Consider the following 72,089-nt stretch of genomic DNA (forward strand, 5'->3'; position numbering starts at 1 on the left):
TTACCTGAAACTGAAGCAAATTATGAGCTTAAGCCTGGAACCTTACAGTTGCTCCCAATCTTTTTAGGGAAAGAAAATGAAAACCCATATTTCCATGTTAGGGACTTTGAGGAAATTTGTAGTACCCTGAAAATTAGAAACCTTAATGATGATGCTTTAAAACTCAGGTTATTCCCCTTTTCGTTAAAAGATAAATCCAAGTCGTGGTTGTATAGTTTGGCTTCCGAATCAATTGAAACCTATGAACAACTTACATCTGCCTTTTTGAACAAGTTTTTCCCTAGGCACAAAACCTCGTCTATTAGGACGCAAATCTGCACGTTTACACAACAGGAGGGAGAATCTTTCTATAGGTATTTGGAAAGGTTCAATGATTTATTAGCCCAATGTCCTCCTCATGGTTTAGAAAAGGTTAGGTTAGTTTAGATCCTTTATGAGGGTTTAGATTATCCCACCACAACTACAGTAGAGTCCATGTGTACAGGTGGGTTTGAAAACCAAACAGTTGATGATGTGATGACATATTTGCATGAAATCGCCGAAAAGACCCAACAATGGGAAAGCAATAGGGTACCCCATAAAACAATTCTTCTAGGCAGAGGAAACGTTAATATGATAGAACGATGCTTTGAATCAGATGCCAAAATTGCTGCTATAGCGAAAAGGTTAGAAGCTTTAGAAGTGGGTCACACTAGTGGTAGATTGGAGCCTTTTTGGGAAGGCCAGAATAATGAAGAGCAAGCCAATGCTCTCTATAATAACACTAGGTATGATAACCGTCAGAAGTTTGATCCATATTCAGAAACCTACAATCCTGGTTGGAGAAACCATCCGAACCTTTTATGGTCTAAGGGCCAGAGTCAAGGTCAGTTTAGTAATTCTAATGCTCCCCCAGGTTTTGATTACACTAAGAATTCATCAGGCCCAGAAAACAAAACGACTAGCTTAGAGTAATCTATTAAGATGTTAGCAAAAACTCAGGATATGTTAGCACAGAGCCAAATTAGTTTTCAACAGGAAACCAAGCAGAACTTTCAAACTAATGCTCAAAGCCTTGCTAATCTAGAACTTCAAGTCGGCCAAATAGCTAAGACCTTAAGTGAGAGAGATAACGGAAGGCTCCCTAGTCAGACTACCCCAGACCCTAGAGGAGTTCATGAAGTAGGTGCAAAACCATCGAATCAATTGAATGCTATGAGAACCCTTAGGAGTGGTAGAGTAGTAGACAATCAGGTAACCATGCCCGATAGTGAAAATACTGTAGTTCACCCCCCAGGATCTCATCCCTCAGGACCACTAACTGAGGGGACTGATAAAATTTCCGATGATGCCAATTCGGTTCCTGAGAGGTCTGATTCTGTGCCTAGAGACCCATTTCCCCAGCTATTAGCATCAACAAAGAAGGAATCGAATTTAATGACATATTGGAGGTTTTTAAGCAAGTTACCATAAACCTTCCTTTATTAGATGCAATTAGGCAAATTCCTGCTTATGCCAAGTTCCTTAAGGATATGTGTACTCGAAAGCGAAAACTTAGCGTCCATAAGAAAGCCTTTTTAGCTAGTCATGTAAGTTCAATCATTCAGAGCACTACCACTCCAAAGTACAAAGACCCAGGTTCCCCAACCATTGCTTGTACAATAGGTAAACACCGGGTAGAAAAAGCTTTACTTGACTTATGAGCCAGTGTGAACTTACTGCCGTACCATGTGTACTTACAGCTAGGACTTGGTGAAATGAAACCTAGTCAGATAACACTGCAGTTAGCTGATAGGTCTGTCAAAATTCCTCGAGGTGTTATCGAGGATGTTCTTATTAAGGTCGACAAGTTTATTTATCCAGTGGATTTCGTGGTCCTAGATACCCAACCTGTCCCTGACCCAGAGAACCAGATACCTGTGATTTTAGGTCGCCCATTCTTAGCTACGTCTAATGCGATCATAAACTGTCGAAATGGTGTGATGAATTTATCCTTTGGTAATATGACTTTCTAAATGAACATTTTTAATGTCAGTAAGCTACCTTATGAGCTAGATGACACATGTGTTGAAGAGGTGAACATGATAGGAACCTTAGTTCAGGAGTCATTACCAAATATTGCATCGTAAGATCCATTAGAGAGTTGTCTAGCCCACTTTAACATGGATTTCGACGAAGATAGCAATATTGAACAAGTAAATGCTATGTTGGATTCTATTCCTATGTTAGATACTGATAAATGGAAAGCTAGGTTCGAACCATTACAAGCTTTTGAGTCTACCTTAATCCCTTGTTCAGAAGAGCCTCCTAAGTTGGACCCCAAATCTGCATTCTTAGGGCCATCTAAGACTTTTCCTGTGATTATAGCATCCGATCAGGACAACAGGCCAGAAATCATGCTTCGAGACAATAAGGAAACTCTAGGGTTGACCATACAAGATATGAAACATATAAGTACTATAGCTAGTATACCTCAAAAGAATTTAGAGGATGAACCACCTGATTATAACTCAGAGAAAGCAATTGACCTTTTTCAGAAACCTGATGGTCTAGAAATTAGGAATATTGTGACTAGTATATCTAGAGACACCCAAAATTCTAAGTTTGGGGGTAGTGATCGTCAATTATCCCCAGTAGAAGTCCCTAACTTGGGACTCGATCCTAGTGCTTATGAGGTATCACTTGAGTCTATTCAGACTCCACAGCCCGATCCTCCTGATACTGTCCAGGAGGAAATCCAGCTATTAAAGTCCCGTTTTTCGGATGAATCTGTTTTTCAAGACACTCATATGAAGCCCAATTGGGTGCCCCAAATAAATCCAGTTGTCTTGCAAGAAACTTTCAATGAGGTTGTGCTCCTTATGTTATTTTTTCTGATCTTGCGCATTTGTTTTGTATTAATGGCAGTTTTATTTGGTTTTGATGACCCACAGTTAGTTCGACTACTGATATATGATTTGAAAGATAACTGGCCATTTTATGCAACTTGATGTCTGGCTGAAGACTTTAAACTTAGCACTTCTTGGGAGGTAACCCAACATTCATGCAACACGGTAATATCTTTCCTTAACTCTTTTGCTTCAAATGGTAACAGTTTTTCCTTGTTCGTGCTTTTAATTTTATCTTTAGAACATTGAGGACAATGCTAGATTTAAGTTTGGGGGTATGGGGGAAACTTTTTAGTTGTAGTATGAATAAATAAACTCCAGAGCTTAGAAATTTATGCCTATTGAGGATTACACTAACTAATCTAAGTGGATGGAAGCATTTTGATCGTAGGAGTTGAGGAACCAATATAATTAGATGGAAACATCTAGAAGAGTCTATTCATAAAAGCACAGAGCTCAGGTGTTAGAAATAACATGATAGTTTCACCATATCTCGTTGAGTCCTTTTCACTTCTATTTTTATTTTATTTTGTTTATAAACCATGTTTCTCTAAGTGATAGGTGGGGCCCACAATTCAAGTTGTTACCAATGCTAGGGTGAATTACAGTGGTTGAGTTACAAAGAAAAAGAAAAAAAAGACCAGACCAATTAGACCAAACGGATCAAAAAAAAACAAACAAATGTTCAGTGAATAAAGTCGACCACTGGTACCCTTGTATATGCCAGTTGTGTTGAACTAGAATTAGGATTATCGATCACTGGTTCCCTTGTATATTCCAGTGTGTTGATATTAGTCATACTAGTATCTAAATCCATTAGGATAGGTTCATTTTGGCGGAGGCCTTCAGACAGATATGGGAAACGCCGTTCACTTAGTAAACATCAAAACCATCTATGTTTTTCTATATCCATGTTCTTGATCTATCCATGTGATTAGTTTTGACTCCGGATATTGATGTCCATAGTGCAACTATTTGAGTAGAGCTCTGTCACTTTATATGAATTTTAGAATGCTTGAGTGCAAACTCGTGTACATCAATTGGAATTTCGCATCAGGGTACTTCCTCTTGTAGTCGATAAGTATGCCAACCAAGGAGATTCTTTAGTGCCTTCCAAGGTTCTTCGTAGATAGCTAGGGTCTGGAGTATTAAGGTTTTGTGGGTATATCTCTGGTAAGCCCTCCGGAGACAACACTCCGCCACTAGGGACACTTAGGGGTTTAAAGGCTTATTGCATACGCTAAATGCAATCGACGATGCCTGCGACAGTGAGTTAGGATTTTATTTTGTAGTTTTGATTTGCTCGGGACTAGCAAATAATAAGTTTGGGGGTATTTGATAGACGCATTCATGTGTATATATTCATCTCGATTTTGTATAATGTTAGTACCCATTTTTGTACTTATTATGGTATTTTATGTGTTTGTAGGTATTTTTAGAGAAATAATCATGTGCAGAGAAATTGGCTCGAAAAGCGGTATTTACGCGCGTGGGAGAAAAGTACTAAAAGCACCCCAACAGAAATTGATAAACGCACACACACTTTGGATAAGGGCCACCTAGGGAATCCCTAAGTACCTGTTATCGACACCCCTACTCTGGATAGGGGCAACCATCTTCAAATTCCAAATCTTGAAAATTGGCGGGAAATGTTGTTGCAGTGAAGAACAGCGAAGAGTTCGAATCATTGGGCTGTTTTTAGGGAGATTAAATCGTGGGAATCAACTGGGCTGGACTTTATAGAGGATAAAAGACCATGTACATGTGTTTGAACCCAGCCAATTGGGCTGGAATAGCCAGAGAAACAAAACAGAACCCAAACAGGTCACGTACGCTGCTGTTCAAGTTTCAAAGATTTGTGAGAGATATTTGGGAGAGTTTGACGCTGGAAATTCATGTATTTAGTCTTGTTCACGTCTTAAGAAGAGTTTGGTACCTATTTAATATCTAACAGATCGTGAAAAAGCGAAACAGAACGGATTATCGTTCCAACTGGCAGATAAGAGAAATCAGAGATTTGATCGAATTTAAGGGACTCTGTTGAGCTATAAATAGGTGGTTTCGAGTCTTAAAAAAAGGGAGAAAGTTTTAGGAACCCTTAGGAGAGAGTTTGGAGGAGTTTAGAGCCGAAACAAAGAAGTTACAGGAGAGGATATTGTTGCTGCTGCCGCCATTGAAGACCTTCAAGAACACGAAGAACAGACACTTAGAGCTAGTCGTTTTTCCAACAGTGCATACGCGGAAAAAAGCTGTCATTCTTCTGCTGCAAAACAGAACTATCGTTGTTCAGCAGTCTTATTTAAGCTTTGTAACAGTGACACTGTAACACTTTTACAGCGTTACAAACTTCTTTTTACACCATTTTCATCAATAAAAACACATATTTAGCCATGAACACATCTTGTGAGTATGTTTTTGGGATGAGGAGCTAAACCCATTAGCCGAGACGATGGAGGAATCCATTGGTCCATATTGATTGGTATAATTCTAACTTTATTATTTATTTGCAATATTATTATTTGATTATTTGCATGGAATTTATATGGGAAAAGTGATTTTTGTTGAATAATTGTGATTCGTTTTGATGGAGCATGCTTAGTTTAATACTTTTGATGTTTCATGTTTGGTGTTTACATTTATTACTTCAAAAATCTACAAAAGGAATAATATTAGAATCACTCCAAAAGAAAAATTGTATGAATATTAATTAGAATTTATCAAATAATGGGTCAATGGTGGAATCCAAGTCTTGGTGTTTTTCTCTAAAGTTTTGAACAACTTTATTTGTCTGTTTAATTTTAAATCTAAATTTTTTTTTCTTCACAAGTCTTAAAAGAACCTTTTTACCACTACAACTACAATAACTATTTGAAATCCATCAGCAAGAACTATAGTTAGAAGACCATCTGTTGGTGAAACCGTTAAAGAATGATGCTCTTATGTTATATAAATACATCTACTTAGTGTTAGCCTATATTAACGGAAACTTAGTCAAATTAGGAAATCCGACGCTGTAGTCAAATTAAGAAATCCAAGGATCCGACGCCATTAAATAATCTTTAGAATCATATTTTTATTAGGAATCCAAGGGATCGGACGGACGTCTGTATAGGACATCTAACCGATCAATCTCCCTCGTGGGATGACGAAATCGATGGTCGGATTTGTAAGGCTACACACACCACTTCTTTTTATAATATATACACATATATATATATAGTTAGGTTAGGGTTTGTTAAAGAAGAAGAATAAGAAAATAGGATTTTGAGATTTGTTGATCTAATAGATAATTAAGGTTTGTTAATACATAGGTAGACTTCCAAACGAGGTTTAATGTCATTTTTCTAAGTTCAATTTGTCAAAAATTGAATCTATACAACCTAAATCTACTGACCAGATGAACGGTTCGGCTGGTAACTTGTCAGCCGAACCTATGTTTTCTGAAAATATACCTAGGTTCAGCTGACAAGTTATCAGCCGAACTTCACTCTTTTAGGTTCGGCTGACAAGTTATCAGCCGAACTTCACCCTGTAAATGACGAATTTAGGTTCGGCTGATTCGAATAAAAATTTGAACAACCGAACTAAGTGTGTTTTTTAACAAAGTGAAGTTCAGCTATCATTTTCGTGTTTAATTATCAGTCGAACTGTTCTTCTAAAATAAAAAAAAATAAAAAGGAAGAACAAAGATCTGGGTTCCAATATGCGGATCTGAAGCTAAATCTCTTTGTGCAACGCTTCACACGACTCATTTTCATCAATGATCAAATATTTATGAATCAACAATTAAACACCAACGAAAAATAAAATCAAAATTGTTTGATTAATGATTACGTTAGGTTAGGAATGAAAATGATTTTTTATTTTGAAAATAATTTTGGATTTTGGTTGGTTTATGTTTATGTTTTAAATTTAGGTGAAGGGTATTTAAATAATTTAAAATAATTAAGGGTAACTTAATAATCTACTCAATGTTAGGACACCCCTTATAAACCCACTCTAGATAGAAAAATGGTTTTGTATGCCTCAAAACAGGCTTCAAAAGAAAAGAAAAGAAAAAAAAAAAAAAGTGACCAAGTGAGCTTGTTCTTCTGCGATGAAATTAAACACACCCGGATGACGGGCCCAAGCTCATCACATAAGTTTTAAGAGGTAAGGAGAGACCTGTGACAAGGGCCAACCAGAAACAACCTTTTTGTTCGATAGTAACAATGAGGTTGGAAAATGATCCGTGGGCCTGTGGCTCAAGTTATTAGTACGATGAAGTTTTAGATTTTGATACTTGTGTAATGTCACGCGACGTGACACTTGATCTTATCAACCAATAAAATCGTATAAAAATTCACCCGATATCGGCTAGAACTAATCTGAAAATGACAGCAGTTAAAGCAAAGATCAGGAGGAATTTATGCATATCGAAGAGGGATCAGATAAACAATGACAGCAGTTCATGCAGAAGCGAAAGCAATGTCAAAAGCTATTTTTTGGTTAAAAGATAATATTTTATCTAGTGTGTCATTAATTTGTAACATATTGCAAAGGTATTGTTGACTTCATTAATAAGAAGTGTAAGGAAATATCTTGGGAAGATGAAAAAACAATTAAAGAAGTTGAGGAGAATCTGGGTACACTTCCACAAGCTAAGGTAAGACACATAAGCAGAAAATACAATTCGTCAGCGGCTAGAAAGCAAGAATAAAGAGTCTTTAACATTTATCTTTGCACTTTAGGAAAAAAATAATTAGTAAATCAAGTATATTGTCTAATATTTTTGAGAAAGATGACATTGTAAATCTATTATACTATATTACTTGATTTATGAAATTTAACCATCCGAGATTTTTTTTTATCTTTTGCTAGGAAAAATAGATCTTATTGAAATAAAGAGAATTACATAACGTCGTTGAGAAAATCAAGGACATTTCCCATCCATTATCCCGAGGTCCTGGACCTCCTACTAAACTTAGTTGCTTGATCAGCTAGAATAATATTATTTCTTTTTAGAAATTCAAACTTAACAAATTGAATACTAGAAATAATTGTTTTACAGTCATATAAGACTGATTTATTGTACCAAAATAGTTGATTACTATTGGAATTAAAAGCATCAATCAGTGAGTTAGCATCATTGATAAAGCACACTTTCTCAAGTCCTTTAGCTTTTGCCCATGTCACTGCATTCAGTAATGTTATACTTTCAGCTTCCTGTGCATTCCTCACTGACCCTGCTTTGAGCTTGCACCTAATGAAGGTACCTGCAATGTTATTCATGATCAATCCAATTCCTGACAAGTTAATATTTTTGACATATGCAGCATCACTAAAAACAAGCACACAATCATTAGGAAAAAAACTAGTGACAATGGAGAGATTTTTCTCTTCAGTAGAGTCTATATGAATAGACTATTGTGAGATAGTATCATTCAAATAGGTATCAGTGTCATTAACTAGTTGCATTGCTTATCTAGTTGTCACGTGATGATTTAAATGTTTCCCTTGAAAGACACATGAGCATCTGTCTTTCCAAATACTCCATCCAATTGTGAAATAAACGCCAGCCTTATCCTTCAAACTGTTATCAGAGATCCATTTGATAACCTAGTCTTGCAGACTGATGAAAGAATCACTATCCTGAGCAATAAGGTATGCATAAGGGGTTAGAGATTAGACAGACTTAGCAAACAAAAAATGTAGTAAAATATGCTCAGGGGTTTCAAGGGAGCCAGAGTTACACATACTGCAAAAGTTGTTATGCCCATTAACAAATCTAGCAAACACTAATTTGGCAGGGAGAATGTTCTCATGGCACTTTCATATAAAGATCTGGACTTTAGGAAGAATTGAAAGTCTCCACGGAGTCTTATAGAAGGGATTACTAGTTTGAATATTATTCATGTAATCTATCTGACGATTCTGACCAAAAAATGCTTTATACGCAGACTTAACAATGAACAAGCCATTTTTAGAATGTGGGCACATAAGTGTGTCACTCCCTGAAAGAGGTATCCTAGATTCAAGGATAATCTCAACATTATGAGGAGTGAAAAAAATCTCTAACAAGCTCTGGATTCCAGGTCTTAGTATCTTCATCTATAAAAGCATAAACTGTAAGATTTGGATTAGGGATAGCAACAAACATAGGCTCACAAGAATTTTGAATCCATCTATCTCTAAAGGCAGATATATTCTTACCATCTTTAACTTCCCAAACAGAATGTTTAAAAATGAAAACTAGACCTCGACAAATACTTCTCCAAGCCCAGGAACAGTCATCCTTCTTAGAGTAATGAAGAGGATGGCAATTTTTAAAGTATTTACATCTAAGATAACTGCCCACAAAGCATTAGGTTTGTGAATCAGATTCCAAGCAGTTTTAGATAAAAGAGACAAGTTGACATGTTTAATGTTTCTAAAGCCTAAGTCATCCTGATATTTATGAGTACAAATTCTAGGCCAGGATCTGAAATAAATACCCCCTCTTCTAGACGTACCCCACCAGAAATTCTCTTTGGGAAGATTTCATACTATTAATAATACTATCAGAAATTGTGAATGTGTTCATGTGATAAATAGGAGAAGATTTTAATACATTTTGGACAATTACAGATCTACCAGCTTGATTAAAATGCTTACATTTCCACTTAGCTACCCTTTCATCAAACTGATCATTAAGATAGTTAAAAGAATCAGTCCTTGACCTAGTTATAAAAAGGGGAAGGCCTAAATATTTCTCATTCAAAGAAATTTTTTTAACTTTTAAATCATTGATAAGAGAGACAACATGATCAGGGTGGACATTATTACCAAAAAAACATCCAGATTTATGAAGATTAATCACTTGACCAGATGCCATACCAAAGTCCTTAATTAAACTCAACATATTATTAGATTCAGCATGTGAAGCTTTTGCAAAGATGAGACAATCATCTGCAAAAATGAGATGACTTGCTAGGAGCCTCTTTACTAACTTTAATACCATGAATAAGATTATTCTCCTCAGCATGAATCAGATACCTAGAGAAAGATTCCATGCAAATTATGAACAAGTATGGAGACATGTTGGTCTATAAGATTTGCATGGAGATCCATTTAACATAATAGATATGCTGGTGGTACTGACGCATTGATGTATTAAGTGTATTAAGTCACACCAATGCTCAGAAAAACCAAAAGCTTTAAGAATATCTCTTAGGAAAGCCTTAGACATGGTTTAAGGCCCATGACACCCCATTTATCCCTTTTCCTTTTCCTTTTAATTGTATGAACCAGTTCATGAGCAATAATTATCTTGAATATTTCTATTAGGAACATAAGCAGCCTGGAAAGGGCTTATCATTTTGCTCAGTAAAGGTTTCATTCTATTTACAATAATCTTAGAGATGATTTTGTAATTAGAATTGCATTATGAAATGGGTCTAAATTCAGAAAGACTAGAAGGATTGTCAATTTTTGGAATCAAAGACAAGAAAGTATGGTTCCTCTCCTTTAATAGACACCTGGATTCAAAAAAACTATTAACTGTTTTCCAAACATCATTTATTAATATCAATATTTTCTTTATAGAACTCAGGTGGAAAACCATCAGGCCCTAGGGGAGTCCAGGGAGTCATTTGGTTTATGGTATCATTAATTTCCTGCTTAGTAACTGATCTAAGCAAGGTTTTATTATCAATATCTGAGGTACAAGGGTCTATGAAGTTGAGAAGTTCAATATTTCTGCAAGGAGTTGAAGTAGTCCCTATAAAATTGAAATGGTTTACCAAAAGGGTTTCAAGATCAACTTTATCATTAACCCACTGTCCATTATCCAATTTAAGAGCACTAATATGGTTAAAGTGCTTTCTTATATTGGCATGATTATGGTAAATCCCAGTATTTCTATCAAAGGCTCTGAAGAACTCTTGTCTAGATTTCTGAGCATAAAAGTCTTCTTGAACTTTTTGTCAGCGTTCTAGATCAAACTCTACTTGTTTAATCAGTTCCGCATTCTCTGAAAAATGAGGAAGATTAGTCAGATCATTGAGTTGATTATTAAGAGTTCTAACCTTATGATCAATATTAAAAAAATATTGGATATTCCAGAGTTTAAGTTCATGTTTAACAAACCTTAGTCTGTTTTCTAATTGATAATGAGAAGAACCTATGGCATTCTTAGAGTAAGCATTACTAATTACTTTCCTAACAGACGGGTCACTACTCCAACACTTGAAGTATCTATAAAGCTTACTACCTTGGTTAGACATGGGATTAGTCTCCAAGATAATTGAGATACGATCACTGCATATAATGTCAATATGGTGAACACAAGAGGAAGCATAATGATTTAAACAGTGGCCATCACCAAGAGCCCTATATAATCTAGCATAAATGCAATTATTCCAAGTAAATTTATTTCCAATGAATCCTATATCAGAAAGTTCAGCAATATCAATGATTGTTTGAATTTCAGGATACTCTATAGTAGTGGGAGTTGTGAAAGTAGATCTTTCATGGGCATGCATAATGATGTTAAGATCACCTATGATTACCCATGGAAGATTGGCTCTAGAACCAATTTCACCAACACCAATGTATTTCCATTGCTCCATTTTCTCATCATCGCATACAGAACCATAGAGAAAAGTGGCTAGAAAATTTGGTTTACTTGGATTATCAGAAATCATGACATTGATCATTTTATCAGTGTTATGAACTATTTGACATTGAAAACTTGTTTTCCAAAGAAGAGAAATACCCCCAACACGACCAGTAGAGGAAAAGATTCATGAATTAGGGTAATTGAACCTCCTAAGATGTTGATTCATCTTAGAAGATTCATTTTTAGTCTCACACAAAAAAATCATGTCAGGGTTTTGACTCCTGACCAAATTCCAAAGAGAATTCCTGGTAGTAGGGTTGCAGAAGCCCTGACAATTCCACGATAGAATTCTCATTACTAAGAATTGAGAACAAGCTAAATATAGCTATATTTTATATGTCCCTACTTTTGACACCCGATAAATATATCCTTATACAACAAATATATCCCTACTTTTTAATAACCTTATCCATTTAAAATTAGATTGCCTTAATACTCTCATCCATATAATATTTTTCTTTATTTCAAAATGGAACAAATTTCTTCCTCTACCACTTCACCACCACCACTAGTACCACCACCACCAACATTCACATACCATTCCACCACCACCGTTCAACAACCACCACCTACGAACCGCCACCACCACTAATATTCTACCACCACTTCTTCACCACCACCATTACACCACCACCAGTCCTCCACCACCACTAGTCCGTCGCCGCCACCACCACCACCACTAGTATGTCGCCGCCGCCACCACTGGTTCAGATATTTTTGTATCAACAACAATAGTTGAACCAAATAAAAATGGAACCAACAATAGAAGTCGATCCAATTTAGGGGATCAAGAATGGTAGTTGATCCAAAAAAAAAGGATCAACAGTAGAAGTTGATCCAATTTATCCCCTAAATTGGATCAACAATGAAAGTTGATCCATGTAAATAGAGTGAACTTAGCGTGAGTCGAACACACATCATCTGACATGAACTCAGTCATGCTACCATTGCACCACAAGTTCAACATTGGAAGAAATTTACATGATTTAAACTACAAGCATGATTTAAACTACAAGCATGATTATACTTCTCGAAGGAAATATTGTCAACAATAGGAGTTGAAAGGATCGACAACAGTAGTTGATCCCATAAAAAATTGGGTCAACAACAGGAATTGATTCCATAAATGGATCAACAACCGTAGTTGATCCCATAAAAATTTGTGATCCCATAAATGGGATCAACAACAGTAGTTGATCCCGTAAAAACTGAAGCAAGTAGGTTTACTGAAAGGACAATTGCTATACCTGGAACACCATCAACAAATGAAACCAAAATCACACCCAGTCTCCACCACAATCACACTCAAACTCCACCACAAACATCCGGAATCACCAATATTTAGTAAAAAACACCACCAACTCCAAAACACATCACCAACGCTACTGAATCTATTACCAAAAAGACTACTACCAACACACACCACCGCCACCACTGAATTAGGTCAAAACGATGATACGTACCATGAATTTGAAATCCCAATCTCCACCACATACCATTAATTTTGAAATCCAAAATTTTTCAATATCAATAAATTCATGTATTGCGACAACTTAGTTTACACTATGTTACATCATAAAAACGAGACTCAAATTAAATGGAGATTCCTAGGGTTTCTGATACAAACCCGATCCATCGCTCTCTCTGAAATTCGTAAAGTTAGTAAAATTAGTTTTCACAAATTTCACATCTGAAATCGTTTAATTAAAACTTTTGATTGATTTAAATCTCAAATCTGAATGGTAACGATGGAGACGGCAGTGGTTGTTATGGTGGTGTTGGTTGTCGTTGCGTTGATAGAGACCGTGGTGGTGGTTGCAACGATGAAGTTGGTGGTCATCGGTTCTGATGATTTCTATCTGATGATGAAACGAAGAAGGGGAAGAAAGATGAAACGAAGAAGGAGAAGAAAGAAGAGAAAGGTTAAATAAGGAATATTATGAGTTATATTTTATGAAAATTTCAACTATGCCATTTAAGAATATTTATAAAATCTGTTAGGGATATTTGTGAAGGCCTATCCGAAATTAAGAGAATAACTCAATTTCCACTGGTTTGATAACAGTCTAAGAAACACCCAAATCAATCGTAGCAACAAGGTTTCAAACTTCAAAGCTAGTAGGAATTTGAGCAAGGCTTTACCATCGTGCTTGCTGTTAGACAGCGCAAACAGCAGCCCGGCACCGATAATCCACGCGAGTACAACAACAGGTAACATCAATAAATATTCTCAGGTCAGAAGATGCGTATTTTAATTTTGAAGATCCTCCTCTAGTTGTACTCCTAGGGCAACCAAAACTCACTAGTCAGAATGAACCTAACCAACGGCCAGGAACTAGTAGGATGACAATCGTATTCATACACCTTAGGATGGACGTATAAGAGTACTCCAGTCCCAGTGGTTGTTTGGTAACGAATTTGTTGGGAAGGTTTTGTTTGGGAGAACCAAAGAAACTCTTTTAACCAGAACGGCGGAGATATAGATAGACGAAGAAGAAGATACTGTAAGCGAGGGATAATCTAGAATCAGATTCTCCTTATTAAAGCCAATAATTCTCCACTACTACAGGTATTTCATTTTCTTCACATCATTTCTTGCTTTAATTCTGAATCAATCTAGTTTTGTGGATCTCTTTGTTGGATTTCATTTTCATTCAGATCTGTGAGTTTTTTTAGATTGAGTTGATTTTGATATGTTCTGGTTCATGTATTTGTTAGATCTGATTTGTAAGTTTTGAGCAGTCTTTGGATTTTTCATTTTTGAGGTTTAGGTTGAGATTTGCAAGTGTTCTGATGCGAATTTTTCACAAGAAATTTTAGTAGGTTAATGAAATTATTCAAGATTTTTGTTTTTTATTATCTTTTATGTTAGGTCAGTAACATGTTTACAAGTTTAGCTTATAGATTCTATGCATTCTCTCTCAAATGCAGTAAGTTAAGCTGATAGATTGTATGTCCATTGATTATGAGTGTGAAAATTGAGTTTCAATCTTATAAAATCGTGTCTTTGAAATAATAGTTTGGGAGCTGAAGTAAGTTTTGAGCAGTATTTGGATTTGTGGATTTTCATTTTTGAGGTTAGGTTGAGATTCGTTGGTGTTCTAATGCGAATTTTATAAGAAATTTTAGTAGGTTGATGAAATTAAGATTTCTTAATGTTTTGATTCGTGTAGGTGAGCTCATGAGTCGTTGATACGAACTTTACAAGTTTTTGTTAATTATCTTTGTTTTAGGTTAGTAACATGTGTACAAGTTTAGCTCTCCCTTCAGCATTTTCAGCAAATTTATCAACGAATTCAAATGCTGTAAGTTTAGCTGATAGATTATATGTTCATTGATGAGGAATCTAAAATTAAGTTTAATTTGTATAAACTCGTGTCCTTTAAATCGTTTGGGAGTTGAAAGGAGTGATCTTAGAAAACATAAATTCGAGAGACCTATAGTAGTTGTTAGCCTCATGAGATGTATTCTAGAAATGAATATTTTGCACCAAAATCAACTGGATTAGACTTGAATGTACATATGTGTGTGTGTTTCTGGCTTCGATTTTTTTATTTGTGCCTAAATGTGACTAAAAATTCTGTTTTCCTTGTGTAAAATTAAAGCTTTGACATGTATTTTGCTTGTGTTCATTGTCAGATAGTAAGATGGCTGCAACAGCGGCAACTACTTTTTCGGTTGCATCTGTTTCTTATGGAAGCCAAGGATCAAAATCTAAACCCTTGAACTTTAGATTCAACTCCCCAAACTATCTTAAGAGTTTCAGTGGTCTAAAGGCTGCAGGATCTGTTAGATGTGAATCTGAAGCGTCATTCTTTGGCCAAGATAGTGGTGCTGCTCTTCGTGCCTCTGTCGCAGTAAGAGCTGAGAAACAGAACAAGGAGGGTCTTGAGAAATGTTTCCAGCCTCAGGCTTCTTTTAAAGTGGCAATCCTCGGAGCAGCTGGAGGAATTGGTCAACCCCTTTCACTTTTGATCAAGATGTCACCTTTGGTCTCGGCCCTTCATCTCTATGATATTGCTAACGTGAAAGGAGTTGCTGCTGATCTCAGTCACTGCAATACTCCTTCCCAGGTTCTAGACTTCACTGGCCAAGCAGAATTAGGAAATTCATTGAAAGGTGTTGATGTGGTCGTCATACCAGCTGGTGTTCCAAGAAAGCCAGGAATGACACGTGATGATCTCTTCAACATCAACGCTAGCATTGTGAAGACCCTGATTGAAGCCGTTGCTGATAATTGTCCTGATGCATTCATCCACATCATCAGCAACCCTGTCAACTCTACGGTACCAATTGCAGCAGAAATTTTGAAGCAAAAGGGTGTTTACAACCCAAAGAAGCTTTTTGGTGTTACAACGCTCGATGTTGTCAGGGCTAACACTTTCGTTGCTCAAAAGAAAAACCTCAAACTCATTGATGTGGATGTCCCAGTTATTGGAGGGCATGCTGGAATCACCATCCTACCACTTCTTTCTAAGACCAGACCATCTGTAAGCTTCACAGATAAAGAAGTAGACGATTTGACTGTAAGGATCCAAAATGCGGGAACAGAAGTCGTGGAAGCAAAGGCAGGTGCAGGATCTGCGACATTGTCCATGGCATATGCAGCAGCAAGATTTGTTGAGTCATCTCTACGTGCTCTCGATGGAGACTCAGATGTGTACGAGTGCTCATATGTCCAGTCAGAATTGACTGATTTACCCTTCTTTGCATCAAGGATTAAGATTGGAAAGGAAGGGGTTGAGGCCATCATATCCTCTGATCTCCAGGGTTTGACCGAGTACGAAACAAAGGCACTGGATGCCCTTAAACCAGAGTTGAAGTCCAGCATTGAGAAGGGTGTGACCTTTGCACAGAAGAAAGAGACCCCAGCATCAGTTTGAAAGCTGAAACCAACTACTACTACACAGCCATAATATGAGTAATATGTTGAAGGCAAATAAAACCAAGGTTTCAGTTTTGTAGTGCAGCAGAGTTTTCTGTTTCTTATGCAGGGTTGCTATTTTTGAGTAGCCAGAAATAGATTTTGGGTTAACATAGTGTTGTAGGTTGAAGAGAATTTTTCGTGGGTTCACATGGGAGATTGTATTTTCATTTACCCTTTCTGATTGTTATTCTCTATTTTACCTGTTTCCTTGTCAGTTGTCGTCTCTGCAGTGTATGAATCTCATTCAGTAAAAATGGAAGCCTTTAATAAGTTGCAATTGAAAATGCAATTGAATTCATTTGGATGTTAGATCTCAAAATACAGGTAAAGTTTGCTTTTATGGAAGGATCTAAACTGATTTGATTATCATGTTTAAGCTGGATATTCACCAAACTAAAATTTAAATTGCAAGTCTATTTCAGACATTGAGGTAGTTTTAGCGGTACGAATGGAAAGATCCTTGAAGTTAGAAGTAGTACACCAATGTTCTATTTGTGTTTTCATTTAGCAAGCAGGAACATACGTAAGTTTCATACTAGTTCTGTAATCCAAACAGAACTAAATCACACTTAGATTAAGCTGCGGATAATTTGAGAAAATCTGCATCTTTTACAGTTTTCTATAACGCCATTATCCGTGTTGGTAATTTCTCCAAAATAGGGGAACTCAACAGTGGATCTGCACCTCTGCTTGGGTAGTACTGGGCAACTGATTAATGTCAAACCATCTATATCAACACAGATGTAGATCTCGTACAGCTGATTATTACCAACTTCGTCGACATTACATTGTATTCCTGGAGTAAATCCAGTTGCTTCTCTTATGGCATTTCTAATGCGGTTTAAGCTGTAAAATCTTCCATCCGGTTTTATGCCTGCACAAACATATTACACAACCAACGTAATTAGTAACGAGATATAGACTGCAGTAAGAGACGACTTGTTATGCAGACATAAAGCATGGGTACTATATGATACCAGAGTTTGCAAGGATTCTAAGAAGATTAATTTTTCTCTTCAACTTTAGAGCTGATGCAAAGTAACCATGTAGGTCGAGGCATGATTCGGAGCAGGTTCCATGCTTGTTCCACTCATGTCCCCAAAATGTATTTCCATCATCACTGGGACAGGCAAGGGTTGGCCAGTTTCTTTGCAAGTCCCATTTGAGGTCTGAAACCTACATATGGAAACACAGTCTGGTTATATTGTTACCTGTACATAGTAATTAATAACACGTAGCTATATTGATTGACATGTTTCGGCTATAAATCTTATACGTACCAATGATGGATCAAATGAACTATCAGGATCACAGTCGGATGGATAAGACCCATCATTGTACAGGCAAGGGTTGGCCAGAGCCCGTGAATTCCAAAATCTGCTCTTGGTTTTCCGGTGGAGGGAAAGCAGCAACGCCTGGTGTCACAGTAAGACCCTGGCCACTAATTGTACACGAAAAGTGAATAAAAGAAGAACATGTACAGAACAGCAAATCATTAAGTAAAACCAAAGTACAAGTGTTTGGGTTGATTGATACTCACTGATTGAACAAAATAGAAGAAATCAAAATCCTGGGGAAACACATTGAGCAGATAAAAGTTGTAGCACAAGCAAAATGTGCAGAAAAATAATAAAAAAAAAATTGCCTGACTTCATGATCATTGTTGCGGCAAAGTGTACTACTACTACTAATGATGAGAATCAAATTGGTATCCAGCTACATTCAGTATTAATAGACAATAATTATAAGAGAAAGTAGAAACTATTGGTGGGTTGCATTAAAAAAATCATGTCATGTTGCATTGAGATGCACTAAGATATGCCATTAGCATTGATAAAGTGAATTAGATATGCCATTAGAGAAATACATGCAGTTCATTATTAGCTTAAAGTACCTTTTCTCATTTCCTTGCTTTCTAATATATATATTTTTAGGCCATATTTAACTCGTGTCAGGATAGTTTGTGCATCTTTACCCAACTTTTAAGGATTTTTTTATCTTTTTATTGTCATAAAATGAAATTTGCAAATGCAGTTCCATTAGGGAACTAATGCCTTCGAAAATAAAGGCCCAAAACAACATTATTGATTTCAAAATTTGTACTCCATTTAATTCAACTAAGAGAAGAAAGAAAGCAGTAACCAGATGGTTCCACTAGCCGATTGCTTAACCGATACGATAACTGAACATGAATCAACAAGTTTCATACTAGTTCGGAGTCAAACCAAAACAAACAGAAACAAACTGTACTTAAATTAAGCTGCAGATAGTTTGAGATCATCCGCATCTTCTACAGTTCCTGTTGCGCCAGTGTCGGTGTTAGTAATTGCTCCGAAATAGGGGAACTCAACAGTAGATTTGCACCTCTGTCTGGGAAGTACTGGACACCTGATTAATTCAGAACCATTTATATCAACGCAGATGTAGATTTCGTAGAGCTGACTATTACCGTCTCCATCAACATTACATTGTATTCCTGGAATAAATCCAGTTGCGTCTCTTATGGCTTTTTTAATGCGGTTTAAGCTGTAAAACCTTCCATCTGGTTTTATGCCTGCACAAACACATTTCAAAACCATCCTAATTAGTAACAAGATATAGACGGCAGAAAGAGATCTAGAGATGGACGCCTGCTCTGAAGGCTGGATGCGTTGTACATGTGATAGCTCATATATCTTACCTGAGTTTGTAAGGATTCTGAGAAGATTTATTTTTCTCTTCAACTTCAGAGCTGATGCAAAGTAGTCATGCTGGTTAAGGCATGATTCTGAGCAGGTTCCATGTTTGTTCCACTCGTGTCCCCAAAATGCATCACCATTGCCACTAGGACAAGCAAGCGTTGGCCAGTTTTTTTGTAAATCCCATTTGAGGTCTGAAAGCTACATATAGAAACACAGCCTGGTTATATTGTAAACTATATACATAGCAATAATAGCACATATTTACTTTGCTCCCACTTATTTTCATGGATCTGCTAATTAACTGCGTTGCAGGCGACTATAGTCCATTTGGTGGAGTTTTCAGATGTAAGAATGGCTATAAATGGCCGACCGTAAGTAAAATTTCTACCGTAAGTTTACGAGAACTTACCACTGATGGATCATATAAACTATCACGATCGCAACTGGATGGATAAGAACCGTCCTTGTAATTTGGCCAGAGCCCGTGAATTCCAAAATCTGCTCTTGGTTTGCCAGTCGATGGAAAGCAGCAACCACGTTTGGTGTCGCAGTAAGACCCTGGCCACTAACAAAATATAAAAGAACACCATTAGAAAACAAACGCACAGTAAATCTTTAAGTAAGAACAAATGAAAGGAAGTGATTGAGTTGTTGATACTCACTGATTGAACAAAATAGAAGAAATCAAAATCTTGAGAAACACACTGAGTAGAGAAAAGTTGTATCACAAGCAAAATGTGAAGAAGAATGAGAACAGAGAACTTGCTTGATTTCATGATCATGGTTGCAGCCAAGTGAACTGTACTAAAGATGAGAATCAAATTATTATCCTCTATCCCATACTTAGCCAGCTACATTAAATATTTATAAACAAAATAATTGTAAGAGAAAATTATTGGTGATTTGAATAATAATAAAAATTATGTCATGCATTGAGATGCAGTAAGATATGCCTTTAGGTTGATTAGAGTAATACATGCAGTACATTTTCTCATTTCCTACTAATTTCCTTGTTTCGTCTTTCGTATATTTTTAAGCCGTATTTTTGTCTCAAGGTTATTGAGCATCTTCTCCTAATTTTACGGATCGAATCTATCTTCAAGTACACCAGAAGACAATAAACTCTCTCAACAACCATCTGTTCTTTCAAAAGCATAATTTCCTCGTTCTCTTCTTCATGGTTGCTGATGGAGACACCAATTTGCTTGGCGATACCAGGCCCAAAACCGCAACTACCTAACCATTGGGCCTGAACAGATCCGACCAACCATGACAGCAAGGTCTAATGGATCATAAATCAACTGCTTATTGGAATTGGATTTTTTTTTTTTTTGAAGCATTTTATTGGAATTAGATCATGCTCACCATGTTCTATAACTCATAATATCAATTATCATTCTACGACTTAAAATCAAAAGCCAGTGAAAAAATAAGTTTACCGTACATTAGCTATCTACACTGTGCAAAAAATTCACCTACAGACAAGAATGTAGATACACAAGCATTTTTTTAATGTATTTTTCTTGTAAACATTTTTTTAATGTATACATACTGCTGATATGCCCATTCATTGATTATTTTTTCCTACCGTAAGAGCAACCACAGTCATGAGACGGACCAAATATCAAAAGCCAGACTAAAAACCAAAAAAATTTGGTTTTCCGTGCGTTCAAGCGCAGTGGGAGAATACCAAAATTTGGTGAAGCGTAACTTATACCCACGTTTGATGCGGGACGCAACTTATATCCACCTTTCTTGATGGAGCGTGTTTATAATATGCGTCTGAATGAAACGGAGGTATAATGCGCGCTTGAATGGGACGTAGGTATTATTCACGCCGTGCACGGGACGTAGATGGTAATTGCGTTTGCTGGGACGGAGTTACAAATTGCGTCTCATTCAAACGCAGATAGAAACTGCGTTTGTGTCGGGTGGAGATGGAAGTTGCGTATGGACTGGGCGGAGATGGAAGTTGCGTATGGTTTGGGCGGAGAAGGAAGGTGCGTCTGGGCCGGACGTATATTTAGAATCCGTCTGACAGTAGTTTTAGCATTAACAGTCTTTTTGAGTGTGCAATCTTCCTAGGTTAAATTCTATTATTTTTATAACTTTCAATCTTTTTTTTTACTTCTATTTGCTGGTGCTGAATATTCCCGTTGTTTCAGCTTATAAAAAGGAATGTAAAAGCAATAAAATTCATTTTGCATCTTAATAAACAGGCCTGTGGTACCGTATAGCTAACATTTTCGTCAAGATTTTATCAGAAGGTACATTGGATTTGAGAACCTGTTCAATGCAGAATGCTTATTAGAATGGGTTTCTTTGTCCCTTTGTCACCTAGCTTATTAGACGGATTCTAAATGTTAATGCGCCCAAACCAGACGTTAACAAAAGTTACGCCTGCTAACAGACGTACATTAAAGTTACGCCACGCCCAGACGTACATTAAAGTTACGCCCATACTGGACGTACATTAAAGATACGCCTAGACACAGACGCTCACAATACATGCGTCCAACCCAGACGTTTTTTATAACTGCGCCTCATTCATACGCCCTTTATACATCCGTCCCATTTCAGGCGTAAGTATTAACATCGTCTGACGCGTTTGAAGGGGGCGGAGTTTATACATGCGCCTGACTCATACGGTGATTATATGCTCGCCTGATTGTATACGGTGATTAAACTTACGCCTGGTATCATACGCTCCTAATACTTCCGTCCCACTATATCTTTTTTAGTCTGGGCCGACGACCACATTTGGTCTCAAACCCTAAATTTGGCGACCAAATTTGGGTTTACTCCTCACCACTGCGATACTTTCTGGGACCAAATTTGGGTTTAGTACCCAAATTTGGTCGTGACTGTGGTTGCTCTAACTGCAAATAAATATCCAAGTTACTCCCAGCATATTCAATAGACCCACCTTCCTCCATGGGATCAGGGATTTAGGAGTACCCCGAATATAGTGACACCTAAAGAATCAGAGAAATGGAAACATGGATAAAAGAATAAAGTTTTCACGTGAGGAGAGAGAAATCGTGAAGTGGTGTGATTTGAGGCGAATTTTACTTTTTTTTGTTTTTTTCAGTCACTTTCTTCTTTCCTCCGTCCTGGACGGCGGAATGACGATGGCGTCTGGTGGTTCTCGATCTCTACAGACTGGCTCCGATGCTGTAGAGGGTGTTTCTTCAGGAGCTCCTTTTAACTCACTTTTTCCTGGTAATGAATCAGGTTCTTTTGGTCAACATTCAATGGGTTCTAAACCCTCTTCTGATGAATCGTTGAAGTTTGGGTCGATTACTTGGTCGGATTTTTTTGCTGAGAAGAAAGCTCAGCCTCAGGAAGCTGAATTGAAGTTTCGTAATCCTGCTATTGTGAATGGGAAGAAAGTTGTATCTCACTCTTTGGCAGATTTTGCTGATAACATTAAGAAATGTCAAGATCTGGTGGTCGGAGCTTATGTAGGTAAGAGATCTGCGTATATGGCGGTTAAATTTGCTGTTGATAAAGAGTGGAAACTTAAGGGTGAGTTTATTACATGGTGAATCTATAGTTGTATTTGATTTTGCTCTTGAGGAAGATCGAATTGTTGTTTTGGAGAGGGATTCTTTCTATATTTCTAGCAAATTATTTGTTATTCGTCTTTGGAGTAGAACCCTTGAGAAAGATCTTGAAGAATTGCGTACCATTCCAATTTGGATGAATATTAGAAAAGTACCTTTGTACATGTGGAATCCTATAGGCCTGGATAGCATTGCTAGTTGTGTGGGTGTTCCTATTATGCTTGATAAATAGACATTAAATAGAACTAGAATGAGTTATGCTCGTGTCTGTGTTGAAATTGATATTTCATGTGAGTTTCCTAGCTCTATTCCTATGTATTTGGATGGTATGGTAGCTTTTGAAGTGGATGTTGAGTACCCATGGAACCCTATAATGTGTACCAATTGCAAGACTTTTAATCATTCTTCCATTAATTGTAAGAAAGTGGTTGCAATTGTGCAGAAGAACCCTGTAACTCAAGGTAAGAAGAACATTCGTGATAAGGAAGGGTGGGTTATTAAAGGCTCTAAGAGGAATAGAGACAATATCGAAAATGAAGGTGTTAAGGTCACACAACAGAGCTTGGCTACTGGCTCTGAATTGGAGAATCAAATGGAGGGTATTGAGCAATCAATAACTGGGATGGATACTTCTAAAAGTTCTTCTCACTCTGCAAAATCTGGCAGTGGTGGTATGATTGAAACCATTAATATGTTTGAGGTCTTAGTTGAGCAGGATCTCAATGTATCTCTTCACCAACCCAAGCAGGCTCAAGGGGAGGATATGAAAGGTAATAGTACCGGTTCTTCTCTTACTACTGATCAAGAAGGAGGAGCTAGAGCTCATTTTATCAAGACCAATGAAGGGTGTCCTTCAAAGCTAGCACCGGCTAAGAACACAGATCTGGTAGAGGTAAGAAGCATAATCTTACCCAAATCCATAATGTTTAAAATTGCAATTTGGAATATAAGAGGGCTTAATGACCCTCTTAAACAAGTAGAAGTAGCTTCTTTTATTAGATTAAATAAAATTTCAATAATTGATGTTATAGAAATCCATGTTCAAGAATTATGTGCTAGTCGTATAAGACACAAAATAATGCCTTCTTGGCAATTTCTAGATAATTACAATAATGATTCTATTGGTAGGATATGGATTGGTTGGGATCCTTGTGAGGTCAAGATTTCTATTCTTCATTCCTCTGCTCAGTGTATTTTCGTTTTAGTGGATACTGTTAAGGGGTTTTCTTTTGTGGCTACTTTCGTGTATGGCAACAATGATATTGGTATTCGTCGGTCTTTATGGGAAGACATTTGTAACTTTAGTCAGTATAACTCTAGACCTTGGATTATTTTAGGAGATTTCAACTCCATTATGTCACTTACTGAGAAAACTGGTGGTGCTGAGATAAGGCCTTTTCATTATCAAGATTTAAGCAACTGTGTTCAAGAGGCTCATATCATGGATCTACCTTATTCAGGATGTTTCTATACTTAGTTTAATAAACAAGGTGCTACTAGAATTGGTTCTAAGATTGATAGAATCATGGTTAATATGGAGTGGATTGATCAGTTTATAGATTCAAAGGCAGAATTTCTTCTCCCTGGGGCTTCTGATCATTCTCCTGGAATTGCCACTATATTTGAAAAAAGGAAACATGGGCCTCCACCTTTTCGATTCTTTAATTATATGACTGAGGAACCTGATTTCCTTGATTTGATTAGAAGGGTTTGGTCTGTTAAGGTGAAGGGTATCCCTATGTATGTGTTTATGACTAAACTCAGGAAGGTCAAAGTTTTTTTTTTAATTTATTGGAAGAGAATTAGATTTAAAAACCTCTTTGAGCAAGTTATGGAGGCAAAGAAAGAGATGACTCTAATTCAGCAGCAGGTTCAAGTCCATCCTCTTTGTCCTGTGTTGGCTAGAAAGGAAAAAAAAGCAGTTCAACAATATGCTAAGATTTCTAGATATGAGGAATCTATGAAGAAGCAAAAGTCTAGAGTCCAGTGGCTTGATTTGGGTGATTCTAACACTCATTTTTTTCATAATTCCCTTAAGGAAAGGAGATCAAGGAATAATATTCTTACTCTTACTTCTAGGGATGGTGTGTTCTTGGTGGATGACAAGGAGATAGCTGCAGAGTTTATTGATTTTTTTCTCTAAACTTTATGATGAAGAAGGAAAGGAGGACACTAATGGCCAATTAATTGAGGATCTCCACTTTGATAAAGTTATTGATGATACTTCTAAAGAGGCTCTTATTAGGTCTATTACTAGAGATGAAATAGTTCAAGCTCTTGCTTCCATAGGATCAGGGAAATCCCCTGGTCCATATGGTTTTTCCAGTCATTTTTTCAAATACTGCTGGACAATTATTGGAGATGATTTTGTGGCTGCTGTCAAGAATGTTTTTAAGAGCTCCAAACTCCTTAAAGAGGTAAACAACACCTTTGTTACTCTTGTTGCTAAAAATGAAAATCCTAGTGGTATAGTGGACTACAGACCTATAGCTTGTTGTGGAGTAGTTTATAAATGCATTTCCAAGATTATCTCTCTCAGAATGAAGTTGTTATTGAAGCATTTAATCCATCCCTGCCAATCTGCTTTTATAGCAGGAAGATCTATTCAAGACAACAGTCTAGTGGCACATGAGATTGTTAGGAACTATCATAGGACTACTGGTACTCCTAGATTCACCATGAAGATTGATCTCAGGAAATCATATGAAACTGTTAGCTGGAAGGGAATTCTTATTACTTTAAAGAAGATGGGATTCCCTGCTATATTTATTGGTTGGATTGAACTTTGTATTACTTCACCTAAATTTATGTTCTTATTATTGGGTCTCCATATGGCTACTTTGGAGCTAGAAGAGGACTCAGACAAGGGTGTCCCCTCTCTCCCTATCTATTTGTCATGGTGATGGAGCTTCTCAGCATTCTTCTTCAAAAACAGGTTGACAAAGGTGTATATGGTCTCCATCCTAGATGCAAAATAATCAGACTGACTCATCTCTGCTTTGCAGATGATGTTTTGGTATTCTTTAAAGGCACTACTAACTCAGTTGCTACTTTAAGGAGGGTATCATGGAATTTTAGTGCTTGTTCTGGTCTTCAAATGAACCAACAAAAAATTTCTCTGTTTGCTTCTGCAGTTGGAGATGATGAGCTACAGAATATACTTCATATTATGGAATATCTTGAGGATAAATTTTCAGTAAGGTATTTGAGTCTTCCCTTCTCTCTACTAGATTGTCTTACTATGACTGTCAGATCTTGATTGCCAAAATAAAAACTAGAGTACAATCCTGGAAATATAAACACTTAGCTTTTTCTGGTAGATTGACATTGATTAAGCATGTTTTATCTGGCATGGTCTTCTTTTGGTTATCCTGCTTCATCCTCTCTAAGAGAGCTATAAAGGAAATAACTAATATATTTAAAAGGTTTTTATGGGATGGCTGTGAATTAGGAAAGAAGCATTGTCGTATTAGCTGGTCCACTATATGTTTTACTTATAACGAGGGAGGGTTGGGAGTTAGAGACATTGAAGTTAATACCTTATATGTTAATACAAAACATTTATGGGACCATGCATCTGGGAAAGACTCTATTTGGACTGATTGGGTCAAGAAGAATATTATTCAAACAAGAAATATTTGGGAAATGCATATTCCTTCCGATTCTTCTTGGTGCTGGAGAAGAGGGCTAGATCAGAGACAAATTGCTAGAGATATGGTTATTACAATTTTGGGTGATGGAGCAAATACTAGATTTTTGCATGATAATTGGCATTATAAGGGTAGACTGTCTTCTTGGATGGACCCTTCTATAATTTCTGAGTTCTTACCAAATGATGCTTGCACCGTCTCAGATTTTGTTAAAAATGATGAATGGTCTTTACCTTCTTCAACTGATCATAGCATTGCAGCTATCTTTTTACAAGTGACTTCAACTGATTTCCTTACTTTAAAGAAAGACAAGGTTATGTGGTCTGTTAGTAATTCTGGGGTTTTTTCAGTTAAAGATACTTATAATTCCTTATTTCCTCATGGTGAGAAAGTGAAATGGAGTACCCTTGTATGGTTTAAGCTTCATATACCTAGGCATTCATTTATTACTTGGGTGTCTTTACATGGCATATTAAAAACTAGAGATAAGCTTCTTAAATGGAATGTTATTGCTGCTTCTTCTTGTTTATTTTGTGCTGCTACTGAAGAAAATGAAGGACATATGTTCCATGCTTGTGAGTTTGCCATCCAAATTTGGAGAGGATTGCTTATCAAAATGGGATATCATAGAGAGCTTTATAATACTTGGCAGGAGGAAATCCAGTGGTGCATTGATGAATTTAAAGGCTATTCATGTGTTGTTCTGATTAAGAAGATGATATTCAATAGTTTTATTTATAATATCTGGAGGGAAAGGAATTCTAGGATTTTTGAATCTAAATATAATTCTTTGGAATCAGTGAGTTACCAACTTGTCCAAGAAGTGTGGCTTAAGTTGAGTGCTCATCATTTGAAGGATGCTGATTCTGCTGCTAACATGGTTTTCATGGAAAGATGGAGGGTCAACTGTGAGTTCATTTTAAAGCAACCTATTTTATGTGCTTGGGTTGCTCCTACTGGTTATGATGTTATGATAAATACTGATGGCTCAATGTCTGAAGCTGGTGCTGGTTTTGGAGCTATTATAAGAGATTCTCTAGGAAACCATTTGATAGCAGCTATTGGATGAAGTCACTCTATCTCTGTTGAGATTCATGAACTGCAGGGTGTGGAACTGGGTTTAAAAATTGGTCTTGAGATTGAAGCAAATTGTATCCACCTTTGCACTGATTCTTTGTCTACTTGCCCGCTTCTTAAAAGTAATGATCCTAAACCCCCCTGGAAGACTGTCCATATTTGGAGTTGATGCTGGGTAAATTTTACTTTGTGAAGATTAGTCACTGTTATAAGGAGAGTAATAGATCTGCTCACTATCTTGCAAGAATTCACCCTTGTTCAAACTATGTGAAGATTGATGAAGCTGAGTTTACTTTGGAGTTTAGAGAAATTCTTGCCGCTGATAGGGAAGGGAAAGTTTTTATCAGACATTAGTCTGTTTTTTTTTCTTTGCTTGTTTGTTTTTAATTTTCTTTCCTATTTGGTTGGGGTCTTCTTAACCCCGCTTGCTGTATCAAAATTATATATAAAAAAAAAATCAGAGAAACGCACTTCGCCCTCAATACAATTACTAAGCAGGGAAGGGAATAAGATTCCCAGGTAAGTGGAATTCATTTCCTCCAACCAGACAAACTCTTTGATCCTGGAATGAACCCAGAAATTTTCCTAGGATAGGGCTAAAATATCAGTAGTCGTCAATGCGTCCAAAGGCCGCGACAACTTTTGTAGAACGAGTTACATAAACAGTGATCATCTGAAATTTACCTATAAATACTGGACAAATAGACAATTATATGATTAAAATCCGCAAATTTTAGTTTCAAAAAGTGATTAGAGAAAGAAATTTATGATTTGTAAAAGAAAAATGGGAAAACAAATGAATGTGACAAAGAAAATTCTATGTTTTAAACAAGATCTTGGGCTAAAAATTAATTATGCTACAACTATAAGGAATAATCATAAATAGAGGTGGGATAATTACTAATTATAAAAAAATTACTTATACAAAAAATTTATCTGGCTAAAAATAGGGACGAGCTATAGCCCGGGTTAGCCCCTTGCTAGGCCGTCCCTGCTTAGAGCAAGTCTTATGGTGAAATCCAAGCTATTCTAAGTTTGGAAAAAATGTGGATTGTCAGCTTTGGGTCCAAGAGCATAGCTCAGTGGTATCCCATTAGCTCCAGTAGGGAGGAAATCAGGGGTTCAATTCCCGCTGTCCTAAAGGTTTGTAATAAATTAGTTGTACAGTGGGTAAAGCGGAGTTGGGTCTGGCAGTGGGGCCAGTCCAACTAGCTGGGTTCGAGTAGGGACTTGGGTCCGGCTTTCACGTATAAAAAAAACAGCTCGGATGGTTTCTAAATTGGGACCATCAATACTTCTTTCAAGGCATGTTCCAAGGTTTCACGGGGTTTCATGGAACAGAGCGTGGAATCCAAATGAAAGAGTTAGTTTGATTCACGGTAAACGTGATTTGAAACGCGTTAAAACTGTTCGAGAAACACTATCCCAAATTTTGTTTTGTGGCATTCCAGTTAGCATATGTCAAACGTTATTCTGAACTGCGGATTATATCTTTCCAAATAGCGTACTACTTATACTAGTTGCGCTCTGTTTACATCACAAAAAAGAATTGTTTGTTTTTTGACACCTTTCTAAAATAATTTGTTCAGATTTTTTTGAAAATCAAATTAGTGATTGAATAATTTATTTATCTAAGTTCGACTAGACAACTATTAAAAGTACAACTCAAATCTTTAAATTAGAATTCATGGAATAATACTAAAAATAATTAAATTAAGCAGATTAAAATATCTAAAATTTAGAATTACATAATGAAACTACATTTAAATACCTACAATAAACTTGAAAGCATGATTAACTTTCATTAATTGATCATATTTCTATTTCGAACTTCCGAGCATGTGTCTCAAGCTTCATTATCGGAAGGATCGCGGGGTGTAAGTTCCAGGATAAATCTTGGAGTATTCTTAAGAATTTGGCAGACTTGATCAAATTGGAATTTTATATTCTTATTTTCAAGATATAGATTTTTCCATGCGCCTTCTATGAAAAAATCTAAAAAATCTAGTTTAGTATCATATTTATAAGAAAAATAATTTAAGCTACGTATGCAACTAAAAAATACTTGCAATTTCTTCAAACGATCATCCGAAAGGTATACTACTATAAATTGAATATATGATGCCATATAAATTTTGACATTTTTTTTGATAATTATATACCTATTTTGTATCTTAAGTATTGTTCTTCCAAAATATATCTTGTGAGACAACTAAGAGGAAGATCTAGTTTTTTTCTTAGAGTAATTTGAATACTCTTGCAAAGGAAACATTAAGTCATTCTCTATTTCTTGATTTTCTTCATGAGACCATTTATTTATAGGGGTGTACTTCAATCTAAAGGGTGTACTTCATCCATTTCCAATAGGAATGCCAGATAATCGAACGAAATCTAAGGGGTGAAATCAATTTCAAAGTTTGGGAATAAAACGAAAAAGTGGTAAACCACCACTTCTCTAGGATTCCAAAAGATAGTTGTTGATCGTTTTTCTTCATTCTTATTTCAAAAAATCTGGCAAGCTCAGACCTTTGAAGAACATCCTAGCATTAGAATTCCTTGCTATGATATCATATAAATCGTCAAGGTATCCTCACCTGCTTCTAATTGTAAACTGAATGTCATGGGATTTAACATTTAGTTTATACTTTGAGAGATATATTTCTCCGGACAATTATTTCCGCTCAATTGCATATAGCCATCCATAATCTATATAGAATTATCACATGAAAGGCTTAATTTAATAGTCACACAATACACTATAAGTTGATCACATAATCTAAACTAAAACTTTTCATGATCCCTAACCTCTTGAAAATAAGAAAACATGCAAAATATTTATCATGATCATCTAAACCCTAAATTTTCATGTCAAAATTTGTCATATTCGGGTTCAACAACCATATCATTAATTGTTCAAACTATCAATTATTTTGATCAAATCATGAAAAGTTTAAAATAAAAGGAGAAACAAATCAACTTACCTCTCTTTGGGTTATCAATAAAAATAACAAAACTGAAGTATATATGTAGACTTATCACTAAAAATAAACTGAAGTATGTATGTAGAGATTCCTAATTAATCCAAGAACAAACCCTTTGAAGCAATCTTACTAACTATATCAATGATAATGAGAAATCAAAAGGGGGAACTACGATTTTTTTTTCTTTTAGAGGAGAAGAAGTAGGAAGAGTGTGTTTGAGTGATTTTTGATAAGAAGAAAGTATAAGAGATCCCATCCATTTTCTATATAGATAATAAAAAAAACGCGATTTGGATTGTTGTTTAACGCAAATCGAAATCACGTTGGACCGATAACAAAGTCAAGTGCGGTTCCAGATTGCCGTCTACATGGATATCGAGGAACGTTATTTCATAGATGCTATTTGGATTTGAGTTTATGTGGATTCCGCTATAAGACTTGAGTTATTTAATTATAATAAATATACATAAAAATGTTAAATCTGCAATTTCCTAATTAATAGCTCACCAAAATTAATTCTGAACTTTCTATGGTGAAAAAATTTAAATGCGTAATTTCTAATTAATAACCCCAATATCAGTTTGAAAGTTGAAACCAACTATTACATAGCCATAATATAAGTTCTATGGTGAAGACAAATAGAAACATGAGTTCCATGGTGAAGACAAATAAAAATTAAGATTACAGTTATACAATGCAGAAGAGTTTCATGTTTCTTACAAGGGGTTCCTATTTTTTTGTAGCTAGAAACATATTTTGGGTTAAGATAGTTTTTTTATGAAGCATGAAAATGTTAAGATAGTGTTGTAGGCTTAAGAGAGTTATTTCTGGGTTCATATTGGAGAACGAATTTTCATTTATGGTTTCTAATTGTTATTCTCTACTTTCTATATTTCCTTGCCAGTTTTCTTCGGCCTTTAATAGCATGGTTGGTTTGATTCGTACCTCAATTATCAAAGGCCGGATAAATGTTTCTCCCACTTTGAGTAGAGGATAAGGGTTGTCTAAAATGTATGAAATGAGAAAATATTATTGATGTTGAATTTAATAATCCTACTAATATAAAACAAATACAAATACAAATACAAAAACCTAAATCATTTCTATTAACAAACCTTAAACAATAAACTAAAATCTTATATATTTTCAATTTTACATAGAAGAATATGCATTACGGTAATGGCTCGTCGCGGCAAGTATCCCTTTGAACTTACAAGCACTTAAATATGTTCAATAACATTCAATACTTAACCATAATTCACAAGTTCAAAGTGATTTTTTGTGAACAAAGTTGTCTTAGAAATGTCTATGAGAGTTTTAACAAAATCGAACATAGTTATATAGAATTGTTCATGTACTTCTGTAAAATAAAACTGTGTAAGTTTGCAAACCACCGGAAGTTCGCAAAATCAGGCCCAAAGGGTTTGCAAAACTTGGAAGTTTGCAAAATCATATTCAAGGGGTTTGCAAACCTACCCCCATTTCGTAAATCAGATGCAAAGAGTTTGCAAACCTATACAGTCTGCTGGATTCACACTAACTAAGGTTTTACATACAAGTATGTGTACCTTATGCCAAGTAGTTCTAAATTTCTCATAATAAATTCGAAACATTCCCAATAGTATAGACAGTATACATTGTTGCTTGGGATATTTCCGAATGATCAACTTGAAACAAAAATAGTTCGTGAACAATAAATTGTTATAATTAAGATTATTAAGGATTTAAGAACATTCACTGCTTCAATCATATTTCAAGAGTTTAAGCAAGACAAACTTGAACTCGAAATTTGTTTTTCACAATATTAAATCTATTAAAATCATACGACATAGTCCAATAAGATAAAATGGTAAATGCAGTGAGTAAATAGGATAAGTCAGTCTTCACATACCTCTTTGTTAATGAAGTTCTTGTAAATGTCTTCGTCTACTCTTCGGTCTTAAATGTTCGAGTTTTATTCAGTTATGTATGATACTCAACTACCACGCTCTAATCCTAATATAATACTTGACTTTAGTAGACTAGAAATCAAGATATAATTTTTTATATCTAACGTTGACAACAAGATTAAGATAGCAAAATTTGTGAGTTCGACCGGCCGATGCTCTATAAAGTATCTCTTGGATGAAAAGAAGTTGGAAAACAAATGGATTATTTACAGTAGAAAAACTTACCGTAATAGGTCTATTTACGGTTGGGTTGGCAACCATAGACAATCTCATAACCGAGGGGGAAAAAAAGTTCCATGGGAAATAAATTGGATTTTAGCTGTCAGTTCTAGGGAACTGACTGTTCAGAGAAGTCCATGAAGAAGTTATATTGCCAGGCTAAGAAAATGATTAGTTGGATTTCGTGTGAGCTCATTTAGGAGAGTTATGCAACTGTTTTGCACTGCTATACTTGCACGTGTTAGGTTCAATTAATTTTTGGATAGCTTTTGGAAACTTTTTTTGCACGAGATTCACGCATGGGCACATCATTACTTGGATACCTATTTAAGGGAGACTCCTATATCTCTGAATCCATAATCAAGCTTTTGGAAAGAAAAATAAAATGAGAAAAAGCTAGGGTTTGGATTGCTTTTTCGTTACCGTAACTATTTCTCATTTTTTATCTTTATGTGCCTCATGAGTTTTACCAATCCCTTAAGTAGCTAAATTTTTTTGTGATTGAGGATGAATTCTAAATCCTAATAAATGATTCAATTTAGCATATAAATCTATTTTTAACTCTTCAAATGATTATCATTTGTTTTTACAATATATAATATTTATGATCGATTGATAAATTGTTTAGGTGGCCAACTAAATTAGTTTATTAGTGAATCTAATGGTAGTAAAGGGTTAGGATATCCGTAATTGTTAAATAACTCTTATACAAGTAGAAATTGCAAAACCTTGCAGAGGGATTCCGTGGAACAATTGCTAGGATCAAACCTAAGTTATCAAATCTTAAGGCATTTGACTAAGTTACACCTTGAGAGCGTACTTTTTGGTGGCTCAGACAGAGAGAATCTGGAGACAGGCGTACCTGTTTTCCATTAATAAAAGAAATTTTTGGGATAACTAAGTGTACCTGCTATCCTACGGTTGGTAATCATTTGTGATAAATGAAGAATAGATGAATATACTACTTTGATGGATGTTTAGTAACGAACTAGGATTCACTGATCATATTTCTCTTAATTGATTGCAATCTTAATTACTTTTAATTGCGTTGATTTTCCTTTAAATCTAAAACAAGCCCCTTTGTAACATATTAGATGGTGTGAAAACGAAAGCGCACACAAAACCTACAAGTATACAGGTCCAAGTTATAGTAAAGGGATGAGTAAGGGGAAGTCCACAGGGATGTGGTGTGTAGTGATGGTAGCTAAGCTACGAACCAAGGCAAGTAGCCAAGAGCAAGGGAGATAAATTGTAACTAAATGCAACCTATCATGAAACTAAGAGTTCAAACTAAAACATGAAGTAAGCAAATTGCAGGGTGATTTCAAGCACAACAGTGCAAGGCAGAGGAGGACAGTGCACTATAACTAGTGCACAGCAAGGTTTAAGTTGTACAATTTAAGCAAAACAGTGAAGAAACAAGTAGCTGGGCAAAAAGAAAAAACAGAGAATTTCAAGTGACAGTGAAGTGAGTTTGTGGACTAAACTAAGGTTCTGAATCCACCTAGTGACCTAGCCAGATAGTGTAGTTCTAGGTTAAATCCCTATCCCTAATGGAGCTAGGTGAAGGTTCAAGCCTGCCTATGTTTCAGGGCATACATAGATGGAATGGAAGAATAATAAGCTAGTTCAACTGTTTTACTCCTAGCATTGACTGTCTTTTAACAGCACAATCAATCACAAGCAAAGTTGGACACTAATTTCCTCCATTCCTCAATCAGTTCAACTTACATGAGTTATAACCTAACATTCCACCACCTAACTGTGTACTAAGGTTTCATCTAAACCTTAGCTAATGTAACTTAGCTCATAACTAACATGTTACTAATATCATACATCTTAACAGATAATTGACACATAACTTCAAATTTTTACTGAACTCAAATAACTGAATTTGAAATTGGAAATAAAACTACTACAATGTTCACTGGCTAGTCCAGAGATGATTCTGACATTCACCCTTCATCTCTATTTATACCCAAAACATTCAATTAGGGTTTACACATCAACCCTAGATGCTAAAATCAAGGTGAACAGGAACCAATTGATAATCCGGTCTTATATTCCCGAAGAACAGCCTAGATTAATCAATCACCTCTCTACAATCCTTCCTGACTACACAAGCGGATTGTCGAGGAATCACAAACACTGAGATGAAGATTTTTGTGACTTCTTTATCTTGCCTATCGGAGAACTCTCACGATCTCAAGCCAATCAATCGATTGTACTTGTACGATAGAAGATTCAAGATCAGATCACACAACTACGATAAAATTAGTATTGGTCTGGCTTCACAATCCCAATGAAGTCTTTAAGTCGTTAACCTGATTTTAGAGAAGAAAATCAAAGGTTAATGGAGATCGACTCTAGCGGGCGCACTAGTAGCACACAGACGTGTGGGGATTAGTTTTGCAAAATGTTGGATGTCTCCTTTATATAGCCTTCAAATTAGGGTTTTGCCTTAGGTACAAATCAATCCTTATTCACCGTTAGATGAAAACCTGATTTAGACTCAAGCTAATATTTCTCAACCGTTAGATCAAAAACTTAGCTTGTCACACACACTTGGGTAGACGTTTAATGGGTTCGTGAAAACCATGCCCAAACGTGTACGTGTATGTTGGTTCAACATATGTAGTTGCAGGAAATCCTACACTACACCCCTAATATGATTTCATTATTATTCAACTCATTTTAGGTTTACAATCTTAATTTTATTGATCAATCTTTGAATGTTCTTACAAGAAAAGATAAAGGAATCAAGAATGACCTCTGCTCTAGAATTTCTCTCTCCTATTACTTGTTTCTTACTCAAAAAGATCTCTCTCCTTTTCTTTACAACTTGAGCGACTATTTATAGGGAAATACATAGTGGATGACGGCTAATCTGTCCTTTATTTTTGGGTATGGTTTGCGAAATTCTCGCAACCTTACAAATGTTCATTTCGCATTCTTTCTAATTTTCGCAGAACTATCACATCTTTCTCGTGATTCTAGCTAACGTCGTTTATCGTACCATTTCTGAAATTTTTCTGCGACGCTGTTGTGTTGTGTAGTTGATAATTTCGCTGAGACATTATCGTTGCGAGATTCTGATCCTACATCTTACCTCTTCTCATATCTTCCCTGCAAAGTAGATAATGATGTGAGAAATGCCGCAGCTGTTCATCTCTTCATATTCTGCATTTTCATCTTGCCTCTTCTTCCATCTATTTCTTGACACGTCTTCTGTAACCGCTGCTTTTCAACCGCTCACGTCTTTTCGTCTTAATGATGTCTATTTCTTTGAGTAAAAAAAAATCTCCTTTATATACTCTTCTTACTCTTCGTTCCACTTTCTTTTTACTTTCTCTTCTCTTTTTATTCTCTCATCTCTGCAACTCTGTTATTCTTCTGCAAGTTCTTCTGCTGTAATTTTTCCCCCTTCAATCTTCTTACTTTATATTCATTCTCATACTCTATATTCAAATATGGCTCCAAGTGGTCATATACATGAGAAGAATTTGAAAGATTTCCAAAAAGATCTTGCTGATAAAGGTTTCACACTCTCTACCATTCCTGGTGAAAATGCCAAATCAATTCTTTCTGTCAAACTTTTCTCTGATCAGTATTGTGATGATCAATCAATCATAATTTCGCTAGGTCAGCTTCTCGCAGGTCTCCCTATTCCTCTTTATGACCCAGATCTTCCTTTATTTTATGAAATTCTCGCTCACCCAGGATTTTCGCGAGCTATCTTCCAACTGAGTGGGGACTGCATCCGTTTGATGCTAGAGTTCGCTAATCGTGGTGCTGGTAAAGGATCTTTGTACTCCAAAGAACTTAGGGATCCTAAATTCGCATACCTAGAGATAATTGCTGAGAAATACACAGTAGCGAGTTTCTTTGAGAACTATGAACTTATCTCCATGAAGAAAGAGAATACTCGCCGAGGTATTCTCTTAAAAAGGAAAGATAACATTGATGAAGCTAAAATTCTTGTGCAAGATATTGACTGGCACTCTGGTAAAAATACAACTCCTCGCCAATCCAAAGATGACAAATGGTGTGTTTTTCTTTTAATGCTAAAAGACCTTACATTGCTGGGTCAAATGTTCTTTCTGCGAATCTCGCTGCTTATCAACCTTGGGGTTTCTCTTGTCCCGAGAAGGAGAAGGAGGTATGTTTCTTCCCGTTTAGCTCACTTTATATTTCTTTATTTGTCTTTATTATTTTGTTCGCTAACTCTTGCGACATTCTGCAGATCCAAAAACTGAAAGATAGTTATAACAGGACTGGGAAAGCTAGTACTCTGTTAGCTCTTCGTTCATACACAGATGAGGTAAGAAATTTTTCCTTATGATTTTAAACTGTATATTGTTGCTTCCATTTCTTATTTCTATCTGTGTGTGAAGATTATTGCTGAAATAGAAGAGCATGCTGATGTTGCGAAAACTGGTGATAAAGGTAAAGGTGCTCTTCGCAGAGAAAAATCAACTGCTCCTCCTTCAAAGAAAAGGAAAGTCCGTTCTTCTTCTCCTTCAAATATTCTTCCTCATGAAAATTCCGAAAGTGACAAGGATGATGGGGACAATGATGATCTTGCTGCAAGTGAAGATTTCCCCCTGAATCTTCTATGGCTAAGCTCTCTGGCCTCTTTTCTGATTCTCTGCAAGGAATGGGAGATATCTAATTCGCCAACACCTGCAAGGCTCTCGCTACACTTTGCGATGTCCCTTTGATGGATGGTGATATTTCTCTTCGTGGAGTTTCTAGATCAGTGACTCCCGACTTCTTGCATTCCCTCAATAGTCTGGTATATTTTCATCCTTTTATTTCTTCATTGTCATAACTCAAAATTTCTTTCTATATTAATATTTTTTATATTTTCTCGCAGGCTGGAAAAGCTTCTTTCACTGTTGCCTCGGATCTAGAAAGGAGACGCGAAAATCTTGAAAAGAAGAATCTTCAATTTCGCACAAAGAATGAAGAATTGGAAGCTGAAGTTAAGGGTCTTCGCGAGAAAAATAGACAATTAGAAATTGATCCTTCTTCGTATAAGAACAAAATCTTTAGTCTTCAACAAGCTAATAATTAGCTTTACGGTATGTTACTTTTCTCTTTTCCCTCCATTCATTCATCTTGTTGTTTTATCTTATTTAAATGATCCTTTTTGCAGACATTTATGGTCTTTCTGATGAAGCTACCCTTCTTCGTTCATTTCCTAATGCCTTGGATAATGATACCCTTCTTGAGCGTCTTAATAATTCCTTAAATAGCTTCTCAAATGATATAATTTCATCTCTTTCTCTAAATGAGCTTAGATCTAAATTTCGCCTCTTAGAAATTGACCATAGATCTAGTTTAGGCTTAGCCAACCGATTTAAGCGTCTCCTTCTTGATTCTAAAGAAAAAACCAATGAATTAAGAACCAAAATTAGCGGTCTCATAGATGATAAGGATCGCATCTCTGATCAAGGTGCTAAGGCTTTGGCGAAATTCCAAGAGACTCTTCTTGAAGTTCAACTTGAACGAGATGAAGCTAACCGCAAGAACATCGAACTCTGCGAAAGGGAAAATCAAATTCGTTCTCGTCTTCTTATAAGTAATGAGGATGAATTTGTTTGGGCTGCGAAAATCTTAGATGATGCTAGAAAAGATTTAGGTGTAAATGTTAGTCTCCAAGTTGAGCATACAGCCTTGATTAGAGATATGATTTCTGACAGAGAAGGTTACTAACTGCTCTTCTTTACTAATCTTTTGCTTCTTATGAGTTTTCATCAAGTTAATAATTGATTATCTTTTTCTCGCAGATTCTGAAAATAGATATCGTGAAAAGATTGAGGAACTCGAAGCTGAAAAGGAGGAACTCGCAAAGAATCTTTCTTCTCGCAACGAAAAGTATTCTAGATTAAAGAATCAAATCAAGATCATTGTTGCGAATTTTAAGAATAACGCCATGCATTTTCGCAATCAAACTATCCAAATGGTTTGTGACGATCATAATATTCCTCATTCTGATTATCCTTGTCTCTTGGAAGAGATCCGACAGAATACTCCCAGTCTGATTATTTCTGATAGCGAAGCTGATGATAAAGAATCTGATGGTGATGAAAGTTCTAATGGTGATGAAGATTCTGACGCAGACGAAGAAGGGAACAAGTCTGATGAAGATAATGAAGGATCAACTAATAAGTAGTCTTTGTTTCTTCGTTTGATTCTCTATAATACTTGTACATTTATTCCTTCTTTCTGTATATTTGTGTTTCTTTCATTTTGACCTGCATTCATTAAAACAATTCTTCCTTGCAATACAGTTAATCAATATAATCATTAATTTTTGAATCTTTGAGTAAATCTATCATATGGAGACAAATAACATTTTCTAATTTTATTCATTCTCATACTTGCCTCTGTTATTTGTATCCAAATGAGAGATTTTATAAATTTTTTTATTTTATGCCTCAATTTCGCAGTTAATTATGTATAATTTCGCTATCTTATGCGAAGTGAATTTTGATTCTTTTTAAAATTTCATTCTTGTGTGGTCTTATTTTGCCTTCCTAATTAAAGGTCTTATTATGCCACCTCTTGTCATTACGACAAAATCGCAGGACGTCCTTGCACTTTCATGCAAAAACCCATTGATCTTGCCTTAACTTTTTCTTTGTATTATTGCCTCTTCAGGAATGTTGCGACAATATGACAGGCCTAAATATTCTTGCGAAAATAAAGCCCCATGACATTGTCGTCTTGCGACGAAATCGCAGGACGTCTTCACACTTTCATGCGAAAACCCATTGATCTCGTCTTATCTTTTTCTTTTGTATTATTGCCTCTTCAGGATTGTTGCACAAATATGACAAGCCTTAATACCCTTGCGAATAAAAAGTCTCATGACATTTGCGTCTTAATACACTTATCAGCTCCCTAATGGAGGGTTCCGCCCTTATCTCCCCCCTGGTTGCCCCTTCAAGGAGGCGTACTTCTACCATACAAGGTTAGATCCTCCCATCCAGTATTAACAACAACCAGTTTTTTTCGCATCCTCTTATACCTTTTACCTATAGGTCTTATGGTTACGAGACTGCACCCTAAGTGGGGTTTTCTTCAGGCCGAGTGCAGTATAAGCCAAGACTTGTCAAGAATGGCAAGGTGCGCTTCAAACGCCCCTGGCACTCTTGACTCAACCGTGTACCTCGGTGCCTTGATCATATCTGCACTCCTTGGGAGAGTCCTTATTACCTTAGTCTCCCAACCTAAGTCATATGCTTAAGCTGAGAATCCAAGGTGCCTCTCCCGGATGGGATTTATTGACCCCAAATCTCCATGACTCATGTTCCAGTGGCGGTGTAGCCTTTCCCTGAGCCATGCAACAGGTACCCCCTTATTGAGTGGAAAACTGGTGATAAAGGTAAAGGTGCTCTTCGCAGAGAAAAATCAACTGCTCCTCCTTCAAAGAAAAGGAAAGTCCGTTCTTCTTCTCCTTCAAATATTCTTCCTCATGAAAATTCCGAAAGTGACAAGGATGATGGGGACAATGATGATCTTGCTGCAAGTGAAGATTTCCCCCTGAATCTTCTATGGCTAAGCTCTCTGGCCTCTTTTCTGATTCTCTGCAAGGAATGGGAGATATCTAATTCGCCAACACCTGCAAGGCTCTCGCTACACTTTGCGATGTCCCTTTGATGGATGGTGATATTTCTCTTCGTGGAGTTTCTAGATCAGTGACTCCCGACTTCTTGCATTCCCTCAATAGTCTGGTATATTTTCATCCTTTTATTTCTTCATTGTCATAACTCAAAATTTCTTTCTATATTAATATTTTTTATATTTTCTCGCAGGCTGGAAAAGCTTCTTTCACTGTTGCCTCGGATCTAGAAAGGAGACGCGAAAATCTTGAAAAGAAGAATCTTCAATTTCGCACAAAGAATGAAGAATTGGAAGCTGAAGTTAAGGGTCTTCGCGAGAAAAATAGACAATTAGAAATTGATCCTTCTTCGTATAAGAACAAAATCTTTAGTCTTCAACAAGCTAATAATTAGCTTTACGGTATGTTACTTTTCTCTTTTCCCTCCATTCATTCATCTTGTTGTTTTATCTTATTTAAATGATCCTTTTTGCAGACATTTATGGTCTTTCTGATGAAGCTACCCTTCTTCGTTCATTTCCTAATGCCTTGGATAATGATACCCTTCTTGAGCGTCTTAATAATTCCTTAAATAGCTTCTCAAATGATATAATTTCATCTCTTTCTCTAAATGAGCTTAGATCTAAATTTCGCCTCTTAGAAATTGACCATAGATCTAGTTTAGGCTTAGCCAACCGATTTAAGCGTCTCCTTCTTGATTCTAAAGAAAAAACCAATGAATTAAGAACCAAAATTAGCGGTCTCATAGATGATAAGGATCGCATCTCTGATCAAGGTGCTAAGGCTTTGGCGAAATTCCAAGAGACTCTTCTTGAAGTTCAACTTGAACGAGATGAAGCTAACCGCAAGAACATCGAACTCTGCGAAAGGGAAAATCAAATTCGTTCTCGTCTTCTTATAAGTAATGAGGATGAATTTGTTTGGGCTGCGAAAATCTTAGATGATGCTAGAAAAGATTTAGGTGTAAATGTTAGTCTCCAAGTTGAGCATACAGCCTTGATTAGAGATATGATTTCTGACAGAGAAGGTTACTAACTGCTCTTCTTTACTAATCTTTTGCTTCTTATGAGTTTTCATCAAGTTAATAATTGATTATCTTTTTCTCGCAGATTCTGAAAATAGATATCGTGAAAAGATTGAGGAACTCGAAGCTGAAAAGGAGGAACTCGCAAAGAATCTTTCTTCTCGCAACGAAAAGTATTCTAGATTAAAGAATCAAATCAAGATCATTGTTGCGAATTTTAAGAATAACGCCATGCATTTTCGCAATCAAACTATCCAAATGGTTTGTGACGATCATAATATTCCTCATTCTGATTATCCTTGTCTCTTGGAAGAGATCCGACAGAATACTCCCAGTCTGATTATTTCTGATAGCGAAGCTGATGATAAAGAATCTGATGGTGATGAAAGTTCTAATGGTGATGAAGATTCTGACGCAGACGAAGAAGGGAACAAGTCTGATGAAGATAATGAAGGATCAACTAATAAGTAGTCTTTGTTTCTTCGTTTGATTCTCTATAATACTTGTACATTTATTCCTTCTTTCTGTATATTTGTGTTTCTTTCATTTTGACCTGCATTCATTAAAACAATTCTTCCTTGCAATACAGTTAATCAATATAATCATTAATTTTTGAATCTTTGAGTAAATCTATCATATGGAGACAAATAACATTTTCTAATTTTATTCATTCTCATACTTGCCTCTGTTATTTGTATCCAAATGAGAGATTTTATAAATTTTTTTATTTTATGCCTCAATTTCGCAGTTAATTATGTATAATTTCGCTATCTTATGCGAAGTGAATTTTGATTCTTTTTAAAATTTCATTCTTGTGTGGTCTTATTTTGCCTTCCTAATTAAAGGTCTTATTATGCCACCTCTTGTCATTACGACAAAATCGCAGGACGTCCTTGCACTTTCATGCAAAAACCCATTGATCTTGCCTTAACTTTTTCTTTGTATTATTGCCTCTTCAGGAATGTTGCGACAATATGACAGGCCTAAATATTCTTGCGAAAATAAAGCCCCATGACATTGTCGTCTTGCGACGAAATCGCAGGACGTCTTCACACTTTCATGCGAAAACCCATTGATCTCGTCTTATCTTTTTCTTTTGTATTATTGCCTCTTCAGGATTGTTGCACAAATATGACAAGCCTTAATACCCTTGCGAATAAAAAGTCTCATGACATTTGCGTCTTAATACACTTATCAGCTCCCTAATGGAGGGTTCCGCCCTTATCTCCCCCCTGGTTGCCCCTTCAAGGAGGCGTACTTCTACCATACAAGGTTAGATCCTCCCATCCAGTATTAACAACAACCAGTTTTTTTCGCATCCTCTTATACCTTTTACCTATAGGTCTTATGGTTACGAGACTGCACCCTAAGTGGGGTTTTCTTCAGGCCGAGTGCAGTATAAGCCAAGACTTGTCAAGAATGGCAAGGTGCGCTTCAAACGCCCCTGGCACTCTTGACTCAACCGTGTACCTCGGTGCCTTGATCATATCTGCACTCCTTGGGAGAGTCCTTATTACCTTAGTCTCCCAACCTAAGTCATATGCTTAAGCTGAGAATCCAAGGTGCCTCTCCCGGATGGGATTTATTGACCCCAAATCTCCATGACTCATGTTCCAGTGGCGGTGTAGCCTTTCCCTGAGCCATGCAACAGGTACCCCCTTATTGAGTGGAAAACTGGTGATAAAGGTAAAGGTGCTCTTCGCAGAGAAAAATCAACTGCTCCTCCTTCAAAGAAAAGGAAAGTCCGTTCTTCTTCTCCTTCAAATATTCTTCCTCATGAAAATTCCGAAAGTGACAAGGATGATGGGGACAATGATGATCTTGCTGCAAGTGAAGATTTCCCCCTGAATCTTCTATGGCTAAGCTCTCTGGCCTCTTTTCTGATTCTCTGCAAGGAATGGGAGATATCTAATTCGCCAACACCTGCAAGGCTCTCGCTACACTTTGCGATGTCCCTTTGATGGATGGTGATATTTCTCTTCGTGGAGTTTCTAGATCAGTGACTCCCGACTTCTTGCATTCCCTCAATAGTCTGGTATATTTTCATCCTTTTATTTCTTCATTGTCATAACTCAAAATTTCTTTCTATATTAATATTTTTTATATTTTCTCGCAGGCTGGAAAAGCTTCTTTCACTGTTGCCTCGGATCTAGAAAGGAGACGCGAAAATCTTGAAAAGAAGAATCTTCAATTTCGCACAAAGAATGAAGAATTGGAAGCTGAAGTTAAGGGTCTTCGCGAGAAAAATAGACAATTAGAAATTGATCCTTCTTCGTATAAGAACAAAATCTTTAGTCTTCAACAAGCTAATAATTAGCTTTACGGTATGTTACTTTTCTCTTTTCCCTCCATTCATTCATCTTGTTGTTTTATCTTATTTAAATGATCCTTTTTGCAGACATTTATGGTCTTTCTGATGAAGCTACCCTTCTTCGTTCATTTCCTAATGCCTTGGATAATGATACCCTTCTTGAGCGTCTTAATAATTCCTTAAATAGCTTCTCAAATGATATAATTTCATCTCTTTCTCTAAATGAGCTTAGATCTAAATTTCGCCTCTTAGAAATTGACCATAGATCTAGTTTAGGCTTAGCCAACCGATTTAAGCGTCTCCTTCTTGATTCTAAAGAAAAAACCAATGAATTAAGAACCAAAATTAGCGGTCTCATAGATGATAAGGATCGCATCTCTGATCAAGGTGCTAAGGCTTTGGCGAAATTCCAAGAGACTCTTCTTGAAGTTCAACTTGAACGAGATGAAGCTAACCGCAAGAACATCGAACTCTGCGAAAGGGAAAATCAAATTCGTTCTCGTCTTCTTATAAGTAATGAGGATGAATTTGTTTGGGCTGCGAAAATCTTAGATGATGCTAGAAAAGATTTAGGTGTAAATGTTAGTCTCCAAGTTGAGCATACAGCCTTGATTAGAGATATGATTTCTGACAGAGAAGGTTACTAACTGCTCTTCTTTACTAATCTTTTGCTTCTTATGAGTTTTCATCAAGTTAATAATTGATTATCTTTTTCTCGCAGATTCTGAAAATAGATATCGTGAAAAGATTGAGGAACTCGAAGCTGAAAAGGAGGAACTCGCAAAGAATCTTTCTTCTCGCAACGAAAAGTATTCTAGATTAAAGAATCAAATCAAGATCATTGTTGCGAATTTTAAGAATAACGCCATGCATTTTCGCAATCAAACTATCCAAATGGTTTGTGACGATCATAATATTCCTCATTCTGATTATCCTTGTCTCTTGGAAGAGATCCGACAGAATACTCCCAGTCTGATTATTTCTGATAGCGAAGCTGATGATAAAGAATCTGATGGTGATGAAAGTTCTAATGGTGATGAAGATTCTGACGCAGACGAAGAAGGGAACAAGTCTGATGAAGATAATGAAGGATCAACTAATAAGTAGTCTTTGTTTCTTCGTTTGATTCTCTATAATACTTGTACATTTATTCCTTCTTTCTGTATATTTGTGTTTCTTTCATTTTGACCTGCATTCATTAAAACAATTCTTCCTTGCAATACAGTTAATCAATATAATCATTAATTTTTGAATCTTTGAGTAAATCTATCATATGGAGACAAATAACATTTTCTAATTTTATTCATTCTCATACTTGCCTCTGTTATTTGTATCCAAATGAGAGATTTTATAAATTTTTTTATTTTATGCCTCAATTTCGCAGTTAATTATGTATAATTTCGCTATCTTATGCGAAGTGAATTTTGATTCTTTTTAAAATTTCATTCTTGTGTGGTCTTATTTTGCCTTCCTAATTAAAGGTCTTATTATGCCACCTCTTGTCATTACGACAAAATCGCAGGACGTCCTTGCACTTTCATGCAAAAACCCATTGATCTTGCCTTAACTTTTTCTTTGTATTATTGCCTCTTCAGGAATGTTGCGACAATATGACAGGCCTAAATATTCTTGCGAAAATAAAGCCCCATGACATTGTCGTCTTGCGACGAAATCGCAGGACGTCTTCACACTTTCATGCGAAAACCCATTGATCTCGTCTTATCTTTTTCTTTTGTATTATTGCCTCTTCAGGATTGTTGCACAAATATGACAAGCCTTAATACCCTTGCGAATAAAAAGTCTCATGACATTTGCGTCTTAATACACTTATCAGCTCCCTAATGGAGGGTTCCGCCCTTATCTCCCCCCTGGTTGCCCCTTCAAGGAGGCGTACTTCTACCATACAAGGTTAGATCCTCCCATCCAGTATTAACAACAACCAGTTTTTTCGCATCCTCTTATACCTTTTACCTATAGGTCTTATGGTTACGAGACTGCACCCTAAGTGGGGTTTTCTTCAGGCCGAGTGCAGTATAAGCCAAGACTTGTCAAGAATGGCAAGGTGCGCTTCAAACGCCCCTGGCACTCTTGACTCAACCGTGTACCTCGGTGCCTTGATCATATCTGCACTCCTTGGGAGAGTCCTTATTACCTTAGTCTCCCAACCTAAGTCATATGCTTAAGCTGAGAATCCAAGGTGCCTCTCCCGGATGGGATTTATTGACCCCAAATCTCCATGACTCATGTTCCAGTGGCGGTGTAGCCTTTCCCTGAGCCATGCAACAGGTACCCCCTTATTGAGTGGAAAACTGGTGATAAGGTAAAGGTGCTCTTCGCAGAGAAAAATCAACTGCTGCTCCTCCCTCCTTCAAAGAAAAGGAAAGTCCGTTCTTCTTCTCCTTCAAATATTCCTCCTCATGAAAATTCCGAAAGTGACAAGGATGATGAGGACAATGATGATCTTGCTGCAAGTGAAGATTTCCCCTGAATCTTCTATGGCTAAGCTCTCTGGCCTCTTTTCTGATTCTCTGCAAGGAATGGGAGATATCAATTCAATTCGCAACACCTGCAAGGCTCTCGCTACACTTTGCGATGTCCCTTTGATGGATGGTGATAGTTTCTTCGTGGAGTTTCTAGATCAGTGACTCCCGACTTCTTGCATTCCCTCAATAGTCTGGTATATTTTATCCTTTTATTTCTTCTTCATTGTCATAACTCAAAATTTCTTTCTATATTAATATTTTTTATATTTTCTCGCAGGCTGGAAAAGCTTCTTTCTTGTTGCCTCGATCTAGAGAGGAGACGCGAAAATCTTGAAAAGAAGAATCTTCAATTTCGCACAAAGAATGAAGAATTGGAAGCTGAAGTTAAGGTCTTCGCGAGAAAAATAGACAATAGAAATTGATTCTTCTTCGTATAAGAACAAAATCTCTAGTCTTCAGCAAGCTAATAATCAGCTTTACGGTATGTTACTTTTCTCTTTTCCCTTCATTCATTCATCCTGTTGTTTTATCTTATTTAAATGATCCTTTTTGCAGACATTTATGGTCTTTCTGATGAAGCTACCCTTCTTCGTTCATTTCCTAATGCCTTGGATAATGATACCCTTCTTGAGCGTCTTAATAATTCCTTAAATAGTTTCTCAAATGATAGAATTTCATCTCTTTCTCTAAATGAGCTTAGATCTAAATTTCGCCTCTTAGAAATTGACCATAGATCTAGTTTAGGCTTAGCCAACCGATTTAAGCGTCTCTTCTTGATTCTAAAGAGAAAACCAATGAGTTAAGAACCAAAATTAGCGGTCTCATAGATGATAAGGATCGCATCTCTGATCAAGGTGCTAAGGCTTTGGCGAAATTCCAAGAGACTCTTCTTGAAGTTCAACTTGAACGAGATGAAGCTACCGCAAGAAACATCGAACTCTGCGAAAGGGAAAACAAATTCGTTCTCGTCTTCTTATAAGTAATGAGGATGAATTTGTTTGGGCTGCGAAAATCTTAGATGATGCCAGAAAAGATTTAGGTGTAAATGTTAGTCTCCAAGTTGAGCATACAGCCTTGATTAGAGATATGATTTCTGACAGAGAAGGTTACTAACTGCTCTTCTTTACTAATCTTTTGCTTCTTATGAATTTTCATCAAGTTAATAATTGATTGTCTTTTGCTCGCAGATTCTGAAAGTAGATATCGTGAAAAGATTGAGGAACTCGAAGCTGAAAAGGAGGAACTCGCAAAGAATCTTTCTTCTCGCAACGACAAGTATTCTAGATTAAAGAATCAAATCAAGATCACTGTTGCGAATTTTAAGAATGATGCTATGCATTTTCGCAATCAAACTATCCAAATGGTTTGTGACGATCATAATATCCCTCATTCTGATTATCCTTGTCTCTTGGAAGAGATCCCACAGAATACTCCCAGTCTGATTATTTCTGATAGCGAAGCTGATGATGAAGAATCTGATGGTGATGAAGGTTCTGATGGTGATGAAGATTCTGACGCAGACGAAGAAGGGAACAAGTCTGATGAAGATAATGAAGGATCAACTAAGAAGTAGTCTTTGTTTCTTTCTTTGATTCTCTGTAATACTTGTACATTTATTCCTTCTTTCTGTATATTTGTGTTTCTTTCATTTTGACCTGCATTCATTAAAACAATTCTTCCTTGCAATACAGTTAATCAATATAATCATTAATTTTTGAATCTTTGAGTAAATCTATCATATGGAGACAAATAACATTTTCTAATTTCATTCATTCCCATACTTGCCTCTGTTATTTGTATCCAAATGAGAGATTTTATAAATTTTTTTTTATTTTATGCCTCAATTTCGCAGTTAATTATGTATAATTTCGCATCTTATGCGAAGTGAATTTTGATTCTTTTCAAAATCTCATTCCTGTGTGGTCTTATTTTGCCTTCCTAATTAAAGGTCTTATTATGCCACCTCTTGTCATTGCGACAAAATCGCAGGACGTCCTTGCACTTTCATGCAAAAACCCATTGATCTTGCCTTAACTTTTTCTTTTGTATTTGGCCTCTTCAGGAATGTTGCGACAATATGACAGGCCTAAATATTCTTGCGAAAATAAAGCCCCATGACATTGCCGTCTTGCGACGAAATCGCAGGACGTCTTCGCACTTTCATGCGAAAACCCATTGATCTCGTCTTATCTTTTTCTTTTGTATTATTGCCTCTTCAGGATTGTTGCACAAATATGACAAGCCTTAATACCCTTGCGAATAAAAAGCCTCATGACATTTGCGTCTTAAGACACTTATCAGCTCCCTAATGGAGGGTGCCGCCCTTATCTCCCCCTGGTTGCCCCTTCAAGGAGGCGTACTTCTACCATACAAGGTTAGCTCCTCCCATCCAGTCTTAACAACAACCAGTTGTTTCGCAGCCTCTTATCCCTTTTACCTATAGGGCTTATGGTTACGAGACTGCACCCTAAGTGGGGTTTTCTTCAGGCCGAGTGCAGTATAAGCCAAGACTTTTCAAGAATGGCAAAGTACGCTTCAAACGTCCCTGGCACTCTTGACTCAACCGTGTACCTCGGCGCCTTGATCAGATCTGCACTCCTTGGGAGAGTCCTTATTACCTTAGTCCCCAACCTAAGTCATATGCTTAAGCTGAGAATCCAAGGTGCCTCTCCCGGATGGGCTTTATTGACCCCAAATCTCCATGACTCAGGTTCCGGTGGCGGTGTAGCCTTTCCCTGAGCCATGCAACAGGTACCCCCTTATATGACGTACTTTAGGTCTTACATTTGCCTCTTGCGAAATTGCATTCGCGAACTAGGGTGTACGCCATAAAGGTTTGCCCCTTTCTCTTTTGTCATTTTTCTCTGATTCTTCTGTAAAATTCATTATCTCTGCGAGAGTCTCGCACATCATCATATTGTATTTCATTTCGCAATCTCAATTTTTCACAATAAAATGTATTTTGAGAATTTTACTTATTGCGAGAGTGTCGCAACAACTTAATCATTCATACATTTCTTTTTTTTATTACCTTTGCCATCCTCTGCTTCTTTATTATTTTGCTACTGCTTCCTTGGTAGTGGTATCATTTTTATTCTGAGCTAGCATTAGTTTCGCAACATCTTTCTTCTTTTCTTTCGATTGCATCCACCATCAACCTCTCACTTCTCTGTGTATCTTTGATTTTGTCGCCAGTTTTCCTTCTTGTTTGCTCTTCCTTCGCAAGATTCTATCTCAGTTTCGTAACCCTCTTTCCTTCAACCCAATCTCCCTTTATGATTCCTACACCACTGGGGTGAGGGAATTTGATGCATTGGAAAGTTGAAGCTACACCTAGAATCCCATGTAGCCAAGGTCGACCAATTACGCATTGTAGGGTGATTCTACATCAACGACACAGAATAAGATTTCGGAAGATATTCCCTTCAATGGAATTCGCATAGTAACCTCCCTTTAGGCTTGTTAGCAGTACCATTAAAACCATATATCTTATATGTTGATGGTATAAGATCATCATCTCTTCCTCCCATAGTTTTATAAGTATGATAAAATAAGATGTTCACAGAGCTTCCAGTATCTAGAATTCTATTAATTGCCCATGAATCTTCAGCTTCATCATCCTCATCTTCTTTCGGTTTTGGATTAATTTCTAATTTTACTACCAATGGATTATCATGCACCTCTTCACCTTCGGGAATTTCTTCTGCGGTAAAAGAAATGATATGTTTCTTCCATTCCTCTAGTGGCGAGATTTTCGCAATATTCATAATTTCTCTTCCATCGTTATCTCTTGCGAACACTCTACTCAAAACATCATGAAAATCTTCATTGTCTTATATGAATGTACGATAGAGTGACATAATAGATTCTTTGCTTTTGCACCAACTTCTATGAAGAATGTTTCCTTCTTTTTCATCGTGTTTACTTTGTGATGCTCTGGTGGTGGTGGTGGTTGAGATTGTGGGTGCCCTACCAAAAAGTGGTTTAGTTTTCCTTGATCTATCATTCTCAAAATAATTCTTTTTACATTTCTGCAATCATTTGTTGTATGTCCATGAAAATGATCATAAGAACAAAACTCATGGATTATATGGTTTGGAGGTGGTTCTGTTCCCATGTTCCATGGTGTTGGTATATTCTCCGTCAAAATTATAGCTTCCCATATTTTCTCCGCACTTTCATTTAGAGGTGGCATCTTGATTTCTTACCATACTACCTTGTGACCTCCTTGTCCTCTATTATAGTTTTGTCTTTGACCTCCATAAGTTTCTTGTGGTTGATCGAGTCTTTGAATCTTGTTATTTTCACCACGATTGTAGAAATTTCTTTCTCTTTCATACTCTTCTTGATCTCGTCTTCCCGTAGCCACCAGTTCTTGTTGATTGTTACCCGTCACCTTCTCTTGTTGTACTTGCGAAGTATTCGCTACTGTGTTTATTAGCTTGGGTAATAAGCTTGCATTCGCTGTTTGTGAGCTGGAGTTCGCAACTGGATAAGATTCCATTTCATTTTGCCTTTCCTCTAGAGCAATGTATTCTTCTTGAAGTTCTCGCAATTCAGTCATTGTGATCGTATTCTTGACTCTGAAAATTTGGACATACAATAGGTTTGTTGCAAACATAGCATTGATAAATGATAATATAAGATATCTCTCATCTACACGGACGGCCATTTCAGTTCTCCACCTTTTAGTCAGGTGCTTCAAACTTTCGCCAATCCTCTGTTTTAATCCAAACACATCTTCTATACCAGGTCGCGAAGAATTATTACTTATATATTCCCCTAGGAATGTAGTCTGTAGATGATTGAAGGATGTTATTGTATTCTTTGGTAGACCTTCAAACCACTTTAAAGCCTCTCCTGTTAAGCTGGATGTGAAATATTTGCACAATACGGCATCATGATTTTCCCATTGCAACATGCACCTCACGTAGGATTTAATGTGTTGAATTGCACGAATTGTTCCATCAAAAATGCTGGTTAATGCGGGCATATTGCATTTCGGCGGTATTCCTCCTAATTGTACTTCCCTTGTAAATGGAGTTTTCGCAGCTTCTTCTATTGCTTCATCCAATTGTCTTATGCCCACTTCTCCTCTATTATTTAGCATTCCTATCATTTCTTTTAATTCTTTCAAGATTTGTTTATTTACACCTGAATTTTGATCCATTGGTATTTTTAATTTCGCCTCTCTTCTTCTGCGTTCATGTCTTTCTTCTCTCGTAAAATTTTGCATTTCTTCTTCATTATCTTCATCTCGTCTTCTTCTGCGAGTATCTTCTTCACTCCTATCTTGAATTCGCAAATGATTATGTCTCTCATTTTCCCCTTCATGATTTTGTTCATTTCTTATCAATTCCATTCGTTGTCTTTCAGCCATCCTCTGTACTCTATCATACTCTTCATTGAGATTACCGTTATTCTGGTTTTGTGTACACCTTCTTTCTCGATTGTCGTGATTGTTCTGGAGAATTGTCTCCTGAATATCTTGTTCTTCCATTTGCGCTCCCAATCTTTCACGTTCGCAAATTAAACGTGCTTGTTCAGCATAATGTCTTTCAATTTCTTCTTCAATCGTCTGTTGATTTCTTTGAATTTCTCTTTCATGTAAAATTCTTATTCCTTCCTCTCGATTTCCTTCGCCATCTTGGTCATTTCGTCCCTGACGTTGTCCATTATCTTGATTTCTACCATTTTGCCCATCATCAAAAGTTTCATTTTGTGGAACGTAACGATCATCAGCTCTTTCTCTATTTTCGCGGTTTTCTTCATTAGGATTTGATATTTCTTCTTGAATATTGTTTCCAGCATTGATTGTGGGTGATTTTCGCCTCATTTCTCTTCTAATCAATCTTGAATATGATTTTGTAATGCTTCTCTATCTTCTACTCTGTAGTCTCATATTTTCCATCCTCAATTCGTGATTTTGCCTTGTTAGATTTGCACGTTCTTCTGCCTCAGCTCTTCTTTCTCCATGTATTCTTCGTCTCAACGTTTCTAACGCTCCAATTTCTTCATCCTCATGAGTTATTCCTTCATCTGTTTCTTGATTTCTCTCTGCCTGTCTATAGTTTCTGGTTTGTTGCTCTTCTGCTACTTCTTCTGCCGAATTTGATTGCCAAGTGTGTATACTCACCCTATCATAATTTGTATTCCTCCCTTGTACTAGTGTTTGTTGATTTGGTGGTTGAATTTGATTTTCTCTATTACTTATCATTCTAGTAGATTCTCCCATTTCACTTCTTTCTCTCCCAGCAATTCTCTTGCTTCTTCTAACAGTAGTCGGTTGTTCTGATGTATTTCTTCTCCTAGCCATGTCTTCAATGTTAACGAATTGCAAGAAATTATGTAAAATTCTTAACCAATCACTCCAAATCTTTACAAATCTCAATATTAATCTTTAATTTTTTCTAAAATAATCTTCGATACGTCCCTGTTTCTAGCGCCATTATGTAGTTGCAGGAAATCCTACACTACACCCCTCATATGATTTCATTATTATTCAACTCATTTTAGGTTTACACTCTTAATTTTATTGATCAATTTTTGAATGTTCTTACAAGAAAAGATAAAGGAATTAAGAATGACCTCTGCTCTAGACTTTCTCTCTCATACTTGTTTCTTACTCAAAAAGATCTCTCTCCTTTTCTTTACAACTTGAACGATTATTTATAGGGAAATACATAGTGGATGACAGCTAATCTGTCCTTTATTTTCGGGTATGGTTTGCGACATTCTCGCAACCTTACAAATGTTCATTTCGCAAATCTTTCTAATTTTCGCAGAACTATCACATATTTTTCGTGATTCTAGCTGACGTCGTTTATCGTATCATTTCTGAAATTGTTCTGCGACGCTGTTGTGTTGTGTAGTTGATAATTTCGCTGAGACATTATCGTTGCGAAATTCTGATCCTACAACATAGTAACCCAAAAGCTTAACCATATGAGCATTTCATATTAACCTTGTTCTTCTTCACCATAACTAGTTCAATTGACTCAAATGCACTAGTTAAAGAGTTGTTCAATTGCTATGAGATCTTATGTAACTACACAAGACACAATTGAAACAAAGATGATTTGATTCGATTGAATCGTCTCATGAACATTATAGCCACGGTTTGCATAAAGCATTCCTTAGTAATTTAATGTTTCATGTTCAGAACACATATTTAGATCATAACCTCTTAAGTTCACAAACAAGTTCGCGGACTTAAGTTAATCGGTTGAGTTTTCCAAACTCAGCAGAAATTCTCGGAAAGAGAACATCCGCCAGTTCGCGGACTGGGTTCGTGGACTGAGCACACAAACGAGTTTTGGAAAATCCAGAAGAAATTCTCGGTCGAGAACTTCCGACAGTTCGCGGACTGAGTCTGCGGACTGGGTTCGCGGACTTGGCGAGGCAATTCCACAATCCTCCCGATTTCTCTTGATCAACAAAGTTCGAAAACTTCGGTTCAAGGAATACATGGTTATGTAATCTAATCTCTCATTTCAATCATTGAGACATTCTCAGAGGACGCTATGTAGCCATTATTCACAGACCGATTCATGTCAGAGCAATTCTCAAAGTGATTGAAACTTTTCATGACTTTCGTCACTAGGTGAAGATAAACTTGATCAAAGCGAAACGCTTTACCAACACACTATTTCGAGATAAAAGATAAGCAATGAATGCTCATCTCGAAATGTCAAATGTGTATGATCTAGTCTATCTAGCATACCAATTTTGTCTCATAAGAAGTAGGAGATAGAATAGATAGACTTTTGAGTGATAGATAAGTTCAAGTCTCCACATACCTTTTTATTGATGAAGTTCCACGGTTCCTTGTATAGATCTTTGTTGTTGTATGATGAATCGCCATGAAGTCCTTGAGCTCAATACTTTTCTATCCTAGTCCGAGACTTAGCTATGTAGGCTAGAAATCAAGATTCATAGTTTTGATCACTAACATTGACAAACATGCTTGAGATAGCAACGCATGCGAGGTCGAACGAGCTATGCTCTAACAATCTCCCCCTTTGTCAATTTTAGTGACAAATCTATTAATACATATGGAATACAAAAAAAAGATAAACTTTAATGAATCATATTCCATAGTCTAATCTTCAACGTTCCTTGAAATCTTCGTCCTTCCAAGTACTCCAATGATCCCAAAGGTTGTAAGTTTAGCATCACCGTTGTTGAAGATCCGTAGCTATAACAATGTGAGAAATCGAGATTCTCAATCATTATTATACAGTGTCATAGTATTATTATGTAATATCAAAGTCCAATTGTATCACGACTTTAACAATAATACTAGGGTGATATGTATCACTCCCCCTTAGTCAATACTCGATCTCGATCATGGAAACCACTCCCCCTTACACAATGATCCAAAAACCATATGTATTTGTAGTGTGAACTACATTATTTCTCCCCCTTTTTGTCAATAAAATTGGCAAAGGTACAAGAACGGGATCATAATGAAATTTCCACAAGAGACATTTCATAGACTAAGAGAAAAATACATACCAACTTAATTTAGATGCAATCATAAAGCCGAAGCTAAATGCATTCATCAAGGAGTTTTAAGATACAAGATAACCCATATAAAATTCCACAGCCGCACACCCCGCAAGATATTACCATTAAGCACAAGTTCAAAAGAACTCTCCCCCATTAGATGTCATTCCCGAAAGAACAACAAGAGCGACCTTAATTTCGAAAGAAAAGAAGGATTTTTTAATTGGACACCAAAAACCATAGGAATGATTTTCTATATCCGAAGCTCAACCAAATTAATCACAAGTAAACCCATGATTAATTCAATTGAAAACGCAACTAAATCAAATCACAAAAGTGATCAATTTAATTGAAAGTGCTCAACATAAGTAAACTTACGGAGCTACGACTAAGGTAATCATACGGAGATGACTAACTTAATCGTTCACATATTCAACATAAGGAAAACCTTACGGAATATACGACTACATTAACCAATAGAACATGATTAGTATAGTCGTTCATATACTCAACACAAGAATTTGTGGAATATATGAAAACTCAACTAGATTAATTACAAGAGAACCTATAATTAATCTAATTGGAATACAAACAACCAAACTAATCACCGAAGTAATCAATTTAATTATTTTGGGCTCAACATAAGAGAACTTATGGAACCCCGACTAAGTTCATCATAGAATATGAAAACCTTAACCGTACATGTACTCGACATAAGAAAGAAAACTTATGGAGTACAAACTAAAAAACCAAACTGATTGATTAATTTAGTTCCTAATGCTCGACATATAGCATCACAAGCCAATAAGAATAATCGACGTAGTTGTATCGTGCTCAACATAAGACACTCAATGGAGCCTTCATGGTAAAACATAACAAGATGGATCAATGAAGATCAATACCATGGATAACATACAAGGATCTATTCTATTTTCCATCATAACGATATAGTAGACTTTATCCTTGTCAAACAAAAGATATCATCCTATTTTCCATCAAATACATGACTGCATAGGCATAAATTTTGTAATTGTCAAAAGTCCATTCGTCCTTTCATCAATACGAATACTAATTCATGAACGACTTTACTTTTGACCGCAATATGGGACCTTCAAGTTCACGGACGTAAACAATACATATCCCATAAACAAACTGCAATATCAGAAAATCATAAAAATCAATACTGCAATAACATCATCATCCAAATATTTTAGAATTTAAAACTAATAAACCTAAAAAATAACATAAAAAGATGAAAACAAAAATAGCTATGTGTAGTCACAATCATCGCTATTCAAAGCACTAGTTATTCTTCCAACTAATCCAAAAAGAAGACATACTAGGAAAATAAGAAGATGCATTACTCATCACCTTCATCATCGGACAATTTCCAAGTAGCTTGAATTGAATCCAACTCTTCCTTGAGCTCGGGACACTTTGTTCCAATTAACGACACTTGATCTTTTAAGAACTTCACTCTTGCATTTTCCTTGCTTACACCCTTGTAAACTTTTTGAATAAGCCTCAATGTGGTAGGGTCTTCAACATCAAGAGGAGTACCTCTTTGTCGCTTTCGAACATTTTCCCTTATACGCCGAAAAGTACATGGACGAACAAGTTTTGGAACCCCAAGAGAATTTCCAATAAAATCAATTCCACGATCACGGCAAATTTGGCTAATCAAACAAGGATAGCCTAACATCTTGATGTGAGAAGTCATTGTTATCATTTGAAAGATGATAAAGCCACAAATATCAAGATCTGTATTGTCGGATGCAAGGAAGAAGACCAATTCCGCAAACTCATAACTCCACCAAGAATTCTCAATTGTGGAGGGACAAAGTTTAGAGATACCGAGTTTTCAAAACGCCATTAAAGAAATAATAAGATCATTAGTAGGAAACTTTCCTTGACTCCAAACAACCTTCTTTCCACAAAGTCCAATAGAGATATCATTATATGAAGGACGTTCATCACTTGGTCTAGGTAACCGTACGTTGCCCAATGGTATTTTGGTGACCCTTGAAATTAACTCTCTATTAACAAGAAACCTTTCTCTATTTATCATGGATTTGAATTCCATCTTCTTAAAATCAACATCATGAATGTTGGCATAGAAAATCCTTGTTAGAGAATCAAAACCTTCACCAAGGCCATTAAAGATATTCCCAAAATTGAACTTTTTGAAGCAAGCTAAATCCTCTTCATATCCACTAAAGGTTTCCAATTTCTTTTCTAGAATAAAACCTTTGGAAGCAATCCTCTCAAAAGTTCTAGCACACGAATCATTTACAAACCTAATTCTAAGAGAATTTTGATCACAAGGAGGATTCAAGCTAGAGGATTTTGAGCTTTTAGAACTCCTTTTCATGCTTCTAGAAATCATCATAAAGAGATACACAAGAGGAGATTAGTTACTTGAAGAGAACCTCAAACACCCTTCCTTTTGATTTCTTCAAACAAGCTTTAATGGTGGAGAAGCACAAACCCTAGTTCACGTACGCGGACGGAAGATGAGAAAGGAGAAGGTTTGCGGACCACCAACATATATATATATATATATATATATATATATATATCCCTCATTCATGGGTTTGGGCTGTACACGAACCGTGATCCACAAGACTTAAGGAAAAATCTTAGCCCTTTCCACATAAGTGGTAAACAACCAACAAAAAAGTGGAAGAAAAACAGAGGTAATAGAAAGTTAACCAAACAACAGCACAACTGTACACAACTCAAGCCATTTCTTACCCCACATCAAGATATATACAAATGGGGAAAAGCCAGTCTTGTTACCAAGAGGCATAATGCGCAGAGGAATTCTTATGAGACACATCTGGTTGATAGGTGTGAACAGTCCTTGTAGTATAATCAAAATAACGATGATAGTCAGGGCAGCTGGAGCTTTCTATCATTCGTTGGTTTGGGCTAGAAGAAGGATATTTCTGATATCTGGATTGTTCAGTATTAACAGTTTTAACACGACCAACACCCTTTCCGGAAAGATTCTTACACTTAACAAAATTAAGTTTTTCTAAGAATTTTAAAACGCCTTCGAACGTTTTAATTATCAATTGATCCATCATGATAGTATTCCTCATAGAGATCAAGATTTAATCTAATGAGGTTCCATATCCTTGAGCGTATTGAATGTTTTCCCAATTTTCTTTCCTTTTATTTTTTTCTTCAGATTGCTTCTTAACATCTAAATCTCCCCTTTTAGCTGAAGTAAGATTATCATCAGAACCCAGAGGTTTTAAGCATAACAATCTTTGAACAATCTTTAAGGAATTCTGGCGTGCGTTACAGATGCCAGGAGCAAGTTTTCCAAAGAAATTTACCATAGGGAAATTTATATGGAACGAACAAACACAAACTTATTAGGTTTACCGTGTTTGTCTTCTCTGATACCAATTGAAAAAGCGGGGGTCTAAAAACATCACCCAATATTCCGATTAGCAATCTGTATGGGCTAACTCCGAAATACTTTACTAGAGAATCAACTAGAAAGTCAGACTCAATCTAGATAAAAGTATCTCAAGGAGTTAATATCTCTCTCTTGATTTGATTTTTACTCAAGCTAAAAACAATAGCGAGTCTTTATCAAATACAAGGAATAACTTGGACAATACCAAAGACCAATGTCCAAGGATCAATCAATATCAATCAACAATCAAAGGTTAGAATTCCAATTAATGATCACGAATGCACAACCTGTATTATTTCAATTATATAAAATATAATGCGGAAAAGAAATAACACAGACACCAGAAATTTTGTTAACCAGGAAACCGCAAATGCAGAAAAACCCCGGGACCTAGTCCAGATTGAATACACATTGTATTAAGCCGCTACAGACACTAGCCTACTCCAAGCTAACTTCAGAGTGGACTATAGTTGAACCCCAATCAGTCTCCCACTGTCCAAGGTACAATTGTACTCCTACGCCTCTGATCCCAGCAAGATACTACGCACTTGATTCCCTTAGTTGATCTCACCCACAACCAAGAGTTGCTGCAACCCAAAATCACAGACTTGATAATAAACAGATCTGTTTCACATAGAAAAGTTTATCAAAGGATAAATCTGTCTCCCACAGATAAACCCTAGGTTTTTTTCCGTTTTAAGATATAAAATCAAGGTGAACAGGAACCAATTGATAATCCGGTCTTATATTCCCGAAGAACAGCCTAGATTAATCAATCACCTGTCAACAATACTTCTTGACTACACAAGCGGATTGTCGAGGAATCACAAACAGTGAGACAAAGATGTTTGTGACTTCTTTATCTTTCCTATCGGAGAACTCTCACGATCTCAAGCCAATCAATCAATTGTACGCGTACGATAGAAGATGCAAGATCATACTACACAACTACGATAAAATTAGTATCGGTTTGGCTTCACAATCCCAATGAAGTCTTTAAGTCGTTAACCTGAATTTAGAGAAGAAAATCAAAGGTTAATGGAGATCGACTCTAGCGGGCGCACTAGTAGCACACAGACGTGTGGGGATTAGTTTTGCACAATGTTAGATGTCTCCTTTATATAGCCTTCAAATCAGGGTTTTGCCTTAGGTACAAATCAATCCTTATTCACCGTTAGATGAAAACCTGATTTAGATTCAAGCTAATATTTCTCAATCGTTAGATCGAAAACTTAGCTTGTCACACACACTTGGGTAGACGTTTACTGGGTTAGTGAAAACCATGCCCAAACGTGTACGTGTATGTTGGTTCAACATAGTAACCCAAAAGGTTAACCATATGAGCATTTCATATTAACCTTGTTCTTCTTCACCATACCTAGTTCAATTGACTCAATGAACTAGTTAAAGAGTTGTTCAATTGCTATGAGATCTTATGTAATACACAAGACACAATTGAAACAAAGATGATTCGAATCGATTGAATCGGCTCATGAAAATTATAGCCACGGTTTGCATAAAGAATTCCTTAGTAATTTAATGTTTCATGTTCAGAGCACATTGTTAGATCATAACCTCTTAAGTTCACAAACAAGTTCGCGGACTTAAGTTAATCGGTTGAGTTTTCCAAACTCAGTAGAAATTCTCGGAAAGAGAACTTCCGCCAGTTCGCGGACTGGGTTCGCAGACTGAGTTCGCGGACTTAGCACACAAACGAGTTTTGGAAAATCCAGCAGAAATTCTCGGTTGAGAACTTCCGACAGTTCGCGGACTGAGTCTGCGGACTGGGTTCGCGGACTTGGCAAGGCAATTCCACAATCCTCCCGATTTCTCTTGATCAACAAAGTTCGAAAACTTCGGTTCAAGTAATACATGGTTATGTAATCTAATCTCTCATTTCAATCATTGAGACATTATCAGAGGACGCTATGTAGCCGTTATTCACAGACCGATTCATGTCAGAGGAATTCTCAAAGTGATTGAAACTTTTCATGACTTTCGTCACTAGGTGAAGATAAACTTGATCAAAGCGAAACGCTTTACCAACACACGATTTCGAGATAAAAGATAAGCAATGAATGCTCATCTCGAAATGTCAAATGTATATGATCTAGTCTATATAACATACGACTTTTGTCTCACAAGAAGTAGGAGATAGAATAGATAGACTTTTGAGTGATAGATAAGTTCAAGTCTCCACATACCTTTTTGTTGATGAATTTCCACGGTTCCTTGTATAGATCTTCGTCGTTGTATGATGAATCGCCATGAAGTCCTTGAGATCAACTACACTTTTCTATCCTAGTCCGAGACTTAGCTATATAGTCTAGAAATCAAGACTCATAATTTTGATCACTAACATTCACAACACATGCTTGAGATAGCAACGCATGCGAGGTCGACCGAGTTATGCTCTAACACTTCGCATCCGGGAAAACTACCATTATGGCATTCATTAAAGGTATATCCTTATCTGTTACTTTGATATCCTGGAGTTTGATCGCTATGATATATCTCCTTAAAGGTTTCTAACATCCAAATAAAACCCATATCATTCTCCCAATTCGTAAAACCCTGTGCCGCCGTGAAAGTTTGTTTATCCGAAGTTTGGAAAACAATGTTTAACTACGACATCTCGTACTTGTTTTTCTCGTAAGTACAATCTATTAACCAAACATGATGGAAGCATTGAGCCAATTTGATCATCTTCAGATGCGACAAGAAAATACTAGTTACTTTATCGTCCATTACGGTGTTCTTCATTGTGCAGTTGTGTTGCCCAGATAACTGCTGAGGTTGTTCTATAACCACTCTACCATCCTATGTCGTTCTCCTGATGAGTGGTGTTGCCGCGTATATATCATTCTTGTTGATTTTTATATAATCTTAACTCTTAATAAAATTGATAAAGCTAGTGTGGAGATTGATATAACTAGTGTGGAGATGTATGAGCATAGTGTTAGAGTTGCTCATACAAAGCTCCTAGTAATTAGAGATATGGTAGTAGTGGTGGAGAAAGCTTGTTCTCTGTAAAACTTTTGTTATTAGCATTTCTTGCTCACACACTTAAAATAGGTATTCATCTTCCTTTTATATAGGCTAGAAAAACTTGTGAAAAGGCGAGGGTACCCAAATATACCTCAAGCTAAATCTTTTCCTACCTATAAGTCCTTTCTCCGAAAGTGATTGTCTATGAACTGAGTCGAGACAATACAACTAATAGGTTCACACGAAGTGTGAACCTATTAGTTACTGAGATCGAGACAATTCAAAAATGAAGTATGTTACTTGATAAAAAGGTTCAGACTTAACCAAACACAATAAGATTCACCTATCAAGTAAATAGGAATTAACGTTTGTGTAATTTACTTTAATTATAATAAAACAATTATAATGCGGAAAATATAAAGTAAATGACACAGCAAGATTTTTTTAACGAGGAAACCGCAAATGCAGAAAAACCCCGGGACCTTGTCCAGAATTGAATACTCTCAGGATTAAGCCGCTACACAAAATTACACGTAACTTCGTATAGTTGAGACCAAGCAACTAAACCTATAGTTCACCTAGTTCCGTCTGTATTCCCACGCCTCCGACCTTAGTCACGTACTTGGAACAATTCATTTGGTTCGTATTCCAAACAGTAAAGAAACAACAAATCTGTTTGGTATCAACTCTATTCAACCAAGTGATATGAGTTGGACAAAGGCTCTTCTGTTTATCTTAACATAAACTCCTTCGCCAGGTCCTTAGATCTATCCTGTATTCAATTACAGAAGTAATCTTTTAAGATTAAGCCAACAACACTATTAATCCGAAGAATTGTGTTGATGCCGATCTACTCAATTAATCAATCCAATCTATCACGGGGATAAACCGATTATTCATTGGATCCTCTTTTACCGAAACGAGTATTGTGCACACCAAAGATTGTGAACTTACAAATCAGAAATCTTCAATATCTTCTTAGTCTTCAAATGTTCTTAGATCTTCAATAATAACCTGCACACAATCACTTGAATCTCTTGTGATTAATCATGCACAGAACGGAGTCTGTTAACAATTTATCATCATAAGATCGTCTTTAGAACTAACAACAGTCTAAATATCCATGTCGAAACTATGAACTAGTTTGAGTGAATCTTATATCAGAAGAGAAGATTCTCAAGCATAAACAAACTAGGTGCAATCAAAGTTCAACCACTGTTAATCAATCAAATCAATGAAAACAAAAGATAAACCGCAATTATCTAGTTTCCCACCAACGGTACACGCTAGATCTTCTCAATCCCAAAGAAGACTTTAAACTCAGTGGCCGTAAGAGATTTCGCCTAATTAGGTTACTCTACTCTCCGAATAGGAGGCTACACCAGTAACAACACAACAAAGAGGAAGCTTGTTGTTACGAAGGATTAGTTCGCTAGAAAGGCAAACTTCAAGTATTTATAAACAAGAAAGTTTGGACACCAAGGAATTTCTAAAACCGAAAATATTCTCAAGATATTCATTAAAGCACAAATTCGGTTTTCATAATTCCTGGAAATGCTCTGTCCAAAAATAATGATCGAAATCTCTCGGAAAATCTATAATTAGTAAATGCACATTACTAATTCTTATTTCAATACAAAATGAAGTTAAATACCTTAATTAAAATATTCTTAACTTATTTATGTTTCGATCCTGGGATTCTCTTCCCTTAGCTATTAAGGAATAACTTTGAACAATTAAATAATAAATATTCATAGCACGTGTTCAAAGTATGTCGACATCCTTACTTTGTAAGTTCTCTTTCACACTTACAACCTTGAAACCGATTTGCCACACTTCCAAACAAGTTTAGAATTGGTTCATCCAACTTTCAAGAACTGTGCGATTGATCAAATAACATTCAATCACAATCATGGGTTTATCGGTTCTACCAAAACAAGTTTCGGTTCTACCTTCCATGTGAGTATTGTGCATAGTCACACTAACTTTCCAAAATTCGGTTGACTAGGTACTAGGATCAGTTCCCCACATATATATGGGATCTAACTTATATGTGTTGCACATGTCCGTAGGATCGGTTCCCCTTTGCCTAAAAACGTGTTGCACATGTTCATAGGATCGGTTCCCCTTTCTGCTATAAAGCTTGCTGCACCTCATATAAGGATCGGTTCCCCTTTGTGATGTATTGCACCTCTTACTAGGATCGGTTCCCCTTTCCCATAATTGGTCAGACATAAAATCACAAACCCGATCATACCATCTCAGGTGATTACTTAAGATCGATTTCACTAATAAAAGTCATAGTATAGGTCTGTTCTTCGTGAATTCTACTTCTAAAATTTGTGAGTTAAAATTGGGTTGGGTTATGACCACGTGACGATTAAATGTGTGAAGGATATTCCAGTTCGACTACGAATTTCGAACTAGTGTATCTAAATCGAATTTCGAACTACGAGTCAATACTCTTCTAAAAATATGTGAAGAGTATTGACTCGGTATCTAAATCGAACTACTTAGCAATTCGACTACGAATTTCGCTTTCCTCGGATCGCTTTTTGCTCTCCCTTTAACAGAAATCTGGATGCAAGTTACCAATAGGTCACACAATAAGACCGGGTTTTATGGAGATGTCCAAGCTTTTCCCAAATGCCCTTGCAGATCAGCCTGGAAAGAGCCTAGCTCTTGTGGTTGTTCTCGGTTTTAAGAGAAAAACGGATGATGGGTGTCCGTTTTTTATTTGTTGGGTCCACCAATTACAGAAACCCACTTAATTCTTTGTTGGTCCACTTGGTCTCACTAAATTTTACCAAAAAGATAATGATTATCCGGTATATACAAGTTGTTAGATTTTTATGCTAAAATCTCTCTTGGCCCCATCAAGTTACAAGGGTTTTAAGAATATAACGGACAATTATTATTCGTTTTCACCTTTTTGAGAACGGTTAATGGTTAGCCATATCCGGACTCTTCCCGATGGAATTCCCGCACGCCAGGGAAGGCTTGCGGGAAGAGGGGCCGGGTTTAGGTGACAATTTTATTGTTTGGGAAGCATGCCCATAAGACCCAGTCTAAGGCTTTGTTTGGTATTGATGCGGTTTTTATAAAAGCACTTTTCTGTTGTACGTTGTTGTGTTGTGCCGTGGGGAAAAACAGTTAGACGTTTGGTAAAATATTAATTAAAGTTAAAGCTAATTAAAAAAGTAATCAAAGTATGTTTTGTAAAGTGGCAAATGACAAAAACAGACATATTTCTGAAAATAGTTTTATTCAATTTTATTGGGTTTAAAAATAATAAAAAAATAAAATGTTAAATTTACTAATTGTGTTATTATTATGATTTTTAAAAAAAATTATTTTACTTAACCACTTTTTATTATACATATATATATATATATATATATAATATATATATATATAATTTTCAAACCAAAAATCAAAATAAAATTAAGTAATTTTAATATTTTTTTTATTTTTATTAATGAAATGGTATCATGAAATAGTTTGAAAATAAAATATAATAATATTTAAAGAATAAAATATATGAAATAAAAAATTGATTATATATATATTAAAGGGTAATTTTTGTCATTTACAAAATAAAATAGGGACAAAAAGGATAAATCAAGCATTAAATTTTAGTGGGATAAAAGCTTATGTTTTTCTAGCTTTTAAAAGCTCATCCTCCCAGCTTTTGAAAATTGAGGAATTTGGAAAGTGCTTTAGATAAAAAGCACTTTGATTTTTTTTTACCAAACACCGGTGTCAAAAATTATTGACATATATAGGTTTTGAAAATGCTTTTGGAAAAATAAAAGTATTACCAAACCCAGCCTAAGGCCTAGTTTGGTATTGTTGCGGCTTTTGCAAAAGCACTTTTCTGCTGTGCGTTGTTGTGCTCTGCTGTGAGAAAAAAGCAGTTAGAAGTTTGGTAAAATATTAAATAAAGTTAAAACTGATTAACAAAAAGCAATCAAAGTGTGTTTAGTAAAATATCATATGCAACTATTGTTGTTGTATCAAATGACAAAAACAGACATATATCTGAAAATAATTTTGTTTCAATTTTATTGGGTTTAAAAATAATTAATTTGTTTTTACTATTAAATATAAACATATATAATATTAAATTTACTTAACCACTTTTAATATATATATCTATATATATATATAATTTTCAAACAAAAAATCAAACTAAAATTAAGTAATTATTTAATATTATTATCAACTGTGTCATTAAATAAATATTTTATTATTTAGTATTTGTTTTTATTTTTATTTTTGACAAACTAAATGAAATTGTATCATAAAATAGTTTAAAAATAATATATAATAATATTAAAGAATAAAATATATGAAATAAAAATGGATTGTATATATATTTAAGGGTAATTTTAGTCATTTACAAAATAAAACAGAGATAAAAAGGATAAATCAAACATTAAATTTTGATGGGATCAAAGCTTATGTTTTTGTAGCTTTTAAAAGCTCCTCCTCCCCAGCTTTTGAAAATTGAGGAATTTGGGAAGTGCTTTGGGTAAAAAGCACTTTGATTTTTTTTTTACCAAACACCAATTTCAAAAATTATTAACATACATAGATTTTGAAAGTGCTTTTGGAAAAATAAAAACATTACCAAACCTAGCCTAACAGAGGTTTACTCAATAAATACTTTTATTGATTTCCAAAGAGTTTAATGGATTTACAAAGTATTGTGTTATTGGTTGTATACTTTTAAAATCTCTTTCAAAGTTTATGTTACTCGTTGTAGATTGTCAAAAAGTCTTCTAAAGTTTGTGTTACTCGTTGTAGACTTGAAAATTCAAAGACTTTGCATACTTACCTATTTTCAAGACTTTGAGTGACTTTTGTGTATATATTTGCCTTGATTAAAGTCTTGCAAAATATGTAAGATTTTGGAAGACTTACAAATTTTTTATAAATTGATTTTTACTCTCTTTTATTTTATTTCATGAATACACAATCTATAAAACTCCTATTATAGGTGAGTATAAATTATATGATATGATTAAACATTTTTTAAATTTTAATTATTATGTACATATGTACAATAATAATTATTTTATTTTATTGTTACACTTTATTGTATTTTGTTAAACAAAAGAAATAAGTTATATATATAAAATAATAATAATTTATTTTAATTTAGTTGAAGTTGCTATAAATAATACGCTACAATAAATTTTGTATCTATGTCTATCATGCATATTTCTATATAAAATTTGTTTTTATAACTCTTAAGGACTCTACAAATGTCTGCAAGACATTAGACAACTCTGCACGACTCCACAAAAATTTGCTCAACTCTGTATAATTCTCGCGAAGTTATTAATTTTCATGACTCTTTTCAAATCTTTACAAATCTACAAAACCCCTGTAAGACTCGGAGCGAGATGCCCGGAACCGAATGAACCAGTTATGGGTAATCGGGTACCCGTTGAAACTCCTCATAAAACCGGCCCAACGGCCTTGCCAGTAATTAAAACAGTCCTCTCGTAAGTTCGTAACAAAAAGAAAAGAGGGATTTACTGTTTAGTCCAGAAAACCCGACCCGGGTTACTGGCTAGTCCAGCGCCAAAAAATATTTACTCCCTAATCCAAAAAAGTTTTGAAAAGAGTAAATTTACTCTACTAACCCTAGTATATAACATTATGTATAATAATACATATGTTACTACATATTACATATGTAGTATACTTGTATACTAGTAGTAATTAGTAGTAACTAGTATGTAGTATGTAGTAATAACATATGTAGTATGTAATATACTAGTAGTAACTAGTATGTCGTATGTAGTAATAACATATGTAGTATGTAGTATACTAGTAGTAACTAGTATACTAGTAGTAATATGTTATGTATTGATACTACATATTGATATGTTATGTATTGATACTACATATTGATACTAGTAGTAATATGTTATGTATTGATACTACATATTGATATGTAGTATGTTATGTATTGATACTACATATTGACATGTAGTATGTTATATATTGATATGTAGTATGTTTGATATGTAGTATGTTATATATTGATACTACATATTGATATATAGTATGTTATATATTGATATGTAGTATAGTATACTAGTAGTATATACTAGTAGTAACTAGTATACTAGTAGTATACCAGTAGTAACTAGTATGTAGTATGTAGTAATAACATATGTAGTATGTAATATACTAGTAGTAACTAGTATGTAATATGTAGTAATAACATATGCAGTATGTAGTATACTAGTAGTAACTAGTATACTAGTAGTAATATGTTATATATTGATACTACATATTGATATGTAATATGTTATGTAGTGATACTACATATTGACATGTAGTATGTTATATATTGATATGTAGTATGTTATATATTGATACTACATATTGATATGTAGTATGTTATGTATTGATACTACATATCAAAAAGAAATTCTTATGTATTGATACTACATATTTTACTATTAGTACTAGCTACTACTAGTTTATTAGTATACTATACTATAGTAGTATACTAGTTTAGTATAGTAAAGTAGTTACATAATTTACTAGTAACAATAAGATATTTTTGTTACTACTAGTACAGTACATATTAATATGTAGTATCACCGTATTGATACTACCAGTATGTAGTAATATTTACATGTGTTTATACTAATTAGACCTGGAAGGGTGTTTTAGGAATTTATAAAATACACTTTATAGTCTCCACGAAGTTTTTAGACTAGAAAGTAAATAATCTAATCCAAAGAGAGTAAATCTTTTCCACGGGTGGACTAACAATTAACCGGGTCTGCTAAAACTGGACTAGCGAGTAATTACTACAAAAGAAAACCCCAATTTCCACTTACCTTTCTTAAAGAAATGGAGAGAGAGAGAGAAAGAGTTCAGCTTAAGAACAGACCAGAGAGAGAGATTGATTGAGAGAGGTGAAGAGTTTTATTGGGAGAAATGAATACGAATATGAGCCTAGGTCGGAGAAGGAGGAGAATTGGAATCCAGGTTTGGACAAATGGAAAGTTTTTCTCTTCTTCTTCAACTTGGATTCGTATCGGCCATTAACAAATAAGGGTTAGAAGTTAAAGTTATGAATTTCTATGTATTCAGAAGAAGCAGGAAGAGAAATGAGATATCCAAGGTATGTGTCTATTAACTTTAATGTTTCAATTGCGCGAAATTAGGGCAAAATTTGATTTGGGGCAAAAATAAAACCCACAAAATCCTTGATCACGTGACGTCACGTGATGTAAAAATTCTAAACGTTAAAATTCTGCCTCAATTTTGTTTTCGCCCCCTTCTATTTCTTTCGAGTACTATATATATTCAAAAATCAGAATTTTCCATGAATTGGCCTTCACTGTTCTGTGGTAGTTCCTTTCTAGTTCTTGGAGCAGATTCTTGCTTCCTTGTCAGCATTGGTTCTATCTTCGCCTCATTCATTCTATCTTCTTTATTCTTTCTTGTTATCATAACTTTATAAGTAAATTAAAAGAAAATGGGGAATTGTATGATCAAATTGAAAGGATTTACATGGAAGAATGTTTAACTCCTGTGAAGAAAGAATGGGTTCCAGTTTTGAGTTTACTCTGCATCCAGTTAGGATATGCAGTGATGAGCTTTACCACTAAATTTTCAATTAATGAAGGTTTCAATCCGTTCATTCTGACTGCCTATAGGCAATTAGTGGCATTTTTTGTGGTTCTCATACCAGCTTTGTTCTTTGAAAGGTGAATTGATTTCCCTTTTTTGATTTGGTTTCTTTAACATTTATATTGTTTTCATGTTTCTTTTCTACTACTGCACCCTGTTTATTTACTTGTGTGTTTTTTGATTAGAATCAAAAGGCTATCTTTTTGGGATAAAATAAGCAATTCATGGGTCAAATTTGTTATTTCTGTGCAAAGGGTTTACCCAGTTTTGAAACAAGTGTTTCTGTTTCCTTTAAAAGATGGGTTTTCTGGTTTTGCAAAATTATTGTTATTGCCTTCAGAGCTTTAAATGCATCATGGACCTCGTACTTTCTTGGTCAAGGATTTCAATGCATCATGCATTTTGCAATTACTACGACTCTTCTTTGATTTTGGTTCTTTGTGTTGTGTTCTTATTTCAAACTGGATCTTGACTTTTGTTGGTAAACTGGTGTTTCCCTCTTTATGTCGTGTAATCCGAGTTGCTTTTCTTGATTTATAAACTAATAATAGTCTTTACATCAAAGAACAAAATCTATTTCAGCATTGTGATTGTGGCGAATGTGGTGAACAGATGTACCATCCTATAGAACAGATCCTGTTCATGTTCTACTAAACTAATAAAAGAACACCCAAATCAATTACGATAATGTACTCGAAAACAAAGGAATTATGTATCACTACTTTAATATGAATGGAATCCTTTTCTGATCAAGTTATAAGTAGAACTGCCTAGCTAAAACTAAACTTATCTCTTGTGTTCGGAAACAAACGCCCTTTGCTTCTTTGACATGGGTCGTTTGTTTTCCGCAATGACTGATGATTAGGATGCAGGAGAGCTGGAATATGAAATCACATTAGGATGTTTTCTTTGAAACACTTTATGGAATCACATTTCCAAATAATGGTTTCGTTATTCGTTCTTTTTATGTTCATAAAATCCTGGGTTTTTGCCTATGTTGTTTTGCAGGAAAAGTGCTCATGGTATGAATATACGGATCCTGGTTCAACAGTTGTTTTTTTCAGTGCTTGGGTTAGTATCTTTCTTCTATGTTTTCAAGTTAGTGAAGTTATGTTCTACAATTGAGAATTCGATTCCATGTGTTTGCAGGGGTACTTTATACAACGCATTGTTCAGTCAGGGACTGAAATTTACAACTCCCACCATTGCAAGCGGGATTAATATTCTGTTTCCAGTATTAAACTTCATTGCGGCTGTGTTCTCCAGGTATTACTTCTTTAGAGTTATCCATTATTGTGTTTATTCTGTTTCCGTTTTGTTAGGCATGTCTCTGAATTCAGAGAAAAGTGTATTTTTTTTCTTTTGTCGCATCTTATTTTATAGCCCTGCATGTGTTATCATCACTCATGCTTTCTGGATTTTGTTTGTTTTCACTGGGCATAATGTTCAGGGTTAATATAGCATCACATTTGTAAAGTACCGTGACAATATTTTCCCCTTGTGCAATATCATCTTAAGTCTGGACATTTGGGTTTAACTCCAAAACCAAGAAGTACATATGAGGTGAACCAATCTGGAGTTACACCTTTGGATCATGTTCAGGCCATAACCACTCTGAGAAGTGGTAGATTAATAGGTAATCTGGATCCGATACTTGAGGAAATTGAGCAAATTAGGAACCTTCCCTCAATTGCCCAGGCTACTTCTTCTAACAATAATGAAATATGTTTGAACGAGAAGGATGAACCTGAGGTTTCCTATGTTCCTTGTGCTCCTTTTTCAAAGATTGTTACGCAAAGCAAAAGAAGCTCAAAACAATGAAATTTTAGAAGTGTTTAAGCAAGTCAGAGTGAATATTCTATTACTTGACGCCATTAGACAGATTCCAGCTTATGCTAAAGTTTTGAAAGATCTTTTGCACTGTGAAACACAGACTGAATGACTACTGCAGTGATTGTTTTTAAGGGGATTTCGGAAAAGAATGGAGTAAGGATCTGACGGAAACTGAGTTCTTAAATGTTTGCTTATCCCATTTTGGTGATTTAAAGATCCGGTTATGCATGATATTGTTGCTGCATTAAGTTTCTTTTTCGTTGATGCATCTAATAGTTCTCTAGATGCATATATGATCTATGAATGTGGAACTGTTTGATACAGGCCAGCTAACTTGGACTGCTGATTTTTAATCAATCTCGGCTTGTTTAGCCCGTTTTGTTGAGTCCAATGATCCAGTGCTTGTTGACATTGTCAATGCACCTCCGATTTCTGGTGAAGATAGTGTGTCCGCCGAAAATATTTCAGCTGATGTAGAACCCGATTTAGAGTCTGCAAGCCGAATAGAAACTATTGAACAGTCTGTACTTGTTGTTTATGTTAGTGATTTACTATCTCTACCATGCATGACTTGATTATTATGTTAGTCTGCAACCCGATTTATTTGTAAAGTAATAACTTTACGGATTTTAGGAATGAAGAATTACAATTTAAATCAACTGCGGGATGCTTGAAGATAGCAGGAACTATGCTTTCCGTTGGTGGATCGCTAGTCGTTTCATTCTACAGCGGGTTCCAAATATCTGTAAATAAATCCTCGGTTGATTGGCAATTTCTAAGAAGTTCAGGCACCACTCCAGAACCCAATAGTGTTGGTCCGGTCCTGATCGCATTAAGTTGCTTGGCGAGATTTGGTTGGTTTCAGCTGCAGGTAAGATTTAAAATGCATACTCTAAATCGCTAACAAAAAAAAAAAGAAGAAAATCTGATCTCAACTTTGTCCTTTTCTTTTCCCGTAATTTGCAGGGATGGTTATGTAAAGACTTTCCTTACCCGTACACCAGCACTGCCATAATCTGCCTACTTTCAAGTATCCAGTGTGCTATTGTTGGGGCTGGTATGAAGCATACAGTTAAGGCTTGGTCCTTAGCATCAACCTTGAGAATCGTATCGGTCTTATATAGTGTGAGCTATTTTCTCTATTTTTTTCTTGTTTCTTCTTCAGTTTTGTTTTAGTTAGCATCAGTTTTTTGATGAACCTTCCAATTACAATTTTCTAATTCTAACATTTAGTTGGTAAATGAATAATGCAGGGAGTGTTTGGATCTGCAATCACTTTCCTTGTGACGAATCTTTTCATCACAAAGAAAGGCCCAGTATTTGTGTCGATATTTAACCCAATATTTTTGATCTTTGTACAAATTTTTGGATGGGCCTTTTTTAAGGAAAACGTCTACTTCGGAAGGTAACAACTTTATATCAGATTCTATTTATTAACCTTGAAAATACAATATTAAACATTTACCTTTTTTGGTTTGCAGTTTGCTGGGGTCTGCATTATTACTTGTGGGGTTCATTGTCGCTCTATGGGCAAATTGGAAGGAAGTTTATTTGAGCTCCAACACTGTAGATTTAGAAGCTGGTGCTGAACAAGGTGTAGGGGGGACTGTGGATTTAGAAGCTGGTGTTGAACATTCTGAGGCTGGTAATGAGGATACC

General features: G+C 35.8%; 4 protein-coding genes and 1 pseudogene across 6 annotated transcripts in view; 3 read left to right on the top strand and 2 right to left on the bottom strand.

The window, feature by feature from the left end:
• The first annotated feature begins 13,891 nt into the window (after positions 1–13,891).
• On the top strand, positions 13,892–16,730 carry LOC113334105 (malate dehydrogenase, chloroplastic-like). 3 transcript variants are annotated; one of them, XM_026580443.1, is made up of 2 exons: positions 13,892–14,074; positions 15,149–16,730. In XM_026580443.1, exon 2 carries the CDS (start codon positions 15,153–15,155, stop codon positions 16,386–16,388), a length of 1,236 nt encoding a protein of 411 aa, XP_026436228.1. In that variant the 5' UTR covers positions 13,892–14,074; positions 15,149–15,152; the 3' UTR covers positions 16,389–16,730. The 3 variants fall into 3 exon arrangements, with proteins under 3 accessions (XP_026436228.1, XP_026436227.1, XP_026436226.1); XM_026580442.1 differs by having other exon boundaries at positions 13,904–14,074; positions 15,145–16,730; XM_026580441.1 differs by lacking the exon at positions 13,892–14,074 and adding an exon at positions 14,791–14,810.
• A 271-nt stretch (positions 16,731–17,001) lies between these two features.
• On the bottom strand, positions 17,002–18,093 carry LOC113333863 (annotated as a pseudogene).
• Positions 18,094–18,518: 425 nt separating this feature from the next.
• LOC113334229 (ribonuclease 1-like) lies at positions 18,519–19,934 on the bottom strand. The gene is made up of 4 exons (XM_026580560.1): positions 19,776–19,934; positions 19,523–19,678; positions 19,113–19,311; positions 18,519–18,986 (listed from the first exon to the last, which is right to left on the bottom strand). The coding sequence occupies exons 1-4, from the start codon at positions 19,893–19,895 to the stop codon at positions 18,688–18,690; spliced, it is 774 nt and encodes a 257-aa protein (XP_026436345.1). The 5' UTR covers positions 19,896–19,934; the 3' UTR covers positions 18,519–18,687.
• A 4,270-nt stretch (positions 19,935–24,204) lies between these two features.
• On the top strand, positions 24,205–27,398 carry LOC113333864. Its single transcript, XM_026580236.1, has 4 exons — positions 24,205–24,763; positions 24,840–25,547; positions 25,685–25,880; positions 26,000–27,398. The coding sequence occupies exons 1-4, from the start codon at positions 24,205–24,207 to the stop codon at positions 27,396–27,398; spliced, it is 2,862 nt and encodes a 953-aa protein (XP_026436021.1).
• Positions 27,399–67,826: 40,428 nt separating this feature from the next.
• LOC113334180 (WAT1-related protein At1g09380-like) overlaps positions 67,827–72,089 on the top strand; it is a 4,742-nt gene continuing 479 nt past the window's right edge. Inside the window, exons 1-7 of the mRNA XM_026580529.1 lie at positions 67,827–68,085; positions 69,606–69,668; positions 69,747–69,863; positions 71,064–71,301; positions 71,397–71,555; positions 71,684–71,835; positions 71,912–72,089. The exon at positions 71,912–72,089 is cut by the window's right edge and continues 479 nt beyond it. Coding sequence (XP_026436314.1) covers positions 68,045–68,085; positions 69,606–69,668; positions 69,747–69,863; positions 71,064–71,301; positions 71,397–71,555; positions 71,684–71,835; positions 71,912–72,089 — 948 coding nt within the window. The 5' untranslated portion in view covers positions 67,827–68,044. The remainder of the gene's footprint in view (positions 68,086–69,605; positions 69,669–69,746; positions 69,864–71,063; positions 71,302–71,396; positions 71,556–71,683; positions 71,836–71,911) is intronic.

This window comes from Papaver somniferum, unplaced genomic scaffold (genome assembly GCF_003573695.1).
Source record: "Papaver somniferum cultivar HN1 unplaced genomic scaffold, ASM357369v1 unplaced-scaffold_135, whole genome shotgun sequence".
Lineage (NCBI taxonomy): Eukaryota > Viridiplantae > Streptophyta > Magnoliopsida > Ranunculales > Papaveraceae > Papaver > Papaver somniferum.

Excerpts from the sequence above, each read along its gene's own strand:
- LOC113334229 (XM_026580560.1), bottom strand. The coding sequence starts at position 19,895 with ATGATCATGAAATCAAGCAAGTTCTCTGTTCTCATTCTTCTTCACATT. Across the intron at positions 19,679-19,775 it reads TCTTCTATTTTGTTCAATCA|TGGCCAGGGTCTTACTGCGA; the intron begins GTGAGTATCAAC and ends ATATTTTGTTAG. Across the intron at positions 18,987-19,112 it reads CAGAATCCTTACAAACTCAG|GCATAAAACCAGATGGAAGG; the intron begins GTAAGATATATG and ends GTGTTTGTGCAG.
- LOC113333864 (XM_026580236.1), top strand. The coding sequence starts at position 24,205 with ATGGTTAATATGGAGTGGATTGATCAGTTTATAGATTCAAAGGCAGAA. Across the intron at positions 24,764-24,839 it reads TACTCTTACTTCTAGGGATG|GAAAGGAGGACACTAATGGC; the intron begins GTGTGTTCTTGG and ends ATGATGAAGAAG. Across the intron at positions 25,548-25,684 it reads AGAAGAGGACTCAGACAAGG|ATGATGTTTTGGTATTCTTT; the intron begins GTGTCCCCTCTC and ends TCTGCTTTGCAG.